This window comes from Onychomys torridus, chromosome 2, assembly GCF_903995425.1.
Source record: "Onychomys torridus chromosome 2, mOncTor1.1, whole genome shotgun sequence".
In the NCBI taxonomy this organism is placed as follows: domain Eukaryota; kingdom Metazoa; phylum Chordata; class Mammalia; order Rodentia; family Cricetidae; genus Onychomys; species Onychomys torridus.
Genome location: NC_050444.1, coordinates 14280632 through 14352720, shown reverse-complemented (window position 1 = coordinate 14352720; position 72089 = coordinate 14280632). Strand labels below are relative to the sequence as shown.

At 39.3% G+C, this 72089-nt stretch overlaps 2 protein-coding genes across 4 annotated transcripts; one reads left to right on the top strand and one right to left on the bottom strand.

The window, feature by feature from the left end:
• The first annotated feature begins 23477 nt into the window (after positions 1-23477).
• On the top strand, positions 23478-49659 carry Cibar1 (CBY1 interacting BAR domain containing 1). Its single transcript, XM_036179901.1, has 9 exons — positions 23478-23773; positions 24214-24448; positions 26687-26755; positions 27369-27470; positions 29908-29913; positions 31392-31496; positions 44224-44337; positions 48143-48262; positions 49419-49659. The coding sequence occupies exons 1-9, from the start codon at positions 23541-23543 to the stop codon at positions 49500-49502; spliced, it is 1068 nt and encodes a 355-aa protein (XP_036035794.1). The 5' UTR covers positions 23478-23540; the 3' UTR covers positions 49503-49659.
• Positions 49660-53846: 4187 nt separating this feature from the next.
• Positions 53847-60741, bottom strand: Rbm12b (RNA binding motif protein 12B). Of its 3 annotated transcripts, none has more exons than XM_036177806.1 (4): positions 60697-60714; positions 60367-60431; positions 57493-57542; positions 53847-56967 (listed from the first exon to the last, which is right to left on the bottom strand). In XM_036177806.1, exon 4 carries the CDS (start codon positions 56937-56939, stop codon positions 54411-54413), a length of 2529 nt encoding a protein of 842 aa, XP_036033699.1. In that variant the 5' UTR covers positions 56940-56967; positions 57493-57542; positions 60367-60431; positions 60697-60714; the 3' UTR covers positions 53847-54410. The 3 variants fall into 3 exon arrangements, with proteins under 3 accessions (XP_036033699.1, XP_036033698.1, XP_036033696.1); XM_036177805.1 differs by lacking the exon at positions 60697-60714 and adding an exon at positions 60589-60655; XM_036177803.1 differs by lacking the exon at positions 60367-60431 and having other exon boundaries at positions 60589-60741.
• Positions 60742-72089: the final 11348 nt, after the last annotated feature.

The following is a 72089-nucleotide window of genomic DNA, read 5'->3' as shown; positions in this document are numbered from 1 at the left end:
AGACAGGAAGAAGAAAGGCAGAGAGGAGAGACACCAGCTGCAGCCCAAGGAAAAACAGGCCAGCAGACTGGTAAGCCACAAAACATGTGGCAAAACATAGGTTAATAGAAATGGGATTAAGTTATAAGAGCTAACTAGCAAGAAGTCATGAAATTGTAAATAATATTAAGCCTCTGAAAGATTATTTTATAAACAGTTGAGGGTCCATGGAGCCGGGCAAAATCAGAGAAACTTAGGACCAGAGAAACCTTCTGGCTACAAATGACAAAGCATCAAGTGTACTGTACATTGGCCAATCTATCATGGGGAAGCATTATACAAGTACAAAATGAAACGATAAACAGTTATTTAAAAATGTGGGTGGGGCATGTATGTATGTATTTGTGTATGTATGTACACACATACATATATGCATATATATGCATATATATATATATATATATATATATATATATATTACACAAATAAATAAATAAACCCTGCTCAGTGCATTTATGTTACCTGTGACTGACCATTTGTATTGGATAACCAGCTGGGGCTCTTGTCTGGGGAAGACCAATTCTCCTGCTCTAACAGTCCCCAGTTGCCCACAGTTCTTTGTCTAGTGTTAAGACTCCATGAGATTTCCCTCTTTGGTGTTAGCAAGTCCTCTGGTGTAATAATTGTTCAGGAAGTCATGCTGATGAGACTTCATGGGTGTAGCCTCTATGACATTTTTAGGAGACACAATACTGCAGCAAACTTTCTGTTCCTCTTGCTCTTACAATCGTTCTATCCTCTCATCCACAATGGCTCCCCCAGTTTCATGTGTAGTAATTGTGTTGTAGATGTTTTTCTTGGGACTGCACAACACATGATCTCTTGTTCTCTGAATTTTGATCATTTACTGTTTTCTGTATATATTGACACAGTATAGCCAACTTAATAAATGTTGATTTAAATAGAAATCTTAAAAATGTGGATGGGGAGGTAGAAACTACATTCTTATAAAATATTAAAAACATTAAAAAAAGAGAAGAAAGTTGTGAAAGTATTCCACAGTAAAGTGAGCTAATGTGACAAGACAGTAATACTGGTTAGCTTTTGTCAACTTGATACAAACCAGAGTCACCCAGGAAAAGAGAGCATCAACTGAGGATTTATTTGTGTGCATTAGACTGACCTGTAGGCACATCTGTGGAGGTATTTCCCTAATCAGAGACTGATGTATGAGGGCCCATCCCAGCAGCACTCCTGAGCTGTACAGGGAAGCACACTGAGAAAGCCAGGGAGAACAAGCCAATAAGTGGCTTTCCTCCTTGGCTCCTGCCTCTGCCCCTGCTTGAGTTCTTGTCCTGACTCCCCTCCACAACAGCCTCTGATCATGGCAGGTGAGCCAAATAAACTTTTTCTTCTCCATGTTGCTTTTGGTCAGTGTTTTATCACAGCAAAAGAGTAGCAAACTAAGACAATAATTAATGCAGTAATTTTCTGTGGCTCCAACAGAAATTTTATTCTTATTATTAAATATACATGAAAATATTTAAAAGGAAAAGGGCTTAACACAGGTAGACCTCAAGGTCCAGTAAAATTTTGAGCTACTATGGTGGTGTCTCACAGAATCCTAGCACTTGAGACACTAAGGCAAGCTTGCGCTTCATAGAGAAACCCTGGGTCAAAAGTAATTACAGAGAAAGAGATTCATACATACACAAAAGAGTAAATGAAGAAGCTAACAACGATTCTGTAATAAATGGACTCAGTTTGGGTGACTGCATGATCAATGCAATTTCTAACAGTGTCAAGAAATTACACAAAAACTGTTGCTTACTCTTCTTTAGACCTCTTGGGTTTCCAGAGATGTGCTTCACATTTTCACTTCAGATTGAGTGTTAATCTGTCAAAGGAAGACAGAAGAAAGGAGCAGAATACAGGCTGTAACATGACACAGAAAAATTGTAAGTACAATCCGTGCCCCCAATGAAGTAGATCTGATGGACATATTGTAATCATCAAATAACTGGTATTTTTTAATCAAACACAGAATTTCAAAGATTAGCATAGCAAATAATGTTAAAATAATATATGAGGATGTTAATTGTATAGCTTTCTTTACATCTGATTTTGTGTCCCATATAGGAAACTATTTGTTGAACTGATCATTTTATATATTAAAAGAATGAAACCCTGGAGGTCAAGTGAATGTTAGAAATAGAGGAAGTTGAATGCAAAGTTACATACATACTTTGAGATGTTTTTATATCTTACTTTTTGATAAATTTGAAACTACTTCCAAACAAAATACTCCAATATTATCTGCCCTACCAAATGTATATTTTAAAGGATGATTGACTTCACTACTATTTAAAGACATTTTTAAAAATTATTTTTATACAGGGTCATTCATTACATATTCCAGGCTAGCCTCAAACTCTTCATCCTCTTGTTTCAGATTCCTGAATGCTGAGATTATAATAAGCATGCAACACCATACACAACCTTTGAAGAAATTCAGATTTAAATAGAGAGAGAACAAGCTGTAGTTAACTTCAGCTGTCAACTATACATAAACCTAGAGAACCTCAACTGAAGAACTGCCTGATCATATTTGACCTATGCCCACATCTGTGAGGCATTTCTTTAACTGCTAATTCATGTAGGAAGGCTCAGGCCACTGTGGACAGCACCATCCCTAGGCAGTCAGGCCTGGCCTGTATAAAAAGGCTAGCTGAACAAAGCAGAGAAAGCAAGCCAGTAAGCAGCACTCAAGTTCTGCCTTGTCTACCTTTTAATGGTAGACTATAACCCATAACTATAAGCTACAATAAACCCTTTCTTCTCCAACTTGTTTTTGGATATGGTGTTTATCAAAGCAACAGAGAAGCAAACTAGAATCAAACAGATTAAACCACTGGCAATATTTTAAAGGATAGATGATAGTCAATGAAAGAAAGGCTACAGAGAAACCAATATTCTCTCCTCACACAAATGTGGATGGAAATACAAACCCTTTTTCTGAGAAAAAATCAGCACTATCAAGCTGCACTTTAAATCTTTTAGCCTGGCAATTAATGTCCCAGCCATAGCAAATGAGTGTGGGTACTCTGAACAAATTAATGTAGGTTTGGAGACAAGAAACCAGTTGGCTGTAGGCCAGTTCCCCCAGTTTAATAGAGAAGATACATGTACAGATGCCTGGATCCATGGGAAAGAGAAAGGAAATCCCACCTCAAAAACTCAAAGGTAAGAGTATGAAATAAACCATCAACTAAATTCAGGAAGAAGTCTTTCCCAAGGCTTGCTAAGCTAAAGAACTAGAGAGGAAACAAAGACTTCTCTAACCTCATTGAAGATAGCAATGAAGAAAAGAAACTGAATCAGAGAAGACATTCCTTTGAAAGAGTCAATCAACCCTATGGGGAAAGATTTCCATCAACCCCATGCCGTGGGATGTTCTGTATGTCAAATGTGTTGCTCTGATTGGTTAAAATAAATAAAGTGCTGATTGGCCAGTAGCCAGGCAGGAAGCATAGGGTAGGCGGGAGAAGGAAGAGGAGAAGGCGGAGAAGTGAAGGCTGAGGGGAAACGCTGCCAGCCACCGCCATGAGAGAAAAGACATAAGGTTCTGGTAAGCCACGAGCCCATGGCAAAGTATAGATTAATAGAAATGAACTAAATATAAGAGTAAGAGCTAGACAATGGCAGGCCTGAGCTAATGATCAAGCAGTTTAAATAATATGAATGTCTGTGTTTTCATTTTATTAAGTGGGTTGTTGGACTAATAGGGCTTGGCGGGGGCTGGAGAGAAGCTCTCCAACTACAACCCCACATCTGACAGAGGGCTGATCTACAAAATCTATAAAGAACTCAAGAAACTAAACATCAAAATACCGAACAATACAATTTAAAAATGGGCTATAGAACTAAACAGAGAATTCTCAAAGAAAGAATTTCAAATGGCTGAAAAAGATATTTAAGTAATTGCTCAGGATCCTTAGTCATCAGGGAGATGCAAATCAAAAAGACTCTGAGATAATATCTTACACCTGTCAGAATGGCTAAGATCAAAAACACTGAAGACAGCTTATGTTGTAGAGGATGTGGAGAAAGGGGAACACTCTTACACTGTTGGTGGGAATGCAAACTTGCACAGTATGGCAGTTTCTCAGAAAATTGGGAATCAATCTTCCTCAAGACCTAGCTATACCACTCTTGGGTATATACCCAAAAAATGCTCAATCATACCACAGGGACACATGCTCAACTATGTTCATAGCAGCATTATTTGTAATAGCCAGAACCTGGAAACAACCTAGATGCCCCTCAACTGAAGAATAGATTAAGAAAATGTGGTACATATACACAATGGAGTACTACTCAGCAGAGAAAAAACAATGACATCATGAAATTTGCAGGCAAATGGATGGAACTAGAAAGTATCATCCTGAGTGAAGTAACTCAGACTCAGAAGGACGAACATGGTATATACCCACTCATAAGTGAATACTAGAAATAAAGCAAAGGATAACCAGACAACAACCCACAACTCCAGAGAAGCTAGCTAACAAGGAAGATGCAAAAAGGAATGCATGGATTGCCCTGTGAAGGGGAAATAAATGAGATCTCCATGAGTGAACTGGCAGTGAGTGGTGGGCAAGGAGGATAAGTGATGGGTGCCCCGGCCAGTGGGGTTTCAACGGGGGTGACCCACCTGTGGGAGAATGAAAGAGATAGGGGACACAAGAGACAGACAGCAAGACAAGATTCTGATCAAGCTGCCAATCTTTATTTTAATCCGCAAAGCTTATATAGCATAGGAGGGGAAGGGGCAGGAAGGAGGGAAGGGGAAAAGGGGCATGTAGAACATGGAAGGGGTACAAGATGTGTGAGGCAGATCGTGCAACTGCAAGATGTCGGCTAAGGTTACTGGTCAGGGGCAGTTTATTCTGTTGCTAGGCTACCTGACCATGGAATGCTCTTTACGTTCAGTTGTCATGGCACCTGACTGGGATGTTCTCTTATCTTTGGGGGCCTCTGGTTACTGCTCTGGGAAGGGGCTTATGACTTGTTCTCTGGTCTAGCTAGTACTTTCCATGGTTCATGTTTGGTTCCTGACATCTTGGTCCCTAACAGAGGGGGGGTGAGAACATAAAGGAATGGGATGGTTGAACTGGAACAGGGATGGAGTGGGAAAGCACTGAGAGAGATACCATGATGGAGGGAGATATCATGGGGATAGAGAAACCAAGTGCTAGGGAAGTTGCCAGGAATTCCCCAAGATGACCCCAGCTTAGACTACTAGAAATAGTGGAGAGGGTGCCTGAACTGAACTGGCTTACTCCAGTGATCAGACTGGTGAATACCCTGTCATCACAGAGTTCTTCTCCAATGACTGATAGAGGCAGATGCAGAGATCCACGGCCAAACAACAGGCAGAGCTCCAGGAGTCCAGTTGGAGAAAGAGAGAGGAGGGATTCTATGAGCAAGTGCATCAGTATCATGATGGGGAAACCTGCGGAGACAACCAAACCAAACTAGTGGGAACTCTTGAAAGTTAGATGGCTTTAGAGCCTGCATTACACTAGGCCCTCTGTGTGGCAAGACAATTGTGTAGCTTGATTTGCATGGGAGACTCCCTTGTGGTAGAATCAGAATCTATACCTGGAGGAGCATGAGGGGGCTTTTTGGAGCCCACTACTATGATGGGACACCTCAGGCAGCCTTGGGCAGGGGGAGGGGCTTGGACTTGTCTCTACCGTATGTGCCTCTCTATGGGAGGCCTTGCCTTCTTGTGGGGGGAGAGGGGTAGTTTGAGGGGGGAGGCTACAGGGGGTGCAAGGAAGGATGTGGGGGGTCTCTGATTGGTGTGTAAAATGAATGAAAAATTTTCTTAGTAAAAAAAAAAAGAGTCAATCAAACCATGGCTGTCTTTCAAGCCCATCCAGATGATTTTATTGTCTGTATTTGGAGTCAGAGGTTTCATTCAGGGATGATAACAGTAGCTCAAATGCCACATCATAGTCAGTAATGTCCCCATGAACAGATTTTATCTGGGCTGGAAGAGAGAGACCAAAGGCATAAGAGACGTGTGCTATGGAACTCCAGCCTCAGAGAATGGAATAGTGATTGCCATCCTAAAATAAGAACAACTATCACTCATGAGAGACACACATTGAGTTTATCAACATTCCCTCCTAGGACATGGAAAGTCATCAGACCTTCATCTAAGATTCCAACCACTTAGGCACACATACCTAGTCCCATGTAATCTTGCCCAGCTGCAAATGTTTTGGGGGTGGTGCTGTATAAGATTATTTATAGTATATAGGAGGTGAAAGTTTTGGGACTCCAATAATATAGCTTCATGAGTTGCCACCTATGCTTGGGTGGGCTTTGAGGGAATGCAGCTGTTTTTGAGTCATCTGAATTCATTAGAGTAAATACCCTCACTGTATTAGTCAGGGTTCTCTAGAGTAACAGACCTGATAGAATACACACACACACACACACACACACACACACACACACACACACATATACTGAGATACTGAGATTTATTAAAATGACTTACAGGCTGTGGTCCAGTAAATCTAACAATGGTTGTCTATGTATGGAAGGTCCAAGAATCCAGTAATTGTTTAGAGACTGAATGTTTCATCTGGTCTTTAGCACACACCAGAATCCAGAAGAAGTAGGTTCTAATGCCAATGAAGGAATGGCTTTGCCAGTGAGATGAGAGCAACCAGGCAAAGAGCAAACACTTCCTTCTTTCATGTCTTCATGTATGCTTCCAAGCAGAAGGTGTGGCCCAGATTAGAAGTGTGCCTTCCCACTTCAAAAGATCTGGATTAAAGATGTGACCCCACAGCTCAAAGATCCAGATTAGTAATGGCTCTTCCCTCCTAAAATTAAGCAAAAATACCTCAGAGGTATGTCCCTCCATCTTGGGATTTTGGTTAATTCTAGATCCAGTCAATTTGAAAACCAAGAATAGCCACAATGCTCACCCACACTCTGGTAAGTGAGAATAGTAAATTCATTGTTTCATCAAGCTGAACTTGGAAAGAATCATTTCTTTGATCTGCCATTTAGCTCTGCCTAGTTGAAGAGGTGTTTGTTCATATCATCTCAAGAAAAACAATGCAGCACTTAGGTGATCTCTAAAAACTCCTGAAAAACAAAAATCCCTATACAAGAGAGAAGTCTATGGGACATAAAGCCTACCAAAGATTCTGCACATTGGTAGGAGTATCAGAGAATGCTGTCATCCATTCCAGAGCCACATGCCCCTATTTGTTAATAGAACCCCAATTTATTCAAGTCCTCTGTTAGATCACAGACTCTAGCTTCCTCTGAAGCTTGGTGTAGCCAGAGAGTCAACATTTGACTGAGGACATGTAAGCCAGTTGTTCCTTGAGACATTGTTTAAGCCCTTAAAGGGGCATAGACCTTTATAGGAAAGCTTTAAAAAACAAACTATAATATTTTTATTTTAAAGAGTATTGGTATTAAGTCTTCTTTGAAGATCTGGTAGAATTCTGCAGTGAAACCATCTGGTCCAGGACTGTTTTTGGTTGGGAGACTTTTAATGACTGATTCTATTTCCTTAGGGGTGGTGGATATGGGTGGAGTTAGTGTGAGGAGTAGGGGTGTGTGAGCATGATCAGAGTATGGTCAAAGTACACTGTAAGCATGTATGCAATTCACAGAAAAATAAAATACTTTGTGTATTTTAATAGACTTTTTCTTAACTCTTCCAGTTTTCAAAAATTGTCAGAAACCAAAAATCTGGTGTAGTAGCTGAACTGAAATGCTATTGCAACATCTGAAAGAAGTTTTCTTTGTGTAACATTTTGTGGAGCCTCTACAGCTCACCTCTGCACCACACAGCTCACCTCTGCACCACACAGCTCACCTCTGCACCATACAGCTCACCTCTGCACCACACAGCTCACCTCTGCACCACACAGCTCACCTCTGCACCACACAGCTCACCTCTGAACACCTTTTCTGTGATACAAATGTGAGCAAATGACTCTCTTCTACACCTAACAAAGTCGGCATCCTAAAGTCAACTGTGCAATGGGGAAAAGCAGGGTGTTCTTTATATAGTAAGGTAACTATAGCAACAACAATGTATTTCAAAGTAAGCAGAACAGAGGGAAATTACTAGAAAGGAAAGGGGATTTGGCACAAATACCCCACATTGTATATAAAAACACATTCATATTAGGACCTACAATTAAAAACTCCTCTCCTATAAAAGTAATTACAAACATGAAAATACAAGCTGTGTGGATACTCTAGAGAAAATCAAGTAAATGCTTGAGAGGATGGATATGCTAAATAAACTAATTTGATCTGTATACATGTATCAAAACATCATCCTGTATCCATAAATACATAAAAGTATGTATTAGTCAAAAATAAAATAAGATGAGAGACAGGGATGTAGCTCAGTTGTAGAGTGTTTACCAAGCATGCTTGAGGCTCTGGGTTCAGTCACCAGCACCACATTAACCAGGCATGGTTCAAGAAGTTCAAGCTCATCCTTTGCTACATAGGGAGTTTGAGCCCAACACAAGCTAGAGAGAACTTGTCAAAAAAGCAAAGGGAAGGAAGGGAAGGGAAGAGGGAGGGAAGGAGGGAGGAATGAGTAAACATAAGTCTACAGCTAAACAAAAATCTAAAGTTAAAAAAGGCATTTAAAAAACAACCATTTTGAAATGCTTAAGATCCTGGCCCTATTTCTATGAACATATGCTCCTCCTTTTTAGTTGCTTTAGAGGAGTCTTTGAGACCAATAAGAAATACATGAAGCCACAAATTTCCAAGAAATGTACAGATTGTTAAATTAAAAGTGCAAGGAAAAATGAGCAGTTAGGAATAAAAATATAAGACTGTTATCCTATAGCTTGGAACAAACAGGTGCATTAAAAGGTGAATCACATACAATGAAACCTTATAAAAGTTACACAGGAAAAGGAGGGGAAGGGCTTTCCAATAAATAAAAGTAAATCCTGAAACAAATACCATTAAACAGACCACATAAATGCACTTACCTGTTTGAAATATAAAGAAGCAAATTAAAATTTCATACACTTCATACACACACACACACACACACACACACACACATATACATTCACACCCACGCACACATCCCAGCGAGTGCTTCGTGTCTGAGAAGCATATCAACTTACTACAACTGGTTTCTGGGCTCTCGGGGTAAACTCTACAGCCTCAGAGTCTGCATGGATGCCGTCTACCGACAAGCAGGGCAGAGACACAAGCTGTGCTTATTCATCACCCAAGTACTTACGATCAGGGCTGGGAAGAAGTGTGAGCCACTGCGGCATGTTTGGCATTTTCCATTTTTATTTTTTATTTTTGTCGAAAGTACTATAACTTCCTTAGTAATAAAAAAGGAATAAATATGAGAGAATTTTAAAGAAGATAATTGGGATTACATTCTGAATAATGAATCATTCTGAATGCTTTTACATCTACATTGAGAATAATGTTTCTGAGAGGTATCTGAATATGTGATTTCCTTCCAGAATACAGAACTAGACACAGTCTGACAAATTAAAGAACTCCTAACTCCATGATGGGAATCTAGAAGCAGGGTGTTCATTAGAGTATGAAGAAAATTTTAGGCTATTCCTGTCTGTAAACCACATGAAACTTCCCCAGTACAAGCAGCACATTATGTCAAACAAATCATTTTAGAATTTTAGTCTTTAAGTCAAAAGTATGAAGGCAAAGAGAGTTATGATTGAATCAAGCTTTCACCCATGATACCCTGTATTCACAAAGCTATGCCCAGGCTGGAGAGATGGCTCAGTGATTAACACTGGCTCCTCTTTCAGAGGACCCCACTCCCATTCCCAGCACATACACAGTGACTCACAACTATCTGTAATCCCAGTTCCAGGGGATCTGGCAGCTTCTGGCCTCTAAGGGTACCAGATATGCAGGTGATGCACAGACATCCATGCAAGCAGAATACCAGAAACATAAAATAAAAATAAATAAACATAAGTTAAAAAAATATTTTTTAAGCTGAGTATCTGGTCTCACTGACCATTTACCAACAGGACACATAAATGCATGCATGTGTGGTGATATATTGTGTACCCCAATATATTGGGTACCCTAATAAACTTATCTGGGGATCAGAAGACAGAGCCAGCCACTAGATTAACACAGAGGCAGGACAGTGGTGGCACTCATCCTTAATCCTATCACTCGGGGGGCAGATATCTGTGAGTTCAAGTCCACACTTGAAACAGAGCCAGGCAGAGATAAAACACATGCTTTTAATCTCAGCACTAGTAAGGAAAGAAGATGACAGGGCACAGAAAGGTATATAAGGCATGAATAAACAGAAAGTCTCGCTCTGGAGGCTGAGGAGTTGGTATGGTGAGGTTTACTGTGACTTGTTCTGTTACTCTGATCTTTTAGTTTTCACCCCAATATCTGGCTCCGGGTTTTCTATTAATAAGACCATTTAGCAATTTGCATTACATACATGAGGCAGAAATGTTTTTAAACGCACATGGGAAGGAGACATACCACTTTTTTTCTGGTTTTTCAAGACAGGGTTTCTCAGAGTAGCCCTGGCTATCCTAGAACTCACTCTGTAGACCTGGCTGACCTCAAACTCCGAGAACTGCCTACCTTTGCCTCTGAGTGCTAGGATTAAAGGTGTGCTCTACCACAGGCCAGCATGAGATATAGCACTTTTAAAACAGATTGATTGTTGAGATTGTGAGAAGTAGTGGTCAGGGTGGTGTACTTATCATTTGAGGAAAGCGGGGTGGAGGGGGATTATCTAGGAGTTTTGATTATTAACAACATGAAAGACAGCCCTGTGGATAATTCACTCACTGTGTAAGTGTGAGGAGTGGAGCCTGGATCCTCAGTGTTCCCACAAAGCTGGGTGTTGTAATCCCAGCATTCCTACAGTGAGGTAGGTGAAGATGGGGAAATCCTCCTCAAGCTTATGGGCCAGCTAGCCTGGAGGACACAGTGGCTAACAACAAAGAAACCCTATCCCAAACAAAGTAGAAGGTGAGGACCAATACCGGAGGTTTTCCTGTGACCATCTCTCTCTCTCTCTCTCTCTCTCTCTCTCTCTCTCTCTCTCTCTCTCTCTCTCTCTCTCACACACACACACACACACACACACACACACACACACATACACACACACATCCTGTTTTTTATAAGATTGCCTCTCTGCTCACTGTGTGTGCACACATTTATGTGTGCAGGGTTGGGGGTAAGTTTTACCTACCTTCCTACCTGGAGGGAAGGGGAAACCCCTAATAGCATTTTATAGGCATTTTTAAATGTCTCTTAGCACTGATGAGACTTCTAATGAGCCTGTGATGTGGCAGTTTACTTCTAAAACTCAAAGAGCTTTGCTTTGTTTCATGCCTTTTTTCCATCTGCTTCTTAATGTGCATTTTCTATTCCAGAATTCATTCACAATTTCATGTCCTTCTCATATCTCAGGTTTCAGTTTAGATCCTCTCAGTTTTTGATGACCTTGAAAGTTGTTGAGGAGTACTACTCAGTCAGTAATGCTGTAAAATATCCCTGTGCTGGGATTCATTTGCTGTTTTTCTCATGATTACAGTGGAATTATCAGCTTGGAAGTCAATGACCACAAGTGTATAATACCATTTCCTCTGTGGGTTTTATGTATTTTTAATGTGTATGAGTGTTTTGCCTACATGTGTGTCTGTGCACCGTGTGTATATCTGGTGCACATGGAGGCAAGAAGAAGGCATCAGATACACTGGGAATGCCATTACAGACAATTGTGAGCTGCCATGTGGGTGCTGGGAATCAAACCTATGTCCTGTGGAAGAGCAGCCAGTGCTTTTGACTGCTGAGCCATCTCTCGTCCTATTTTCATCATGTTATATGTGTTATATATGACATTATATATAAATGTTTAAGTGTTACATACTCATAGCACCTCCTTTGCCCATCAGTATTGACACTAGACCCCTGGTAGAGGCAGTTGGCCATGTTTCTCTACTATAGAGCACCTCTCTTCCTTTTTTATGTGCCATACTGGTTTTGTCTGTCCATAAGGAGGGGCAGTTTTCCTCAACCTGCTTGAAGACAGTATGTCTATATACATCCCATGGAGTTCTTATGCATAGGCAAGTTCTAGTTTCTCCACTTATCTCACTACTTAAATATTCATTCAAGTGTTGTTTTATCTCAACATGGATTCAGAGATATTTCATCTTTTGCTTTGGGTTATGATCCATAACTACTTTACTTTCTTGTTCAGACTCTTTCCAATTTAACCACTGAGAGACCTTCACTTGGTTCTTACTTCTTTTTGCCATACACCATATGTGTACTTTTAATGAATATTCAAAAAATTAACATACAAATAGGAGAATGATAGTAACTGCTAATAGTGCTCACACTATTAGGCACAAAGGCCTCAGTGATAAGTAAAATTGCCAATATACCTCAAATAACAACATAATAAACTCCATAATATTATTTAAAAGTTCTAGCTTATACTTAGGATTTTTAAAATGCTAATAGTTTTTTAACAGTTATCTGTTTGTTTATTGTGTTGATAAGAATGGAACCCAGAATCATATGTGTGTTTTTGTTTTTAATCAAAATATGATTACATCATGCTCCCCCTTTCCCTTTCTCCCTCCAGCCCTCCCATGTACTTTATCCCCATCCCCCTACCCCATGTGCCTTGTACCTTGCTCTCTATCAAATTCGTGGCCTCTGGCCTCTTTTTCCATTGATAAATATGATAGTAGTAGGAGCTAACTATGTAGAGTGCTTACTGTAGCAGATATCACAGTAAGCACTTAACAATGAATATTTCTATTAATCTTCACAACAATCCCATGGCTAAGCTGTGAGAATGCAAGACTGTCCACTGTTCCAAAAGCATGGTCCCCGGGAGCTTTTGTGGAGGTTCTAGTAAGGAGTATAACTACTCATATAGCCTTGACCAAAAAGCAATCTTCCTCTTTCCTGTGTCAGGAAAGTCTTGAGGAGGGACCAGAGAGACAAGAGAGAGAGGAATGGACCACCTGCCTGCCCAGACAGATCTACTGAATCAACCTTGGATCAATGAATGACAGAAACCTAGATCACCCTCACACCCAACCTTGGTTCCTGCACAAGAAGAACCAAGTCACCCTAAAAAAAAAAAAAATTATTATGCACATTCCTGGACTCACCACAGACCTCTTTAGTCATAAATTCTAGGGCTTGAGAATGTGCATTTTAACATTCATTCCAGGAAATTCAGATACATGCCAATGTGTTGAGCAAGCTGACACCAGAACTGAATTCCTTGTCACAAAAATGAGAGCTTATCAAAGCCCTTGTGCCTAGTTACCTAAGCACACCCCTACCCACTGTTCTGAGAAGAAAATCAATTTCAGGTCATTTCTATTTAAAACTCATTAAAGAGTATCCAGTATCAATCTTTCTCCTTGGCAGGTAGTATTGGACCAAATAAGTTTATGTGCAAAATTTCCCACTAGAGGGAGTCCCTATATCCTTTCCTAGAACAAGCCATGTCGAAACTACTATCTTGTAACATTTTTAAAATATAAACTTTTTAAGGTGCTTGAAGGGAAATATACTGTAGGGCTGGGTAATGGCTGCTTCTAGATGACAAAGATGATTTAAAAAAAAAACTTATCAGAAATTATTGAGGCCCAGCCTCTTTAGCTTCCTTCCCAGGGACCCAGAAGAGAGGCTACTAATGGTGAGAATAATCTGAGGGAAAGGAATCTGTGGACACCATGCTCTAGCGTCCATCCACTTTATTCCTCTAAGACAAAACTCTACAGCTCAGTTCTGTTCTCACACTCAGTCCTCTCTGTCCCGTCTCCTCCTGCCCTCTCATTGTCCTAGTACTAACTGAGCTCTTTTGTTCTCAACCTCATCTTCACCCTTCGTTCCTCCATCCATTTTCATTCTTTCCTCTCCTACCCTCCTGACCTGACCCAATCCATCTACAATCTCAAAAAAACTCTGTCCTGCCACTTCCTGGTCAGGCAGGGCAACTCTGCTCCGAGCTAGGAAACCTGACTCATGGCTACATTGCACCTGGTGTGCAAAAACCCTTTTGTTCTGAGTCAATTGTTCTGGAATGCACTTGGGCTGTGAGAGGAAGGAGGGTCCAAGCATTGTTGCACAAGAAACACAGCTATGCTAGGCAATGTCTCCATAAGGGTGTTTACCTTAATTCAGATCAGCAGTTGGTCTGAAAGGTTTATTCTGTCGGCTACTTTGGCCTATGAGTTTGAGAGGTATTTCAGATAAATACACTGTTAAAAGTTCTTGGGAAAGTTATGAGCACACATGAAATTCATAGCAGAAAACACCTGATATATTAAAAGCCAAATAACACCAAATACTCTTTGAGATTTGGGTTCCTGTGGAAGAATTCCTTGAGTCTTTCAGGTATAGCTTTACCATATACAGCTGAATCCCTATTTCATATTCCTGTGGCTTGTAGCAAAACCATCGGTGGCAGGGTAGGATACTTTGTTATGAGTCATTGGTCAATAAGATTTCAGAGATAATATCAAAAACCATACGGGTTTTTTCCATTCCTCTTGGTTTCCCCCACAACTAGATAATAAGACCTTATTGCAGAAGTTAGCTGCACAATAGATAGAAATCAAGCTGGAACTGAGCTGGAAGCTTCCTCTGTACCAGTTAGCTTTCCTAGCCTCAGATGGAGCTGAGCAGGCACCTGAAGGATAAAAGCACTGAAGATCTTACCCAACTGTGCACCATATGAACCATGAGCCCAACGTTCCAGGGAAGACATGCTCACTGTACAACAATGGTGGTGCTGTTATGGGGCCACCAACTATGCTCTGGTTTGATATGAGTTCCACTTCACAGAAGGGAATCAATTCCTGGTACTCAAAATGCATGGTGAATGAGTTCATAGATCCTAGAGGGGAACTGAATACTGTTGTTTAGCTAAATTGATATGGTATCAAATTGCTTTCTATATATTGATGTTTATAGCCACAGATAAATGCTACTCTCATCCTAATTAGAGAAGCATCCCCCAGCAATGAATGCTGATGAGTACAGAGACAATTTGCTGTACAAGATTCTGAGAATAAATGACAGATGAGTTGTCAGCCCTCATCAAGGCATTTATACTGTCCATCTAAGGCTCAGGGAACATTGCAGAAGAGAGTATACAAAGAATATAAGAGCTAGATAATAGGGAGAAGGGCTGCAAAATGCTAACATTTATGCAAGATACAGCTATTGCAATCATGAACTCACAGCAGTACAGTTGCCTACACCAAGAATGGCCCTGTCAACAATCAAACATGGATGGAGAAGAAGCTCAGGGGACCTCTCACTGCTGAATTGATGTGCCCCTGATAAATTCTGGGAGAGCGGGAATCACTGCCTGCAGTAGTATACCCATCGGCAACCCCAGCATGTTTTAAGTGATAGTTCCAACACAATAGTCACACAGAAGGCCCTGGTTAAACTGGATAGGTCAGTCATAAAACAAACCCAAAGTCAGGAATTTAGTTAAAAAATGTCTCTGATAGAGAAAATGTTTAGTACTACACATCGCCATTAAAGCAATTTGTTTAACCTATTATACAAGGACCCGTCTTAACTCACTGTTGGCAGTTAAATTAAATATATATATAATTGATCATTTAACATTTGTGTTCATTTGTTTTTCTTTGGGAAGGGGAGTTAGGAGATAGGGATGAGCTCCAGGGGACATGCTAAGAAAGATATTCCTATACTTCTGACATTGTTTGTTCACTAATTAAGTAGGACCAGGGAAATGAGAGAAAAAGCTTAGATTAACAAAATAATTACATTTTTAAATTACAAAAACTCTAATTTAAAGTGTATTATCACCTCTAAAATCCAAAATAGGGACTTAAGAATAGTTTTTAATAATAATCCATTGGTGGGTATGTTCTGTCTTTCTACCTTATTTAAAATACTAGAGTTTAGTAATAGCAAGTCTAGGATATGGAACATGACTATTTCTCCATAACTAGTGCTTACTAATAAGTGTATAAACTAATTAACCATGTCCCCATTGGGCCCCTCTTTTGGCTATACTAAATAAACTGGGATTCCTTAAATATTTTACAAAATAATATGCTGACTTAAAAATACACGGATGGACTGAGAGGGAGGACAAGAAATAAAAATAAAGAAATAAAAATTAAAAACAAAATGCAAGGACATGTAGTAGTACTGGGAAAGGCAATACCTATACTACTTGAAACCCAGAATAGCAATTCTCAGAGAGTTGGGAATGTTATGCCCTGTGATGGACTTATCCTAAAACATACACCACACACACTTCTTTTCTCTGAACACAGAATAGCTTTGACATGCTTACATTTGTTAAGAACTTTGTAAAAAGTGATCTTGAGAGAGGCATAGGGGATGTCCTGGTGTCCTACTTTTACGTTTCCATTGCTGTGATAAACATCATGACTGGCAGAGGAATGGGATTCTTTCAGCTTACAGTTGTATTCATCAAGGCAGAGAAGTCAGGGCAGGAACTCAAGGCAGAAACTGAAGCAGAACCCATGGAGGAGTGCTGCTCACTGTCTTGCTCCCTGTGGCTCCCTCAGCCTGCTTTCTTATACAACTCAGGACCACCTGGCCAGAATGGTACTGCCCACAGTGGGCTGGGCTCTCCCACACTGATCAAAGTCTAGAAACTATCCTACAGACTGGCCTACAGGCTAGACTGCTGGAAACATTTTCTCAATTGAGGTTCCCTCTTCTCAGATAACTTTCACTTAAGTCAAGTTAGAAAGAAAGAGAGCGAGAGCGAGAGAGAGAGAGACAGAGACACAGAGAGAGCGCTAACTAAGACACCTAGGAATGGAGAAAAGAATATTAGAAAAAAAACAGACTTCAGCTCACTGTCTTATCATGACATTGGCCTGGGACTGACTTTCCATGTCCCTATTTCCCTCAGTGAGATGTGTCCTAGGTGCACATGTAGCCTGCAAGAAAGAAGGCATCTCTGAGTAGAAAAGGCCTGACAGCAATTGTGCTGATTCATGTTCTGATTGTCTGTTGAGAGAGTAAGATTGAAGAGCTCGTGTCTCAGGGGTAACATCCTAAGAGGATTTTGGCCTAAAGGACTGAAATTCAGTACACAGTTGTTGAAGAACTACTATACTGAACATGAGTGGTCTGCTAAGAAGTTTACCTGGATGTGATAGACATTTACAACTGTACCTGAATAAAGCAAGTTGTTCTTCCTAATGCAGCACACCTCCTTCAGGTAATCAAAGATCTGAATAGAACAGGCCTGAAACACATTTTTGAGGAATATAGACAACCAGCTTCCATAGTAACATTCACAGCATCAGCTTTTCCAGTTCACAGGCCTTGCACTTGAACTGTTGTTATACACTGGTTCTCCTGTGTCATTTTTGAGCTGCAGATTTTGAGATTTCTCAGACTCTATAATCACTTGAACCAATTGCTTTTAATGAATTTATATATTGTACTATACATATACACACCCATTGATTCTTTTCCTCTGGAGAACACTGACTCATACAAAACCAAATTCCAAATTTATTGGCATTAGCCAAAATTCTCTCAGGACTTATCCCCTACCTATCCCTGCCATTGCATCCCATAGCCACCTCCACTCCAGCCTCATTGGTTTGCTTCTACTTCCTCACACACAAGAAAACACTTAGCAATGGGGTTCTCACTCATTCATTTATTCACTGATGAATTAATCTCATTGATGAGTTCATACTAATGTCTAGCAGGGTGGTAGTACTGGCAATACAATGAAAATGAATAGAATATAATAGAACATAGTTTCATGGAGAGTATTCTCCTCATAAAAGATCAAAATAGCACATAAAAAGGTTCATTTCAGTGAGCGGTATGTACTTCAAGGGAAACATCATGGGAAATATCATAGCAACTTGGTAATCAGAAAAAAAAAGAAAGCCTCCCCCTGCAGGTACTTTTTCAGCATAATTCTACATATTCGAAGCATGGACAATCCAAGTGAAGACCTGGAGAAGGGACATCCAGGCAGAAGGAACAACACACACAAAACCCACTCTGAAGTAAGTTTGGTATTACCAGGAACAGAAAGACGATTCAGTAAAACGCTGTAGGGAGGCACGAGTGAGACACAGCCTTTATAGAATGAGGATTTCAAATTTGATAAGGACAGTGGAAGATTGGAAAAGTTGTCATGATCTGATGTGCATGCACTTAGCTTACTTCAGCATAGCAGTGGTCTTGAGGAGGATGATAAATGATGATGGGAGGTGGTGATAAGGGTGAATTAAAAAGGCTACATATAATAAATGAAGAAGTGAATTACAATACACTTCGAAGGTGGGACATATGGAAATGACCAGTGTGGCTAGAGAAAAGAAATGGTATCTCCTAGATTATTTTTACCTGAACTGTTGCTTGAAAGATGGTGTTATTTTCTGAGATTTGCAGTTCTAGAAAGAGATAAGAACTGCTGTGAGAAGAAGGAGACAATTTGCCTATGCTGTCCCTCTCATTAGCCAAATTTTAACTCCCTTTTTACCTTCTCGTTCCTTGAATCTTAGTTCAGGCCTCCTTTTTGGTGAAGTTCTTCAAGTAGGTCAAACCAAAGCTCTGTTTTAAGTAGATGCTCTCTTGGTGCCATGTGGGTAGATCCACTTGATGCATGGTGTGGTGGTTTGAAAGACAATGGCCCCCAAAGGGAGTGTGTGGACTGTTGAAGTAGGAATGGTCTTGTTGGAGGAAGTATGTCACTATGGAGGGGGGTTTTGAGGTCTCATATATGCTCAAGCCACACCCAGTGAGACAGACCACTTCCTGTTGCCTGCAAGATGTAGAACCCTCAGCTACTTCTCCAGCACCATGTCTGCCTTCACACCACCATGCCCCACCATGATGACAATGCACTGAACTTGTGAACTATAATTGAGCCACCACAATTAAATGTTTTCTTTTATAAGAGTTGCTTGGGGGGTTGGGGATTTAGCTCAGTGGTAGAGCGCATTCCTAGCAAGCGCAAGGCCCTGGGTTTGGTCCTCAACTCTGGCAAAAAAAAAAAAAAGAGTTGCTGTGGTCATGGTGTCTCTTCACAGCAATAGAAACCCTAGCTTAGACACATAGATTGGCAAAGAGAAGCAGTCACTACCCAGGTTCCTGATAATTAGTGTGCCACTCTGGTCTGGACCATGTGACCTATATCAACCATAGTGTAGAGGTATATATAACAAATGCAGACACTTTAAAGGTATGTGTACAGTGGGGCTTGTCATGTCTTGCTATGTTAAGTATGGGGACTAGCCCCCACACTTATTTACCCTAGGAACGCTTGAGGAATAAGAGACTTATTTAGAAATAGAGAAGAGAAACAAAACACAGGATAGACTTGGGTGAGCCTGGATCCTTATCCACAGGCCCAGAACTTTATTCCAAAGGTCTATTTATAATAATGCCAAGGGGTAGAGCAAAAGACCTCCCCTTTGCTAGTTACAGTCACTTAGTACCCATGCCAGTGGTCCAATCAACCTCTTATACAGTCCTGCTGGGTACAGCTACTAGGAAACCTAGTGGGCTCCAACAGTTAAGGTCAATTATGTGAGTCTGTGTAGTGGGTAATTGGGATTTATTAAGATATAAATTGGGAAAACACACTCACAAATACAGAACTGAGGAAACAGCTGAAATCATCCTCTGTTCTGCCTAGGAGTAAATGCACACCCTGTGTCTGATCATGTCAAGGGCAATGTGACCGATCCTTCTTTCCTTTCAGGAGGACATGTATGCAGGCAAGAAGTCAAGAAGTCACATGTGGTGGCAAGAAGCACTGCTTCTACCAGGGTGGGTAGCCCAAGATGACGGGCAGAGCAAATACTACTACATTGCTTGTTACTTTAGAAAGAGGCTATATGAAGAATCCTGGCTAGCCTGCTGGAAGGTAAAAAAACATGATGCCTCTGCTCACAGGCTCCCTACAGCTTGACATGTTAGTTAGGCCACCGCATTTGTCTACTTTGCATTACTGTTGTAAATACCTGAGGCTATGGGGCTGGAGCAATGGTTCAAAGTTAGAAGTGCTTATTGCTCTTACAGAGGATTTGATTTCATTCCCAGAACTTACATGGTGGCTCATGGTAGCCTGAAACTCTGGTTCCAAGGAAACCCAATGCCCTCTCTGGCCTTCCTGCACATACATGTTGCATATAAACTCAAGAAAGACACATGCATACACATAAACATAATAAATAAACAAACAAACAAACAAATAAATAAGCCTTGTTAAAAAAAAAAATACCCGAGGCTGGCAAATGTCACAAATAAAGGTTTATTTGGTTCACAATTCCAGATGTTCAAGGACATGGTGCTAGTGGCTCTGCTCTAAAAGTCTTCATGTAGCAGATTTGGTCATAATGGCAGCCGCATGTGTGCATGGAAAAGATCACATCCAGATGGGGCCAGACTCTGTTCAACAACCCTCTCCAGATAACTAATTGTTGAGGAATATTATTTTACAATGTGTTACATTCATTTATGCTGTGGAATATTTGTTTAATGATGCAAAAATGTATTGGATTCTTTTATGTTGCTTTGTTTAACTCTGTGAAGCCATGTTACTTTGCCTGCCTGAAACACCTGATGGGTCTAATAAAGAGATGAACAGCCAATAGCTGGGCAGGATAAAGGATAGGTGGGTCTAGCAGGCAGAGAGAATAAATAGAAGGAGAAATCTGAGCAAAGAACACCAGGAGCCAGCTACACATCAAGCCACAAAGTAAGAAGTAAAGAAAGTTATACAGAATAGAGAAAGACAAAAAAGCCCAGAGGCAAAAGGTAGATGGGATAATTTAAGTTAAGAAAAACTGGCTAGAAACAAGCCAAACTAAAGCTGGGCATTCATAAGAATGAATAAACCTCCATGTATTTATTTGGGATCTGGATGGTGGCCTCCCAAAGAGCAAAGAACCAAAGAGTAAAAAAAGAAAAAAACAAAACAAAAACAACCAACAACAACTAATAATAATGGACAAAAAAAAAAAAAAAAAACCACTTTAATCCCTTCCAAGAGTGGTAGTCTCCATGGCCCAACATTTCCCCATAGGCTCCTCATCTCAAATGTCTACATCTCTCACCACACATTAAGGAGCAAACCAAGCCTTCACATCATGTGCTACTGGAGGGCACACTCAAACCATATCCAAACCACAGCATTTAATGAGATTACACGCTACTAGCAGAATCACCGCCTGGAGAGAAAGGCAGGAAAGAGTCCAGCTGAACAGAACAAGAAACTACTATCCATCCCATTCCTGAACCATCTAATATGCTTTTGTAAGCCACTCAGTTTTACATCTTGTTACCCAAGTAAAGCTGACACAGTAGCACATTTCTGGGTTGTATTTTTGTGTGTTTGATGGTTTGGTGTGGTGGTTTGAATGTCATTGGCCCCATAAGCTCACAGAAGGTGAAACTATTAGGAGGTATGGCCTTGTTGGAGTGGGTGTGGCCTTGTTGGAGGAAGTGTGTCGCTGTGGAGGTGGGCTTTGAGGTCTCATATATGCTCAAGCCACTCCCAGTGTCTCAGTTTACTTCCTGTTGCCTGCAGATCAGGATGTAGGACTCTCAGCTCTAGTACCATGTCTGCCTGCATTCTGCCATGCCCCACCATGATGATAATGAACTAAACCTCTAAACTCAAGTAAACTGTCAGCCACCCCATTAAATGTTTCTTTATAAGAGTTGTTGTGGTCATGGTGTCTCTCCACAGCAATGGAAATCCTAAGACATTTGGCTAGCTTTACCTGTCCCACAAGGCTGTGAGCTCTATAAGAGCAAAGACTCTTCTGACTTTTGGTTAGAGCTCTATTCTGAGACTATGGGCACTGGGCAGCTGGCTTCTGCATAAGCACAAGGGAGAAAGGAGGTGTGTACAACGTGAAAGAGCAGGGAGCACTGAAACAGAAGTAGTAACAGGGGGCTCCGAAACACAACTTACAACATGAAAGAATAGAGGGACACAGAGGGTAGCTGTTCTGTCTACGACCTTGAAGCACCGCCCAGAGAGGCAGTTGGTAACTGCTCCACCTGCCTAGGACCTTGAAATACATATCCCTGAGGCATGCCCTCCTGAACCCTTAAGACCTGGGATGCAATAGGCATCGCTCTCTCTCCTTGTGGTTTTCAGATGCTGAGATGGACCAGATGGAAGAACAACGTGGATCATAGCTCGGCTTTCCAGGACCCCCAATAACTCTCCCATGCTGTGATGACTTTTATCCCTGATGAATGTCTTGCCCTTTAAGCAGACTCCATGGATTTCTTGCTCTAGGGGAATTTAAAGCAGAAGTTACACAAGACTAGAACATCCATTTGTGCAAACTAACCCTTCACAGAGTTGTGGAAGGCACGATGAGTACAAGCTTCAAGGAGAGCACACAAACTCAGGAGTGTGCCAGTCAAGTATGGGAGCAGCCCAGGAAGCAGATAAAGCTTGGATTTGAACCCCAAGTTCATTTGAAAGAGAAGTTTCTCTCTGTCTCTCTTTCCCTTTCTCCACACCCCCGTGTCTGTCTGTCTGTCTGTCTCTGTCTCTCTGTCTCTGTCTCTGTCTCTCTCTCTCTCTCTCTCTCTCTCTCTCTCTCTCTCCCTCTTTCACACACACACACACACACACACACAGTCTAGGCCATGGGTGTTCAGTTAAAGTTAAAGGAAAGCTCTGGGCTATCCGTGTCTCTTCAAACTGGGGACCCTCATTCAAGCCTATACCGTTGTTTCTTTGACTTATTCCCTGGATCTAACATAATCTTTTTTATAAAGTAGAAACTGCAAGGAGGAAATTAATTAAGATGAGGCAGTAAGCACTACTGTGCTACCTAGATTCCATTTGGCTTTTTTGGGTTTGTTTGTTTGTTTGTTTTGTTTTTGACACAAGCTAGAGTTATTCAGAAAATGCCCCCATTAGATTGGCCTGTAGGCGAACTTGTAAGGCGGTTTTCCTGACTGATGATTGATGTGGAAGGGCCCAGCCCTCTGAGGACAGTGCCACTCCTGCGCAGGACGTCTTGAGGTATATAAGAAAGCCAAGTGAAGAAGCCAGCAAGCAGTATTCCTCCATGGAATTCCTCTGCTTCAGTCCCTGCCTCCAGGTTCAGGCCCTGAGTTCCTCGGGATATGTCAGCCGAAGAAACCCTTTCCTCCCTAACTTGTTTTCCGTCTTAGTCTTGTCACAGCAATAGAAATAGAACTAATAAAGCTGTTCTTTCACAAAGGCAGCTTCCAAGAGCCCACACTGTCACGTTCAGCAAAGAAGCACCGGGACGAGCGTGGCATGAAGTCCTCACATCCAGAAGCAGAGCCAGGACCCCGTTCACCTTTACTTTCACGTCCCCCTTCCGGTTACTAGTGGGTTATTTTCCCCTGTACTTCCAGCGGCCCGGGAGGGCTAGAGAGCAGCACCGAAGGAGGATGCTTGGTGGTCCCTCTGCCCAATGCCCTCTGGTCTCCCTTGCGCTGCCCTTGACCGCAGGGGCGCCCGCCGCGTTGCCACGGAAACGCCGGCCAGGCGCGGCGGCGCGCACAGCGCGCTCTCGCCTCTCGGTAGAAGTGGCGGCGGCTCCTGTTCCCGCGCGCCCTGGCGCCCTGGAGCCGCGCTCGTTGGGCTCCCACCCCGGGTCCCCAGCGGAGCGCAAGGCAAGATGTGGAGGCGCAACCTGGAAGACCGGTAACGGCCCGGGGCCTCGTCCTGCAGGCCGCCCGAGAGAGAGGGCCGGGTGGGCGAGGGGAGCCGGGCCCAGGGCTCGGGAGCCGGCCGGGGCCGGAGGAGGCCGCACGGTCCCCGCGGCGCTCTGCAGCCCGTCCTGCGGGCTGCAGCGAGTACCGGGCCGAGTCTCCCGGCCGACCCATCCTCCTGAGCTTGGCCAGGCCCCGCAGAGGTACAGAGCCCGGGAGGCCGCTGGTGCCCGGGCCACGGCTCGTCCCTGCCTCCCCTTTACTGCGGGCCCGGCCGGGGCCTAACCCCAGGCCTGCAGTGACCAAGAGCTGAGTGGGCTTCTAGAGAAGGGCGGGCCTCCGGGAGAGTTGGGAAGGTTGGGCCTCGGGTTGCCCCGGGAATGTTTGCATATAAAATCTTAATGTCTTAAGAACAGTGTCTCCTTTCTCTAGAGATGCTCAAACAAAACAACTGCAGGATGCTGTCACAAATGTGGAGAAGCATTTTGGAGAGCTTTGCCAAATCTTTGCTGCTTATGTACGTAAAACGGCCAGGCTTCGAGACAAAGCCGACCTCCTGGTTAATGAAATCAACGTGTATGCCTCTACCGAGACCCCAAATTTAAAGCAGGGTCTGAAAAATTTTGCCGATGAGTTTGCCAAACTTCAAGATTACCGCCAAGCAGAGGTATGAAGTGCGGTCATGGTGTCATTATTATAAGCCCAAGAAGTAATGTAGAGGAATTCTGGAGACGTTTTCATTGTCAACACATCTTAACAGAATACACACTCGATATTGCATTTCCTGTCTATACCACGTGAGTAGGGAACCTTTCTACGACCTGACAGCTTTCAAACTTAACCCAAAGTGTGCTTGAAATCTTGAATTTTCCTATTCATTTGCCAACTTTGGTTACAGGTTCAGAAAAGGTGGCAAATATAGCGCTCATAGGGAAGGAACTCGCATGTGTGTCCCGTGTGCATCAAGAGCGTTTTATAGAGTGCCTAGAGATAATGCTGTCAATGGGCAACATGTGGCTGAAAGTTTGAAAGTTGACCAGTCGGAAAGCTGTAGTTTATAACACAAGCAAACTCAAGGGACACATCTGGAGCTGGCTGTGTGGTTGACTTGAGGGACCGACCAGATCCGTGCTCTTGTGGGGTCTTTCTTGAAACAACAACAAAACCCAGTCTTCTTTCTTTGATTCCTCATAATCCCTTTCACATACTTTTTTTAAATACTAGTTTACTTACAAAAGTCGCCAGGTTTAAACTCCATTGCTGTTTTACTTTGTAACAAGTGCCGTTGTTCTTTTTCATGTTTAAAGCCTAAAACAAATTTCAGTTACCAAAAAATTTTGAACTTATCATCATTATGCATACAAAATTTGAGTACTAATCACTCTGGGATACTGTAAGGAAAATGTTGCGTTCTTGGCATACATTTCTTCTATAACAAGCAATGCTCGGTTATACATGGTAATTGGAGATTCAATGTTTCAAAAGTAGTTTTTAGTCACAGATAATCCTAAAGTCCTATTTCACCAATAATTCCCCTTTCTAGAAATTTTTTATGCTACTTATCAAATAGCAAAGTGAATTGATTTGCATTTGCTCTGCTCTGTTTCCTGCTTACCAAATGGTGGAAGTGCTAATGAACAGGACAAAGGTAGGCAAGGGAAAGAAACGGAAGCTGTTAGGACAGCTTTGGCTAATCCACACAGTGTGTGTTATCAGAAATGGGATACATTAAACTGTCCTGAATATTTGTAACTCTGATTTCAGAATTCTGAATATTTAAATGTTGATGGGAGTTTATTTTTTACATTTTCCTAAAATCTTTTAAAATGAAACATCCATATAACTCCATTTCCAGAAACTAAAGAATACATATGAAACGAAATTTCATTAATTAGGTATGAAATGAAAATGCATTGATTAGGTAAAATGTATCATTTTAAAAAGCATTTTATTTGCTGTAAAAATGTTTGTTTTAAGCAATAGCTGCCATCTGATTGCCCACCCTGATGAAGTTTCAGTGCCCCATAATTTTCTTGTGTTTGTATTTGTAGAAATGATACTTCTCCCATTCCTTTTACTAGTGCTAGTAAGAGAATTGCTATTATTTTTAATAAAAATGTAAATGAGTATAAGAAAGTGTTTAATTCTAGATAAAAAGATCAGGTGTACAGTTTGGCAGGTGAGTGACCCCAAGCTCACTTACCTTGTTCTCTAGGCTCCTATAACTTATAAATGGCTGTCTAAAGATATACAGCTAATGCAATAATCCCCAAGCTGTTTGCTTTTGAGAGTTGTATTTCCTTAAATGTTCCTAGTAACACTGTATCTTTCAGATTCAGTTTTTCTGAAAAGTTGGGTTATAGGAATTAGGAGACAATATGTGTAATTTCTGACAATATCTACTTGAACACATGAAAATGGTAACTGTCCTAAACTATGGATGTCTTCAAGTTTCCCGGGAACTGCAGCTGTAAGGTGGATGCTGTGCTTGTTCAAGGATGAGCATGTAGAAGTGCCCGGCACATTCCTGTCAGGCGCATCCAGATGATTATCCTTTTATAAAGTTGTCATATCTTACCCTAAAATTCCAAAAGTAGCTGGGCGGTGGTGGTGCACGCCTTTAATCCCAGCACTCGGGAGGCAGAGGCAGGAGGATCTCTGTGAGTTCGAGGCCAGCCTGGGCTACCGAGTGAGTTCCAGGAAAGGCACAAAGCTCCACAGAGAAACCCTGTCTCGAAAAACCAAAAAAAGAAAAAAAAAAAAAAAAACCAACCAAACAAAAAATTCCAAAAGTATTAATGTCTACAGTATTTGTTTCAGGTTAAACAGCATAGATTTTATTTCAGTATTTAATGTTAATATTTCTATGTTTCTCTTCAGTTACATTTTATATCATTTTCAATAGGTGGAAAGGCTCGAAGCCAAAGTAGTTGAGCCGCTGAAAGCTTACGGCGCCATCGTAAAGATGAAGCGGGTGAGTAGGTCCATTTTTATCCATTGGTAGTATGACAGGGTAGGGGGTTTGTCTTTTTCATAACAAATACAAAATAACATGAGCTATTGCTTTTACATACTTTGAAAAAAATTTGGATCTTTAAAAATAATAAAACATGTTTACCAAATTTGCTAAGTATACTATTCTTCTACTCCAGCAGTAAAAATCATTATTATGGAAATTTTTAAAATATGTAATGAATTTATATATTTTCGTTTTAAAGCAGGTGGCTTATATTTTTAAAATCTGACAAATTGTTTTTAAAATCAAATTGGAGAAAATTTACACACAATAAAATACTTATTTTCCAGTGTTTGGATTTCATTAATACATATGCTCTTTTACGCATCACCACAACGAAAATTATAGTCATGAATTTATATGATTCATCTTCTATTTATATTGTATCTTATTCTGAGAAAATATCAATGAAATACATGCTCTCATGTGCATACACACACACATTGTACAGTACTCATAACTCCTGTGCTCACAGTGCCTGGGTCAAACAAGAAGCATTCTTTCATTTTTAACATAGAGTGTTTTATTTCTTAAGTTAGAAAGTCTTATTAACAAAAATGCTTATTTTCAGGATGATCTCAAAGCAACATTAACAGCAAGAAATCGAGAAGCCAAACAGTTATCTCAGTTAGAAAGGACTCGCCAACGAAACCCATCCGATCGACATGTGATTGTATCCTTTGGATTTTGATGTTAAAAAAATAGTTTTGTAAGGTATGCAGTACAAAAGTAAATGTATATGGAAATTATATATCTCTAGTTCTAAGTGTGTAGAGAATTCTCCTGTCAGTGGCAAAAAAGAAACCCACTTAGGAATCCTCACAATAGAAACTAGCCAACTGTAAAGGAGTTATACTTCCTGATCCAATCTTTCTCATTTTTCAGACTATCCCAAATCCACTCAGAAATGTAGATGTTTTCAGAGTAAATTAAAAAGTAAATGCTGATGTCTCAATGCCCTATCTGCTGTACTTCTAAGGAAAGAGGAAAATTTCCCACAATGGCCTTCATCAAATTAAAAAAACAAAACATGAAACCAGAGCTATAACTTTCAGTCCAACCTTCAGGAGATTTGAGTAAAATTAAGGTCATAGCAAGACACTCTAGCATCTAAATAGGAGTGTTTGCTGGAAAATGGAGCTTCTAGAGAACAAATTACTTCCTGAACAACAGAAACATACAGGGCTAGCACTAACATCTCCCTGCTGCCCTCCCCCATTCTACCTTACCTGTGTCTCCTTCCTGTCAAGGTTGATAGTCTAGCCCAGCAGACTCCACAGAAGGAGTAGCTCTCTGTAAGAACTGCAGGTTGAAGAACACCTGCATTCCTGAAGGCAGTCCCCCACTCAGTGGTCTGGGACTCTATTGCCTGGTCCATTTTCCCCTGGACCAACCTTCTGCTTTAAACAAGAAAAAGCAGAGGCAGTTCAGTTGAGCTGGTGCAGAACATTTGTTGGACATTTATTGCAACCTAAGATTTCCAATTAGAGTCTGCTTGAAGCAAGCTAGACAAACTAGAGACTGCTACAAATTCATGCCTGACCACTCTGCCAGAGATTAGGGAACCACCAGTGTTTGAGAATTAAGTCAGGAATCAACATTTGTTTTGTTCTTAGGGAAAAGAGTCTCTGAAGACAGGTAAAAATAATACCTGAAATCCTGCATAGGTGTTGATTGAATTATAAGCATTCATTCGATCTTTAACACAGAAGTGAATGTGCTGCTAATTCTAACTTTCCTGACCTATACATGCTACATCAGCATTGCTGTAGAGGAAGGAGGTAGTCCTTAGGGCACACCTAAAACAAGTTGGGGAAAAGCAGTGTAAATAAGTTACAGGTGAATTGTTCTGCTCTCTAGATAGATCTGCAGAAGGATTCTGACAACCTGAAACTAGAACCTAAATGACAGTGTACATGTAAAGGTAAATGTAAAAGTAAAAATATAAGGTGAAGAGCATCATAGTATTTTTACCAGGAAGATCTTACAACTCAGCTGTTTATTCAGAAGTATGCTAAAGTTCAATATGGAAATAGAGTCCCTTCTTTTGGTGACTATAATCCTAGGATCCACCTCTCCACCCCAAGGCACCAGATTACTTCTGAACAGGCTGTGACAGTCTGAACATTTTGACTGACTCTACTGGCTAGCTGATAACTATTCATGGAACTGTACCTTAACATACTCAAGATTGGTTCATTGTAGAATTTTGAGCAATTTTCAGTGAATATAATAATTATCACAAATGTACATTTTTCTTTGCTAAAGAATGACTTTGGTTGAGTTCTGTGCTCAGGAAGAGGATTTCAGTCTTTAGAAATGGATTGAAGTTCCTAGAAGCTGGAATATAAAGATCCCAGCTGTGGCTTCTATTTCTCCATTCTTTCCTTTAGACAGTCTACAGAGATTCCTTCCCAGTTTTTAAACTTAAATATCAGGAAATGAGAACGAAAAAGAAGATCATACAATAAAAGTCACAAAACCGCTTGTCACATATGATAATCATTAGGAATCAGCCTAAATAGTCTCAGAAAAGAATGATCAGACATCAAGTAACTGACATCAACTGTTTTCAGGACAGCTCTTCAAAGGGGCTCTACTTTACATTTGAACTTCCTGTTTAAAAAAAAAAAAAAAAGCCCAGAAGTGTACAGAAAAAATTTAAGTAGTTTTTGTAGGGTTTTTTGTTTGTTTGTTTGTTTTTGTTTGTTTGTTTTTTTGGTTTTTCGAGACAGGGTTTCTCTGTGTAGCTTTGCGCCTTTTTCCTGGAACTCACTTGGTATCCCAGGCTGGCCTCAAACTCACAGAGATCCACCTGGCTCTGCTTCCCGAGTGCTGGGATTAAAGGCGTGCGCCAACACCGCCCAGCCAGTTTTTGTAGTTTTTAATACTAGTTATGGTTAAGTTGAAAATCTTTGCTTTTAAAACCTATGCTTTATATGGTAAATATAAACAAATACAGATACAAGTTGATATACCTTTAAATGCGTAATATCTTAAGGTTGTATACTTACACTAATTGTAAGAGCAATACTATAAAGGTATATGACTGTATTTAAAAATGTTTGATTCTCTTTGAAATGTATTTTTTCCTTTATGAAAATTTTCAGTCGCAGGTGGGCAATACAATGGTGTGTCAAGAGATGGATCCTGAGAGTAAACCCTTTTACTTGTTTCAATTTATAGAATCTTTTAAAAGAAAGCCATAGCTAAATGTCAGCATATTACATCTCAAAACTGATGAAAAATGCCAATTTTTCATACAGTTCACTTTAGAGAAAAATACAATTTTAGTATAATGCACAAAACTTTATTTTGAATAATTTAATCATAAAATGAGGTATGTCTTTTTAATTATTGATACTGCTTAACATTTAATGTGTGGAGGCAACAATTGTCCTAAAGGAAGAGATGCTTAAAGAGAAATAACATGATTAAATTGGAATTTTCTGCACTTAACAGTATATATTGCTGCAGTGTGTACCTGAATTCTTGATATGCAACTAGGTTAACTTAGGAAACAGTTTCTTGAAAATCTCTGTAGCTGTAACTCACAAGTAAATAGCAATATTTAGATAGTAACCATGATAATTAGTTTTACAACACAGATCTTGACAGTCTGGGGTATATGTCACCATGTATAAAGCAACACATTAAAACTTTATATATATAGCCATAAGCCAAACCAAAACAGTGCACTTTTGTTAGCTTGTAAGAATCTGATTGATCTGATTGAGCTTAGCTTGATGGTACATGCCTGTAATCCCATCACTTGGAAGGTAAAAGTAGGATCAGAAGTTCAAAGTTCTCTTCACCAGATAATAAGCATACAGCCAGCATAGACCATGTTATACATATTCCAAAACTATATAGATATATATACAGGTATAGATAATGGTGACATATACCTGTAATCACAACAGTGAAGAGACAGAGGCAGGAGAACGTGAGTTCACAATCAGCCTGCTTAGAGAATCCTAGGACAGCCCCGGCTATATCGGGAGACTGTCATGAAAAGTATATATCTAATGCATTTGGGGAACTCTTAAAAGTAAATAGTGATAAGATACTTGATTGTCAAGCACTTGTATGTTGTGATAAAAAATTGATTCTGTGTAGTGGAAATCGTTATAGCTGTAGATCTTTTTACTATGTGCTCTTAGTCCTTCACAAAGATTTATTTAGTCCTTTAATATTTTACAGATACAGTATGAAAGCATTGAAAATACCAACAAAAGCTAGGCCTTGTCTCGGGGGGAGGGTGAAGGAGCGAGGACTGAATGGAGGAGAGGGTGACAAATGGTGCAGACTGGACTGCAGGGAGAAGTAGAACCAGTGAGCCCAGGGCACCGGGAAGCCAGCTGTCAAGCCTGGGTTTTTGTTTTGAGACTGAATGTCATTTAGCAAACTTAAAGTTCTTTAGTGCAAATATTGTTTAATATAGTTCTTTCACTGTGTGTGGTAAAAGGTAAATTTGAACAGTTTACATTTTATGCCAAAAAAAGCCAACACCGAAATGGTAACTTTTGCCAAAAGATTCAACGACATGGATTCTGACTGGAATCTCTCCTTTTGTTGGGTGATTCCCTTTTAGGCAGAAACTGAATTACAGAGAGCCACGATTGATGCTACCCGAACAAGTCGTCATTTGGAGGAAACTATTGACAATTTTGAAAAGCAGAAAATGAAGGACATAAAGGTAAATAACTTAATACAGAATGTTTTCTAATGTACTTAAAGTTAGCCCAGAGTCCTTAAGTTAAAAAAAAATTACAGACCAAAGTATATCAAGTGTCATTATGAACACAATGACATATTATAGGGGCTGTAATCCTTTTTTTTAATTAATTACTTTTTTTTTTTTTACATCCTAAATGCAATTTCTCCTCCCTCCTCCTGGTCACCCTCCCCTCCTCTCCTCCTGGTCACCCTCCCCACCCCCATCCACTCCTCCTTTTCTCTTCAGAAAAGGGCAGGCCTCCCATGGATAGCAACCAGCCATGGAATATCAAGTTACAGTGAGACTAGGCACATTCTCTCCTATTAAGACTGGACCAGGTGACCCAATAGGAGAAAAGAGTCCCAAAAACAGGCAATAGAGTCAGAGACAGCCCCTGTTCCCGCTATTAAAGGAGTCTGAAGATCAAGCTACACAACTTTAACATATATGTAGAGGGCCTAGGTCAGTCCCATGCAGGCTCCCTGGTTGTCAGTTCAGTCCTTGTGGTATGGTGGAATGACCTTTGGGTATATGCCCAAGAGTAGTGTAGCTGGGTCTTGAGGTAGATCAATTCCCAATTCTCTGAGAAACTGTCATATTGATTTCTAAAGTGTCTATACAAGTTTGTATAAGACAAATTGCTAACCAGTCTTATTAATAAAAAACACAGAGCCAGATATTAGAGTGAAAAACTGAGAGATCAGAAAAACAGAAAGAAACCAGCCACATTCTTACCACTTGGAAATCCTCAGCCAAAGAGAGCTACTTTCTATATTCCCACACCTATATCCCTTTCTGTTCTGCATCTCACTTTCTCTCTCCAGCAAACTACATCACTTTCTGTCTGTCTGTACATACCTCCAGACCTCTATGGTTAGTGCTGGGATTAAAGGCATGTGTCACCATGCCTGGCTTTGTTCCCCAATGTGGCCTTGAACTCACAGAGATCCAGGTGGATCTCTGCCTCCCGAATGCTAGGATTAAATGCAGGCTTCTATGTTTAATATAGTGGCTGGCTTTTTCCACTGATCCTCAGATAAGCTTTATTAGGGTGCACAGAGTATATTGGGGGACACAATATATCACATGTTTGCACTCCCACCAGCAATGAAGGAGTGTTCCCCTTGTTCCACATCCTCACCAGCATGAGCTGTCACTTGAGTTAATGATCTTAGCCATTCTGACAGGTGTAAGATAGAATCTCAAAGTGGTTTTAATTTGCATTTCCCTGATGGCTAAAGATGTTGAACATTTTTTGAAGTGTTTGTTAGCCATTTGAGATTCCTGTTGAAAATTCTGTTTAGATCTGTACCCCATTTTTTAATTGTATTATTTGGTTTGGTGATGTCTAGTTTCTTGAGTTTTTATATATTTTGGATATCAGCCCTCTGTTAGATGTGGGGTTGCTAAAGATCTTTTCCCATTCTGTAGGCTGCCGTTTTGTCCATTAGATGGTGTCCTTTGCCTTACAGTTTCATGAGGTCCCAGTTATTGTCGCTCTTAGTGTCTGCACTGTTGGTGTTCTGTTATGGAAGTTGTCTCCTGTGCCAGTGTGTTCAAGGCTATTCTCTACTTTCTCTTCTATCAAGTTTAGTGTGTCTGATTTTATAGTGAGGTCTTTGGTCCACTTGGACTTGAATTTTGTGGGTGGTTGATAAATGGATCTATTTGATTCTTCTACGTGCAGACATCCAGTTAGGCCAGAACCATTTGCTCAAGATGCTTTCTTTTTATATTTCTGGCTACTTTATGAAAAATCAGGTGTCCATAGGTATGTGGATTTATGTCTGGGTCTTGGAGTCAAGTCCATTGATCAACCTTTCTGTTTTTATGCCAATACTACTTGGTTTTTATTCTATTGTTCTGTAGTACAGCTAGAAATCAGGGATGGTGAGACATCCAGAAGTTCTTTTATTGTACAGGATTGTTTTAGCTATCCTGGGTTTTTTTTATTTTTCTACATGAAATTGAGTATTGTTCTTTCAAGGTCTATAAAGAATTGTGTTGTATTTTGATGGGGATGGCATTGAATCTGTAGATTGCTTTTTTAAGATTGCCATTTTTACTATGTTAATCCTATTGATCCATGAGCATCAGAGATCTTCCCGTCTTCTGATATTTCTCCAATATCTTTCTTCAAAGACTTGAAGTTCTTGTTACTCAGGTCTTTCACTTGCTTGATTAGAGTTACACCAAGTCATTTTATATTATTTGTGGCTACTGTGAAGGGTGTTGTTCTCAGCTGGTTTATCGTTTGTATATTGTACACTGATTTTTTTCTTTTGAGTTAATTTTGTACCCAGCCCCTTCCCTGAAGGTGTTTATCAGCTGTAGAAGTTCCCAGGTAGAATTTTTGTGGTCACTTATGTATACTATCATATCTGCAAATAGCAGAAGTTTGACTTCTTCCTTTCCAATTTGTATTCCCTTGATCTCCTTTAGTTATCTTATTGCTATAGCTAGAACTTTAAGTACAATATTGAATAGGTTTGGAGAAAGTGGATAGCCTTGTTTTCTCCCTGATTTTGCTTTGATTTTATCTCCATTTAATTTGATGTTTGCTGTCAGCTTGTTTTATATTGCTTTTATTATATTTAGGTATGTCCCTTGTATCCCTGATCTCTCCAAAACTTTTATTATGAAGAGGTGTTATATTTTGTCAAAGGCTTTTTCAGCATTTAATGAGATGATCATGTGGTTTTTCTTTCTGTTTGTTTATATGGTGGATTACATTGACAGATTTTCATATGTTGAAGCATCCCTGCATCTCTGGGATGACACCTACTTGATCATGGTGGATAATCTTTTTGATGTGTACTTGAATTTGGTTTGTAAGTATTATTTGAGTACTTTTGCATCAGTGTTCATAGGGGAACTTGGTCTGTAATTTTCTTTGTTGAGTCTTTGTGTGGGTATCAGGGTAACTGTGGCCTCATGAAATGAATTGGGCAATGTTCCTTCTGTTTCTATTTTCTGGAATAATTTGAGGAGTATTGGTATTAGCTCTTCCTTGAAGTTTTGGTAGAATTCTGCACTAAAACCATCTGGCCCTGCTTTTTTTTGGCTGGGAGACTTTTAATGACTGCTTCTATTTCACTAGGGGCTATCGGTCTGTTTAAATTATCTGATCTTGATTTAACTTTGGTAGGTGATATCTCTTTCTTTTATATTTTCCAATTTTGTGGAATGCAGGTGTTTGAAGTATGATCTAATGATCCTCTGTATTTCCTTGGTGTCTGTTGTTATGTCCTTTTCCTGTCTGATTTTGTTAATTTGGATATTTTCTCTCTGCCTTTTGGTTAGTGTGGATAAGGGTTTGTCTATGCTGTTGAATTTCTCAAAGTACCAACTCTTTGTTTCATTCATTCTTTGTATTGTTTCCTTTGTTTCTATTTTATTGATTTCAGTCCTGAGTTTAATTATTTCCTACCATCTACTCCTCTAGGATGTGTTTGCTTCTTTTTATTCTAGAGCTTTCAGGTGTGTTGTTAAGTTGCTAGTATGGATCTTTCTAATTTCTTCATGATGGCACTCAGTGCTATGAATTTTCTTCTTAGCACTGCTTTGTATCCCATAAATTTAGGTATGATGCACATTCATTTTCTTTGAATTTTAGGAAGTCTATAATTTCTTTCTTTTAATTTATTTCTTCTTTGAGCCAATGGTGATTCAGTAGAGAATTGTTCAGTTTCAATGAGTTTGCAGGGTTTTTGTTGTTTCTGTTGTTGCTGAAATCCAGCTTTAATACATGGTGATCTGATAAGATACAGGAGGTTATTGCAGTTATCTTGTTTCTGTTGGGACTTGCATTGTGACCAAGTATATGGTCAGTTTTGGAGAAGGTTCCATGAAGTGCTGAGAAGGTATATTCTTTTGTTTGGGTGAAATGTTCTGTAGATGTCTGTTAGTTCCATTTGAGATATAACGTCTGTTAGCTCCATTATTTCTTTTGTCTATTTGACCTGTCCATTGGTGAGAGTTGGGTATTGATGTCTCCAAAAATTAATGTGTAAAATTCGATGTGTGATTTAAGCTTTAGTAATGTTTCATTTACAAATATGGGTACCCTTGGCATTTGGAGCATAGATGTTCAAAACTGAAACATCATCTGATAAGATAAAAAGGTAGATTATTGAATCTACTTTTAAAAAATAATTGCTTGTTTTAAAATTTTTACATTGGATTGGACTTTTGTATATTGCATACAAATTTTGGACTCACCAAAATAGGGTAAGTAATGAAATTTTTTGTCTGAATTTGTCAGGTGTTAATGGACTAGACATTGTTAATGTAATTCTTTACTGTATATCTTGTATATACATATTGTATATGATTTTTCTTATATTAGCTATAACTTTTTATTTTAAATAAAACAGGGGAAATGTGGTTGATATATTGTGCACCCCAATAAACTTATCTGGGGGTCAGAGAACAGAACACCCACAATATTAAACATAGAGGTTAGGCAGTGGTAGCACAAGCCTTTAATCTTAGCAATCCAGAGGCAGAGATCCATCTGGATCTCTGATTTCAAGGCCACACTGGAAACTGAGCCAGGCATGGTGGCACACACCTTTAATCTCAGGAAGTGATGGCAGGAAGTAGAAAGGTATATAAGGCATGAAAACCAGGAACTAGGCTTTTAAGCTTTTAGGCTTTCAGTAGCAGTTCAGCTGAGATCCATTCGAATGAGGACTCAGAGGCTTCCAGTTTGAGTAAACAGGAACGGCTGAGAAGTTATTGAGGTGAGGTAGCTGTGGCTGGTTCTGTTTCTCTGATCTTTTAGCATTCATTCACCCCAATATCTGGCTCCAGGTTTGTTTTTATTAAAAAGACCTTTTAAGATTCATGTTACAGTAATCTTGGTGGATTTTTCCTTTGATGAGTATGAAATGTCCTTTACTATCTCTTTTGATTAATTTTGGTTTGAAGTCTATTTCGTTAGATATTAGAATGGCTTCATCTGTAGTTGGAAGTTTCTCCGGTCTTGCCTGGGCCCTATAGTCAGGATGAATCCCTCCTGCCTGGTCCTGTAGCCACTCAGACCCAAGTAAACATATAGTGGCTTACTATTAATTACAAACTGTATGATCATTAGCTCAGGCTTATTACTGACTAGCTCTTACACTTAAATTAACCATAATTCTTATCTATATTTAGCCACAAGGTATATTTAGTACCTTTTCTCAGTTCTGCCTTGTCATCTAGCTTCCTCTGTGTTTGGCTGGTGACTCCTGACATAGCCTTCCTCTTCCCAGAATTCTCCTTCTCTGCTTATCCTGCCTATACTTCATGCCTGGCCAATCAGCATTTTATTTATCAACCAATCAGAGCAACACACATTCACAGCATACAGAATGACATTCCACAACACTTACCATTTCTGTCTAATCAAAAAAGAAGGTTTTAACTTTAACATAGTAAAATTACATATAACAAAACAGTTTATCAAGTAAGTATTACAGTTACAATATCTAGTCTATTTGTATTTGGCAAAAGTAAAGAAAATATTCTATCTATCCTATGTTTGTGAGTCTAAAGTTTCATATCTAATTTATCTTTTATCATAACTAAGCAAAATTAATTATAATTAATCTAGTTTTCAACTACATCAAAGACCCCAGAAGGATATTAACATTACCTAAGTCAAAGGAAATGCATTGTAAGCAACTTCTAAAATTCTGGAAATGACAGAGACAGCTGCCTGTCTGGACAGTCATCCAAAGTTCCTCTGCAATAATAGGGCATCCATTTTTCAGCCCATAGTCCTAGTCTCTCAGTCACTTCTGTGTCCTGTAGAATGTCTGGCGATCTCTTCTGCAAAGCAGGAACCTGAAGGACCATTTTGCCTTGAAATAAAGCTAGCCAATGGTAAGGCAGAATAAGGTTAGTCAGGACATTCTAATTAGAGAAAGGAGAAAGGCAGAGCAGAGAAGATGGTGCTACCCACCACCAGAAGAACAAGATGTAAGGTACTGGTAAGCCACACACTATGTGGCAAAGTATAGATATATAGAAATAGGTTAATTTAAGGTGTAAGAGCTAGCTAGCAAGAAGCCTGAGCCATTAGGCCATATAGTTTAAAAATAATATAAGCCTCTGTGTGTTTATTTGGGTCAGAGCGGCTGCAGGACTGGGCGGGACACAGGAAAACTTGCAGCTACATACACCAGCTTGCTTCTTGGTTCCGTTTGCTTGGAAAATCTTTTTCCAACCTTTTACTCTGAGGTACTGGCTGTCTTTAATATTGAGGTATATTTCTTATATGCAGCAAAATGATGGATCCTGTTTTTGCATCCATTCTGTTAGCCTGTATTTTTTTACTGAGGAATTTAGTCCATTGATATTGAGAGATATTAATAACCAGTAATTGTTAATTCCTGTTATTTTGATGTTAATGGTGTTTGTGTGTGTATGTGTGCATGTCTGTGTAAGTATTTCACTTCTTTTAGTTTTTATGGTATGAAATTATTTTCCTATGTTTTCTTGAGTGTAGATAACCTCCTTGGGTTGGAGTTTTCCTTCTAGTAGCTTCTATAGGGGCTGGATTTGTACATATTATTTAGATTTGGTTTTATCATGATTATGTTATTTTCTCCATCTATGGTGATTAAAAGTTTTACTGGATATAGCAGTCTGGGTTGGCATCTGTGGTCTCTTAGAGTCTGCAAGACATCTGTCCAGGCCCTTCTGGCGTTTAGAGTCTGTTGAAAAGTCAGATGCAATTCTAACAGGTCTGCCTTTATATGTTACTTGGTCTTTTTCCTTTGCAGTTTTTAATATTCTTTGTTCTGTATTTTTAGTGCTTTATTGTGTGGCAGAGGACTTTGTTTTCTGGTCCAATCTATTTGGTGTTCTGTAAACTTCTCGTATGTTTATAGGCATCTCTTTCTTTAGGTTAGGGAAATTTTCTATGGTTTGTTGAAAATATTTCCTGGGCCTTTGAGCTGGGAATCTTCTCTTTCTTCTTTTCCTATTATTCTTAGGTTTGGTCTTTTCATAGTGTCCCAGATTTCCTGGATGTTTTGTGACAGGAACTTTTTAGATTTAATATTCTTTGGCCAATATATGTTTCTTCTATTGTATCTTCTATACCAGAGATTCTCTTCCATCTCCTGTATTCTCTTGGTGTTGCTTGCACCTGTAGTTCCTGTTAACTTACCTAGATTTTCCATCTTCAGAACTTTGAGTTTGTTTTCTTTACTGTTTCTATTTCCATTTTCAAGTATTGAACAGTTTTATTCATTTCCTTCACCTGTTTGTATTTTTCTGGATTTCTTTAAGGGATTTATTTATTTAAAGGCCTCTATCATCTTCCTAAGATTGGATTTAAGGTCATTTTCTTGTGCTTCAGCTGTGTTGGAATATCTAGGGCTTGCTGTAGTAGGATAGCTAGGTTCTGGTGGTGACATATTATATGCCCTGGCTGTTGTGTTCTTACATTGCCTATGGTCATCTGGGTTTGGGCTTATTATAGGTTTAGGTGCTGATTTCTGAGTTTATCTTTGTTAGATGACTGTTTTTCCCTTGGTTTCTGTTTCCTTTCTGGTTTTCTGGCCTGAGTGGCCTGTAGATCCAGTAAGGTGTCTCCACAGAGGTTTTTGCTACCTGCATAACCTCTTGGGTGTTGGGTGCCAATGTTGCTTTTAGGGTTCCAAGTACCTCCTGTATAGGCTGTGGGGTTCTGGGTACCTGCTTGGTTTCTGTGGTTCCTATTATGTTGTGGTCTCCAGTAAAGCAGAAGTCTTCTGCTTCAGTTGTGGGATATGGAGCCCAGGGGAAGGTGTGCTGTTAGGGGCTGTTGTGTGGGCTTAAAGGAGTGTTAGCAGGCTAACAAGGACTCTAGGGGTCCAGCCCCTTGATAGTCCCCTCCCAGGGTTCGGGGAGAATCTGCAACCAGCTGATAGTTTTGTCTTTGATGAAAAGAAATGAATCTATGTACAAGAAACTCCTTAGTCCATACACTTTATTAGTCTGGGCCAGTTCTCTCTCTCTACACAGCTGTTCTGCTCTCATGCCTAGCTCCTTTCTTGCCTGATTTGTCTCTACCTTTGTCTGCTGTCCCCTCTAAGTTCTATCTTAATTCTCTCATCTTAGTTCTGCCCCATCTAGGTTCTCATCCATCTAGTTCCTTCCCATCTTAGCCCCTCTCTCATCTCCTTCTTTCTCATCTTGCTCTTCCTCGTCTTGTTCTTCCCCATCTGGCTTTTCCTCATCTTCCATCTTGTTCCTCTAGTATTCTCTTTTAGCCCACTAATCTAGTTCTTCTCCATCTTAGTTCATTCCTCTCCAGTTCTTACCCATCTAGTTCTTCAGTTCTCTTTTCCTCTCTCTCTCTCTCCTCCTCCTCTCCATCTCTTTATTCTCTCACTTCTCCCTAAGTCTCTCAGGAATCCAGTTATAAATCCAAGCAATAGCAACCCTCTGCTGGTCAAGCAAGGTCACTAGGCTTGCATTCTTATGGGGTCATAAAGACAGGTAAGAGTTTTCCTCAGGCAGTGACTGTTGTCAGGCTTTCTTTTACAACCCAAAAGGGAGTGGTAAAGGAGGAGGTCATGCTAATGACCAGTTAGTATATCAAAAAGGGATCTATGTGCTCAGTCTACATTCCTAGAAGTGGTTAGGTAAGAAGTTAGGAGTATGTTGTATAAGGAAGGAGGGTCTCACCCTAAATTGTACAAGAAATAAAGCTATCCACCTGACCTAGGAGAAAGGTGTTTCGTTTGGCCTTGGATGCTTGATAGGCATTTTAGATAAATACACTATTAGGAGTTCTTGGAAGCACACAAGAAAATCATTTTAGGACCAGCCATATGTGTGTGTGTGTGTGTGTGTGTGTGTGTGTGTGTGTGTGTACATATATATATGGTTTGACCTTTGGAGAAGACCTTGACTTTTCCAAGTAGTAGCTTTTATGATAGTAGCTGAATTCTATTACATTTTCTTGCGGCTTGCAACAGTGGGCATTATCTTACATGTGGTCTCTAGTTGCCAGCATGGCCTCCGATAAAGCAGAAGTCTTCTCCTGGAGTTGTGGGCCAGAATCAAGGGGTTGTATTCTTAATGGAGCTAACATATGTATTTATGTATCAGATACTATTCCTGGCACCTTAAACAAAGTGTTCCATTTACACCAACTGAACTTTAAAATAGTTACTAAAAGTAAGCAAATATATAGAGTAACTTATTCAGGGAACTCCAAAAATATCAACTGTAAACCAGTTGTTTTTAAATCTGTGATTTCCATTATAGTAGACTGTTATTAAGATATTAATAACAGCTACATTATTTTCAAAGATGTAAAAAGATTAATAAAATAACTGTGCTGGCTAATTTTATGTCAACTTGACCCAAGCTAGTCACTGGAAAGAAGGCAGACTCAATTGAGAAAATGCTTCCATAAGACCCAAATGTACAGCATTTTCTTAGTGATTGATGGGGGAGAGCCCAGCCCATTGTGAGTGGTGCCATCACTGGGCTGGTGGTCCTGGGTTCTCTAAGAAAGAAGGCTGAGCAAGTCATGATGAGCAAGCAAACCAGTAGGTAGCACCCCTCCCATAAGCTCCTGCCTTGAGGTTCATGCCTTAAGTTCCTGTTCTGACATACTTCAATGATGGACTACAATATGGAAGTATAAGCCAAATAAACCCTCTCCTCCTCAGCTTGCTTTTGGTCATGGTGTTTCATCACAGCAATAGTACCCCTAATTAGGACAGGAACATAAATTGTATCCACAATAATAAACTGGTTTGGTTCCAGATATTCAAAACTGCTTTTATTGTGTGACAAACATGCAGATCTGACTTTTCAGCATGTCTTTGATGACATTGTTTTGGGCATCTTTGAAATAGCTTAAATACTGCTTAATGATCATTTTATATGCTGTTAAAAATTAAGGATTTTTTTGGCTCACTGCAAATTTCCTATAACAGCTATTATTTTGCTGTATTGTCAATAAAATAAGAATTATCTGACACATGTAGGTGATTCATCTTTAAAAGCAACTGAATATTTCCTGATGATAGTTATAAAACATTTCAGAGCTTTGGCCTCTAAATTAAGTCACATGGTCTATACTGTGCTATGTAATAGCAGATTAGTGCTCAGAGTATCTAAAGAGGGTATTCTGAAAAAAACATCTTTTCCAAGCTGAGAGAATATGGGAAGGCTGACATTCTTTGTCAAATTTAGGGTTAAGAGTTCTAAGAAAATTAGCATTGACCTGAACTTTGAGAATGAAGAATTATTCCCTTTGCCACTTAATAGCTAACCCTTCCTTGCACCTGCGAATGTTTTTCATGTGAAATCTGTGATCTTTGGGTTTACTTTTGTTTCCCACCTACATGCATGCATTATGAAGTTTTTATATACAGGTGTTAAAATGTCCTGCGCAATCCTGAGTACAAAACTAGGGCAGAGAAAGTGAGTACAGAATTAGATGGAGGAGCTACACAGTGTGTCTAAGTTCCTCTTCTTGTCTGCAATATTGTGCCCCTCTAAAAAGTCTCTTGGTGTTTACAGGGAGAAAGGGGCAGGAGAAAACATCACCTTTGAAGAAGTAGATATAATTCAAAAGCATACAACTCACTGCTTTTTAGGATATGCACCACCATCACCAGTTTTGGAACATTTTCATCATCTCAACTTTATACACCACAGCTTTACCTTATTGGTGAAACTATTAAGGCCACTCCACGTAGTTAAAAGGGAGGTTTATTTTGTGGGGTAACTTACAAATGAAGGGATAGGTTGTAGGGTCTGGCAAAGGTATGGCGCAGTCTGGCGGTGTTCTCTGGAGAACTCTTCTCGGTCTACCTCCAGCGTCCAGGGTACCAGAACCAAGAGACACCTCTCCTCTCGAATCCTGGGTCTTTCGCTTCCTCTCTCAGCCCCGCCTTGTGGGCGTGACCATTACTGAAGCCTCAGTGGGGGTTGGAACTTCCAGGCCAATGCTGGGATGGCTGTCCACTACGTTACCTCTCTGCCTGCTTACTAGCTCTAAGAAACCACGGTTGAGCATGTCTCTTATGGATAGGCTCTGGACATTTCACCATGAAAGGAACAGTTTTTGTGTATTCTGCTTCACTTAGCATGTTTGTAGGCTTATCCATATTGTAGCATGCACCGTTCTTTCATTGGTTTTGGCCAAATGAATTTGACTGTACAATACTATTTTGTTTATCCATTAATCAGTTAATGGCTACTTTAATTGCTCCCACCATTTTCATTTCTTATGTATATATAAGAAATAGGAGCAAAATCACTGGATCATGCAGTAACCACTTAACTATTTGTGGAATTGCCAGACTGTTCCAAGATGGCTTTGTCATTGTACACCCTTCCTAGCATTGGATAATGGTTCCTAATTCTTTTGACTCCTCAGTACTTCTTAGAATTTTTAATTGTAGCCATACTGGTGTGTACAAAGTAGCATCTCACTGTAGTTTTCATAATCCCCAGTAACTTTTGTTTTGTTTTAGAGACAGGGTTTCTCAGTGTAGCCCTGGCTGTCCTGGAACTCACTCTGTAGAGCAGGATGGCCTGGGATTCAGAGATGCGCCTGCCTCTGCCTCCCAAGTGCTGGAATTAAAGGTGTGTACTACTAGCTCCTGGCCCTCAGTAATGTTTCCTGACCATCTGTATATATTTCCCTTAGAAAACACCCCTTCAGTCTTTGTCCACCTTTCAATTGGGTTTTCTTCACTATGAAGTTGTAAAGGTGGTGGTTTTGTCATATTCTGGATACAAGTTGCCTACTAAATAATAGATGTCATTGTTTTATCACATTCTGTCAGCTGTCTTTGCTTTCTTGATGGTGTTATGTGAACACATTTTCAATTTGTGTAACATCTATTCAGTTTCTTGATTTGCTTGTGGTTTAGTGTCACAGCTAAAAATCCATTGCCAAAGCAGGTGGTGACCTCTCTCAGCTTCCTTCTAAGTTTTGTCATTTTCATCTATGTACAGTCTGCAGTGCACCAGTGTTCACACTGTATGAGCTCAGGGTTCAGTTCCATTCTTTTGGTATACCCCTTGTTGAAAAGGTTTCATTTTTCTGGAGTCTTACTGATGTGGACCCTTACACACTAGAGCAATGCCATCATTCTTCTGTGGGTTTTTGACCCTATCTTTGGGAAACTGACAATTGAGGAATTAATTCCTAGTCAGAAGCCATTCAGTCTCAAGGTATCCCTATCTATCTTCAGCGATGCTCAATATGACATCCCAAGTGTATCTTAAACATAGTCCTATTCATTATGATACTCAGTTATACATCATAGAGTAACAATTATTGTTCATCATTGTTTCATGTCTTATCTCAAAAGCCAGTCTTGTATAGTTTTTAAAAATATGCTTCAAAACTTTAATATTTATAGGATGTAGTACTGGAGTATATAGCCATTCACATTTAGTCATCTTTTTTTTCATTCAAATGTCAATTATCATATAAAGAGAATTTTTTAAAAGAAAAAGAAGTGAATAGTGATTAAGGCAACACTTTGCACAATTTAAATTTTTTGCTATAAAAAGTCTTCACATACTTACTTCAGTTATGGTTTGTCCTGCACAAAAACCAACACCTAGTTCTTTCATAAAATTCTAAGGCTATATAATGGAGAATATAAAACTCTATGGTTCTGTAATAAACTCTGAAGTACATAAAAACAATTTAAATGACTTTAAAATTCCAATCTTTGTTTTTCAGAACATATTTTCTGAGTTTATCACAATTGAAATGTTATTTCATGGCAAAGCTTTAGAGGTCTTCACTGCTGCATACCAAAATATACAAAAGATTGATGAGGATGAAGATCTAGAGGTAGGCCTACATCTAAACTCAGTTCTTCTGCTGGTGTGGAAATGTTTGAGTCTTAGTTTGTATGGGTAATCATCTGTTATCATGTGTAACCCAAATCACTGATCTTTTGTGCTTTTCCATTTATGCATTGTTGACAGATGACTGTCACTCTGAAGTACTCAAGCTAACATTTAATCTTCATTCTTACCATGTTTTCTTCTTTAAAAGATTATCAGGATTTTACATGACAATTATAAAATAGTAGCAAATACTTATGTAATCATCACTTTGAACAGATCTGTGTATCTTAACAATGCTAATTAATCCACCAACTTTAATAAACCTTGTCCTCACACTAAGGATGAGAAAAACTGAAAGAGTGAAGAAATTTCCCAGAGGTCATTAGCTAGTTTAGTGGCACAAGTGGAGTGGACTCCAGCAGTCTATCAGAATGCTGCTCTCAGCGCTTTGTACTCAAGGCTACAGCAATAGTTGAGGACCGGTGACTTGCACCATTTCCTGCATCGAGTAGCAGGCTCAAGGGATCTACTTTTCCTGCAAAACTGGAGTCCCCTTTCAAAGTAGTCTCCTTTTTCTAACATTCCTGACTTGTGAACTGATACTCAAGTTCAGTTCTTTGGCCCTTAAAATTGTCTTTCTCATTTCAGAGTCCCTAGATATGTCATACTACACCCTTTAATCAGCTAGCTAAGTAGGTTGTGTAGAAAAAAAAGATGAAAAACTAAAGGTTTCAGTGTTGTGTAGTAGATGTATTTTTGAACAGTTTTCTTTACATTCCAGTGGAATAGTACTGAATAAATTAACTTCTTTACTTCATCTTCATGATAAAATAAAAATTATGCCACTTACCTCATAAGATGTTCAAGCAACAACTGGTTTTGTACAGCACCTATTATGCCAAGCACCATTCTAAGTACTAGGATTATGAATAAGAAATATTCTATATTGTCAAACCACATTATAATCTACCAGTGGTATCAAAGAAGACAAGAATTCTATGTAGCCACTAAAATTTTATAGTGCAGCCAGCCCATCACTTGTGGGGTATGTGAGGGAAAGTTCCACAGTCTTAAAGGCAAAGGAGCTTGAGATGAGGACCCTAGCAAAACCCTCATGATAGCATAGATAGTACAAAGGTCCTTAGGCTGTTGTGAATGAAGAGCATGTACTTTAAACATTTAGCACGAATGAATGGAAACATGGCCCTCAACCTCTACCATCTAGCGTATGTGACCTTGGGACCAGGGGAACTATAATATGCATTCATATAACCTAAAGATTTCTTAAAAACAAGAAAATGCAGAAGGACAACTTGTTTTTCTTCAGTCATACTTTATGAGAACCATACATTTATTCATGCAGCAGCTAACTTTTTGCACTTATTATAAACTATCTGGTTCCTCACATAAATGGTATTTCTCAGGCCCACTTTTACAGCAAAAGGGTTCATCTTAGTTTAAAGTTTATATCAAGGGTTCCATATTGTGTTTGTTAGAAAAGTTTACAGTGTTCAAACAAAAATATATTCCTTCTCAATACTAGGTGACAGTGAACCACCCATCTGTTGTACCTGGATGTCAGTGTGACCTCAATGTAAAATCTGCTAACGTAATTACTCAACTACCCTAAAATACAGTTCTTATATCCTGAATTGTACCCTTTGATTCCATTTGTATTCTGCAGTATTGGAAGGCTTACAACACTGGTTCTCAACCTGTGGGTCATGACCCCTTTGGGTCCTTTCACAGGAGTCACCTAACACTATCAGAAAACAGATATTTACAATTCATAACAACAAAATTAGTTATGAAGTAGCAACAAAATAACTACGGTTGGAGGTCACCACAACATGAAGAATGGTTAAAGGGTTGCCATATTAGGAAGCTTGAGAACCACTGGCTTAGAAGAACGTAAGGGACAGCCCTTAGTTTGGTTCTTTACTTCCACAAAATGGAGATTATGTTTGTTATGTTAGCATTCATTGGGCAAAAGTGAATTTAATTAGCACCATTTATTTGGAAGAGTGGCAAAGATAAAACAGGGTTCCTTTCACTAGAAACTTAAAGCTAGTTGTGGAGACATCTGATTAAAGATAGTAACATGACAATTAACCTTGAGAGTAAGGATAGGAGCCGCTGGCTACTGGACAGGGAAAGATAACATTTGACTTGGCTCTTAAGGACTGGTAAATTTGCAGAGATGTCCACTGAGGAACCAGCAATAAAGAGGCACAGTATCATGTCCATTCCCCCACATGTTAGTTCTGTAAGTTTGAGCGACACTAGGCTTCTGAAGGTCACCTGAAACATTTGACTCTGGTAGGTAAGAGCCACAAAAAGGATTTTTAGTTGAGGATATTTTGTCTGCATTAATATCAGGTTAAATAGGCTGTGAAGAAAGGTATATAGTCAGTATGTAGAAGTACTTCAGGTAAGAAATTAAGTATAATGCCCATACTGCTAGTTATAAAGCCTTTCATTATAAAACTGAGGCTACACCCAATATAATAGGACAAGTTTTGTGTGGCTCTCTTAATATTAAAAAAAAAAAAAAAAATCAAAATCCCACACAAACCATTCCAAGTGGTTAGCAGCCACACATAGCTAGGAGCCTTTTTGGCCATCAAACATTTCCTCATCTCAGAACATGTTATTGGACTCTATTAGTCTATAATAAAGGGTATATGAAGTATACAGAGAATGCATTAGTTGGCAAGACATTAAACACTGCAGAGGAAAAAAAAATTAAGTGACCAAAACCCTTATTTAAAAGGTAAGCAGTAGACAAGATAGGCACTTTCTGCTTGATTTGGCTGTGAACAGATGAAGCAAGATAGCAGTGAGTGACTTGTGACATCATGGGAAGAGGAAAAGTTAGGGTTGAGGGAGATAAAGATTTAGGGATTCTGATAAGCAACTGTTGTCGGGTAAATGTCTAATTCTAGTCACAGGAGGCAGGGGGCTGAAGTAAAAAGTAACTGATCGGGTTTTTAAGTTATACCTTGAAGTAATAAAATAAGAAAAAAAAAGACTGAGTAGACGCCTGTTTCTAGAGCAGTGGTTCTCAACCTGTGGATGGCGACCCCTCTGGGGTCAAATGACCCTTTCACAGGGGTCACCTAAGACCACTGGAAAACACAGATATCAATGATTCATAATAGTAGCAAAATTAGTTATGAAGTGGCAACAAAAATAATTTTATGATTAGGAGTCACCACAACCTGAGGAACTGTATTAAAGGGCCTCATCAGCATTAGGAAGGTTGAGAACTACTTTCTCGAGGGAGCCTGTGGAAACCAGTGAAGGAAAAATACACATTGGAAAAAATTAGAATGGCATTTGCTTATTTTAAATAAAAGGTGGAATAAAGAGTTTGGAAGGAGGTGTTTGACTCTATCTATGTTAGAAATATGGGGTAAGTATAAAAGATAGGAAGGCCCGAGAAACACTGACAACATTTGAGAGTACTGACAAGTTTAGATTCGAATGATGTTGGTATCCATGTTAGGGTAGGGTGACTCCAATGTAAACTGTGCACAGTGATACTCCTACAGTGAGTAGGCAAAGCAAAAAGAACCAAAGATAAATGTGTAACACACTAGTTTGCCATTGCCTTAATCAAATGATTTTATGACTACATCTTTTATCAACTTGTATGATTCTAGTGGAACTTTATCCTTTTCCAACTTGACTAGATTTGTAATTTTTCCTCTTAAGGTTACAATAACTCACATTTAAGAATGTAAGTTGGTTATCTAGATGTTCATTTAGCATCTACTTTATAATGTTGTTTTACATTGCAATAGGTTTTCCGAAATTCTCTGTATCTACCAGATTATCCATCTCGTTTAGATATTGTAAGAGCAAATTCAAAGTCACCTCTTCAGAGATCAGTATCAGCTAAATGCACATCTGGATCTGGACAGGTGAGTTGTAAAAACTGTAAAGGAATCTGAGTTGCCACCTTTGGAACTGTTGAGTACTAAAAGGGTTTCTCTTGCTATGTGACCTCAAATAATGTATTAATGATTTCTGGCCATAGTTCCTCTTCTGAAAATGATAAAAAGTTTCTATAATCACACTCTACTACTATGTGAGGCAGAACACTGAAGGAACAGATAGGAAAGACAAAACAATGCTAATGTAGATTGGCTGTGTCTAGTATCTACACAAATTTGAAAATCAAGCAGTGAGTTTAATTAATCTGTGTAGAAAATATGCCAAACATGGCTTTTTCTAAATGTTCATGGACCCAGACACATAGCTCTTTTGATCAACAGTCACAACCATAACTGTAATGTGCTAAAATCTGATATTGCCTCAGAATTTTAAAACTGAATAAAACAATCTCAAAATACAATTTTAGGTAAAATTGCTAAAGGTCAAACTTCCTGTCACTGGATCCTGTGCATTATTTTATATCATCTCTTTCCCTTAGCCAAATTACATTTCTATTATTTTAGCCTTTACACACCTATTCCATAAAATTCTACTTAGAACTAAGTCCTGCACACCAGGGTATTTTTAATACTTACTAACTTGAGATCAGGTACTTGGGGGTTGGGTAGAGATACTGTCAGTATGTGTACTGTAAAGATGGTGAACAACGTCTGTCATTAGCAATCCATAGCCACAATGTGACCACCTCTAATGTCTAAACATTGCCCAGTGTCTTCTGGGTGGCACAGATAACCCTCAGAGAGGTTTACCTGGTAAGGTAGCTAAAAATAAGATATACAGGTAGTGAGTTGATTCTCAACTCATTCCATATTATTTCTATTGTCAGTATTACTGTCTAACTGACATCCACTTGATGATTCTCATTCAGATACTGCAAGGATTGTTTAACATTCACAATACGCAATAATGGAACTTTATGCTACTGAAGAATAAATACTACTGGAATTAAATATGGTTAACTTCATATATACTGATAAATGGAGACTTCGATCTTAAAATTCACAGGGAACTTAGTCATTTTCTGAAATAGTTATTCTACATTCCCTTTCCTATAAGGACACGTAAAAAGATGCCAAATGTGTAGAAACATGTTTTTATTTTTCATATGTTAATTCTTAACAGATCACGACCTGTCGAACAAGGAAAGATCAACAAGTAGAAGATGAAGATGATGAAGAATTAGATGTGACAGAAGATGAAAACTAATTTTAAGAAAACTTCACATTTCCATTTTCATGTTAAACGACTTGAAATCCAGGATCACTTTATACTCACTTGACAGGTTAAACTTCAAAATGATACACTATTATGAAATGGGGAGGGAGGGATTAAAGGAAATTATGCTCACAAAAAAAAAAAAAAGATTTTTTTTTTTTAAATATTATATACCAGTCTTTTGTTGTTGTTTTGGTTTTTGGTTTTTTTGTTGATTTTTCGAGACAGGGTTTCTCTGTGTAGTCCTGGCTGTCCTGGAACTCACTCTGTAGACCAGGTTGGTCTGGAATTCACAGAGATCTGCCTGCCTCTGCCTCCTGAGTGCTGGGATTAAAGGTGTGCATCACCATCCAGCTCATACCAGTATTTCAACATCCTCTCTATAGTAGTGTATTTTTCTGTATATGTTCTATTAAAAAAAAATTATGTATTTCAAAGCATTTCAGATTTAATGCAGTATATATACACCAATTAAAGATGCAAAAGGAAGCGGGTAACAAAAGATTGAATAATTCCTTTCAGTTTCTTTTAGGTTAAAACTTTGGATTTTAAATATCAGGTCAGTGAATAATTCTATGCCATAATGCCTTACGTAAAGAGATTGCTTCTTTTCCTTTTATTATAACCTTATGTTTCATCATTTGGTATGTAAATTTAGTGTTTTCAGCAAAAATGTAGCTAAATTAAAGGTATGGGATACTGACATCAGATTTTACAAATGTACGTAATGCTTAAATTTCCAACTTAAAAAGGCCACATTCAACCTTACCGGTTTTAAAACAAAACTGCTCTCACTCTAAAGCACTGTATATTCTACTTGTACGAGTCACTAATACTTGGAAGGCAAGTAATTAGAAACGTTGCTTCCCTCACCACTGAATGCCGTAAACCACTACATGCACTCTAATCAGGCCACCAGAGTCAATAAACATGTATAGACTTTATTCCTAAATCCATAAACTTACATTATATCTGACATTTCTTTTTCTTTTGGTAAAGAGTTATGTTTTTAAAGTCTCAAAGCAATTATTCAAAACAGATAAATTTAAAGTATTGCTTCCTGAGAATACTTTTAAGATTACTTTGGTACTTTTTCTCAGAATACTTTAAAGCCCTAGGTAGTTAAGGAATTGAGATTATTACTCAATTTTTATATTTCTGGTCATTATTCAAATTTGATGTTAGAGTTGAGAGTGGAAACAGCTATGGTATTTCTGTTGCTGCTCAATAAATAGTAATGTCTCTCAAGCAGCAACTGTCTCATCTGTCAAGTTAATGCCTAATACAGCAAACTGTTCTGGTTTGAAAACTGCTGCTGTTACTTCAGAGAATGTTCTAAGAACAAGAGCTAAGTATGGGAATACAAGCCAGTTATCCCACCACTAAGCAGGCAGAGGCAGGAGGATCAGTTGTTCAAGGTCATCCTTGACTTCAGCTGAGTTCAGGACCAGCATGGTCTACATGAGACTGAGAAAAGAACATTAAGATTACTTACATACAGCTGGCAGCAGTGGCACACATCTTTAATCCTAGCTAGCTCTTGGGAGGCAGAGGCAGGCAGTTGTCTGTGAGTTCAAGGCTAGCTAGGTGCACAGCAAGCTCCAGGACAGCCAGGACTGTTACATAGAGAAACCCTGTCTCAAAAAAACAAATAACAAAAAAGAATGTACACATGTATGTACATAAAAACAAAAGGAATATTACACCACATTTTACTTTTTGTGGGCAATAAGGCAAAAACAAGGCCACTATGGCTATTTATATATTTATATTTATATAACCACATTTAAGAATGTGACAACTGGGCTGTGGGTTAGCACTAACCTAGCGTGCATGATGAGAACCTGGGTTCAATTTCCAGGACAACTCAAAAAAAAAAAAAAAAAAAATTCAGCATGTTAAATAGCCCATAATTTGACATCTCTAATAAAAATGATGATTATCAATGGTAAGGTCAATGGTTAACAATAGGTAATAAGTATCAAAAGCCACTGCTTTTTAACAATATTCTCAGCTGCTCAGATGAACACTTCTATGATGGTTTTATATATCTTATAGGATTAACTTTACTTTCTACACGTTTTATTATTTTTGTATACATTCTGAACAGAAAAAGGTATGATTTGAATGCAAAATGACACTGAGTGTTGTGTTAAGAGAACCAATACACTCCCAGTGTACCTTCTGTTGGGAGACAGAAGACTAGCCCATGGAATTACTGAAACTGGGTGATCAAAACATGAAGCTTTAGGACTCTTTGTTCATGTGTCTGAAACTGTAGTGTACAGTTCCCTAGGCTGGGCAAACAAGGGAAAATCTGACTTGGTGTAAATATTAGCTACTACCATGGCCAAGTGAAGTTAAATCAACATGTTACTCAAGTCAGTATTAGAAAGAGATGTGCAAAAAAAAATGGCTCCCATACCCCTGTTTAGGAAACAAGTTTTTCTATAAATTTTTATAATGAAGTTTACAAAATATTAAACCTGGAGCTGAACACGATGGCTCAGTCAGTAAAGTGTTTGCTGTACAACCATAAGGCCTGAAAGTGCTGAGGAGGCAAATATGGGAAAACCCTGGGGGGTTGCCGGCCAGTCAATCTAGCAAGTTTCACTGAGAGACCTTGCCTCGTAAAAAAGTTGAAAAGTGTTTAAACAAGACACCATTATCAAACACTAGCCAATAACACACTAAATGTGAATTAAGCCTGATAACCAACATAAAATAGCCACAGTACTTCATTTGACAATCAAGGCAGGGGAATGGAGAGACGGCTCAGCAGTTAGGAGCCCATAGTGCTGTTGCCGAGGTTCAGTTCCTAGCACTCACAATGTGGCCATAACTGTCTGTAGTTCCAGTTCCAGGGGATCTGTTGCACTCTTCTCAGCTCCACAGACACATGGTACACATACATACATGCAAATCACTCACACATATAAATAAAAATCAAGAAGACATAGTGCTGTGTTTCCCAGCTAGTCTCTTGTCCACCACTCCCATCCCACCCCAGCCCAATTTGAGAAGCAATTACATATTCAATATCTTTCACTTTAAGCTTTATCTTAGTTGTATCACTGCATTGGTCTGTAAAGTATTTATAGTCTGACAGGTCTGATCACATGAACCATTTATGTAATCACTGTGCTTGGCTTAGGTATTCAAATTCTTCATTCTACCTGTAAAAGGTTATTAGTTTTAAGATTCACAGTGTGTTTTTTTCTCAACAAAGTTTATTAATTTATTCTGTTTAATTATTAACTATTAAAAATGACATTAACTATTAAAAACAAAAACATGCGGGCTTCTCTTAGATTTCTTTAAATCACTGAATGTTAATTCAAGATACTAAATGTTTTTTACTTCTGCAATGGCTAAATATTTTATTCTCAATTACTCAGTGAGGGAAATGTCTGGATGAAGAAAGTAGGTAAAACTTTGTTTCATATAAACTATAAAAATCATAAATCAAATTAGATAAAATGAAGAATTTTGAATTAGAAGCCAATATAATGTATCCCAAGAGAAATTATAAAATATTAAGTCATTTTTCTCTTTAATTTAGCTTACTATATTTAAGATCATACTTTTTAATCATACTTTAAATGCACCTTTAAAAACAATATAATTTACTCCTGAAAATATTCTTAGCATGGTCTCACTGAAGTTAAATTTTCATGTAACAAAGTGACATAGCAAAAACATTTATGGACACAGTATATATAGTCAGAGGTTTGCTTAAGGTGTTGGAATTGCTTCCCTAGCTAAGTGTGACTTTGGCAACTTGCTTAACCTCTCTAAACTTCTTTTCTCATTTGTGAAATAGAGACAACAGAGATCATACATAGATAAATTCTGTGTCCATTGTCAGCTACTTCAATTATTGTGGGAAAGGAAAATCTAAGTATAAGCAAAATATAAACATTGAGTATCAAAGTCAAAAATTCACACTCAGAAATCTTCTATTTAGTGAGTCTGAAAATAAATACAAAGTTTTGAAGCTAAAAAGGAAACCTAATGAGTCATCAGTAAATTCTTCCTAGAAAAAACTGTATTAATTTGTCATATTCTTCCCAGCCTGAGTTTCCCTTTAACCCTAAACAAATTATTTTACTGTCTTCTGAACATTGTGTGTTAATCTCAGCAATCTAGGATAAGCCCTAGGCCCCCAGTACTTAGAATAAAATGATGCTGAAGAAATCAAAGACCTGTACGTTATTATTATAGATTATTTGGTCCCGCTTACCGTACTGCTTTAATACAACTGTTGAGAAATTTTATAATACCCAGCTGTAATTCTGTCTTTGTTCTTGTTATACAAATACAAATTAATAAGTATTTCAGTTGCAATTTTATTTTCATAAAACTTTTCAAAGTTATGAACACAATCCTAAGCCTTTCACATGAGTAAATTTCAAGTTCACAGTATGTTCATTTTCTGAGCTATTTAGAGTTAATAGGAGACCTTAACACAGTATCTCAAACAAAAGGGAGTTCTGCAGGCAGGTAGCAATCAAAGTGCCAGATCTGAACTATCAGTCATCCATCCTTTCCTTACACGGTCTGAGTAAAAGATGGCAAACAATTGAAATTTACCTCCCCCAACAGAACTCCACAGTTCACAAGACTGGGGTTTATCCATGACATCAGTGAAACTAATGAATTCAGGAAATTTGTTTTCTCTCCCCTAGCAAAGAAAAAAAAAGCATATGTAATTTTAAATTAGGGAGAAAAATAATGTCCATTTGTAAGCAAAGGAAACCCAGATTTACACAACATTTTGTCTATTCACGGGTTAAAATTAAAATGTTTAATTAGATAATTAAAAATAAACTTTTTTAAAAAGCTGTATTTTTACTGCATCAATACTGTGGAAGAAAACTATGGACCCAGAAAGGCTTTCTAAAGCAAAATGAGCTTAACTTTGCGGGGACCAACTGGTCTACCATTTAGTTCTTTAATAGCAGCTATAGCTTCATTATAATTTATCATAGCAACAATGGCCTCTCCTATGGGTAACCCTTGCTCATTATACTGTATGGAAACTGAGTCAGGTATGACTTTGTAACCATGGAAAAAGTCTAAAATTTCATTAGCATTGGCTTTAAATGGAAGATTCATGATCTTAACAGGAGTTATTCTACCTGAACCACAATTTAATTTTACATCAGGCATAAACCTTCCCTCAGGAAGACATCCCATAGTATGCTTTCCAAAATCAAACTTGCCACTTTCTAAGTGACCAAAGTTTATAAAAGGACGGTGACCTCTGAAATCAGGTGAGGTCCAAAAATCCTCACCAGGAGGTCTAAAACTATCAGGAAATCTAAGGTCTTCCTCTGGTACTTCCCTAAGGTCTTCCTCAGAGAGCTGCCTGAAGTCCTCATCAGTTGGACATCTCAAATCTTCTTCTTGGGGGGTTCTGAAGTCCTCATCAGAAGGGTGCCTAAAGTCTTCATCTGCCACATGCCTGAAATACTCCTCCCGGGAAAGCCTGAAATGCTCTTGGGGTGGCCGTCTGAAGTGCTCCTGGGATGTTCTCCTGAAGTGCTCCTGAGGTGGCCGTCTGAAGTCTTCCTCCCAAGGGTTGAAATCCTCTTCTGGTAGCGGCCTAAAATCTTTTTCATGAGAGTGCCTGAAATCATCTTCCGGGGACCATCTCCAATCCTCCAGAGGCCGTCTCCAGTCTTCCGCCCTAGAGCGCCTGATGTGTTCCTCCTGGGGGTGTCTATTATAGTCATCAGGAGAATGTCGGAAGTCCTCAGGAGAGTGTCGGAAGTCTTCTGGAGGATGCCTGTCAGACTGTTGGAAATACCTGTGGGGATGCCTTAAGTCTTCTGGCTGGTAACCAATGCTTTCAGACCAGCCAAGTGAACATATTGGTGAGTCTTTTAAGTCAAACAGACGGGAACGGTCATCTCTGCTGTGTGACTGGGAACGAGCTTGTGTCTTCTCACTGCACACAAAGGAAAAGTTTACACCAAACTCCTGCATTTGTACCTCAGATATAAGTCTTAACAACACTTCTGTCCCTAAGAATCTTCTTCGGTTTAAACGTTCAGCTTTCATAGCCTGTTCTTCTGATTTAAATCTCACCAGTGCTTCTCCCAAACCAACTCCTTTGTCATCATAAAGCAAATAAATGTCATCCTCAACAAGGGAAAAGTCCGCAAAGAACTTCTGCACTTCAACTTTCGTAACGTCAAATGGAAAATTTCTTATATATATATACAGCTTCTGCCCAGAGTAGCCTTCTTCAAAGTACTTCTGTGAAACACGCCCAGGCCTTCCTTTCTCTGTGGACCCTGGTCTCTTCTTTTCATAGCATTCAATGAATTTCATCATTTGTTTCCTAGAGATTGGATCAATAAAAACTGGACGATATTGTAAAACAGTCTTATGCAAGCCCAGGGCAGTATTATAGTCTTTTAGATTCTTAAACATCACAAAGGCATAACGTGTTCTTCGTTCATCTTTATATAAAAACTTAATCTGTTCATTAGTCAGGTCAGTATGTTTAAAGAAATTTCTTAAATCTCTTTTGTTAATACTTAAGGACAGGTTTTTTAAGTGAAGATAAAATCCAAGAGGAGAGCGAGAGCGCATTCTTCTGGGAGATTTTGAATGAGACCGTTTTCGAAAAGGCCTATCATTCATCCCTCGTGAAGGAGAGCGCTCTTCAGATCTCATGCAAGGAATGTCACCACCCGTTTTTGCATCACCACCGAATTCCATCCACTGTTGTTCTGAGCCCTGCATCACTTCTATAAATCTTGAGCCCATGAAACTTCTATGGCATTTAAGACCTCCTGAAGCATCAATACATGAAGCAAATTTTACTATAGCATCACCATTATTTCGGCCATCATGATGTTTTAAGAAAATTACTCCATCCACACACAAACCAGAGAAAAAGACACGTACATCATCTTCATTTACTAAGTAAGGCAAACCTCGTAGAAACAAGTAAGGGTTCTCAGCCTTCGATGGCCTGGTCTTTCTTGGCCTTACATCAAGTCCTGTACCATTAGTATGAAACTCAGCATCTTGATTAATTGAAGAGCCATATCCAGAATAACTCTCCTCTTCCTTCATAGCATCAATAAAATGGTACAGGTTGCCAACCCCTGACGCCCCTGATCCCAGTCGCCCTCTTCCTCCACGAACAGGTCTTTGCATTTCTATGGTCTTCTGCATTTCTGCCTTGCTACTAAGAAAAAGCTCTACAGAAGAATCCTTGATAAACCCTCCTGAACGACTTATGGCACGTCTCGCATCTTCATCTGTTGCAAAAATAATAAAAGCCTCCCCAACTTTCCCTCCAATTATATGCACTCCTCCATCAGGAATAGTCAATCCCTTGAAGAAGTGACGGATATCCACAGGCCCCGCAATAAAAGGAAGCCCCAGTAAACGGATGACTACAGCCATGCTGAGCTCAAACCACAGCAATAATGACCTGCAGACAAAAAGGTACACATAATAGCAAGTCTTATTTTTGCAGTACCTTAGCGCAAACTAGCTTAATAATTACCTGGTTCCTGCTTCCTTCAGCATTAATAAATGGAAACAAGATACTAGTTCACAAAAAAAAAAAAACCCTGATCTTATCTTATTCTTAAAGAAAACAAATACACTTTCTCCTATCTAAACCTACAAATAAACCAACTGTCTTAAAGTAACATTTCACGTCACCTATCCTGTTCAATAGGAACATCAAAAATATCAACTCTTCCTTTTTAAGTCTGCCAAACTTTCACAACCAGACCAAACTACTTTCAGACTCTTAGAAACGTGTCTCCTACTGGCTTGTCTTCTACTAACCACAATAGTTTACATATTCAGAAAAGCCATCTATGGTCAGTGTACAGTTCTGCTCAGGACACACGGCTGCCACATAAGAACAGAAGCAGTGAGCACAAAAATGCACTAATCTAGCTGCTTCTGTCACACTGCTGTGCAAAGCCTGAAACTGATGGCTTACCTTTTCCTTTTATTTCTTGGAGACCTGTTAATTCTGTAAAAGCAACTTAACTGTGGAAAGAAAATGAAATATGATTAATCTTTGAACTCTGTAATTGACCTCAATGCCTGATATCCATTTCAGAATTACCTATTAGAGTGAAACAATATAAAGCATCAAAATTGTGGGCATTAGAAAATGATCTTTTTTGTCCCAAAGGGAACTTGATTATACTTCTGCAAAACAAGAAATATAAGACCAAAGCAGACAACTGGGAAGTATTAAAAAATAAACATGTATGCTGAAAGTTATACTACTTGATTGGAATTAGCATGAAAAGGTATGAAGGAAATAGATATTTCGAGTGTAGTGTTGGTTACATGAGTGTATAAAATATATCAAAGCTCACTGAATTCTATCATAAAGTTAACTCCAGCTTTATCATATGCTGATAGTTTTACGTGTACTTTAAAAAATCTGTTTTATAAGTAAAACAGCAATTTGAAATCAGATGTTTGTAAAGCCCTCCCATCACTTCACCTAATGATGACCCAAACATGTAGTTCAGACTTATGTCCAACTCCCTTGCCATGCTCCATCCTATCAAACATAATACAAATTCCGCAAATTACAAATAGAAAAAAAATGTTATAACAATATAATACATAATGTTGTAAGGCAAATACTACAGCATCCCTAAAATTGAAAAAAAAAAAGTCACTCCTTATCCAATATGCTTACAACAGTGTAGACTATTAAAATTCATCTCAAGCGCGCGCGCGCGCGCGCACACACACACACACACACACACACACACACACACGCACGCAAACAAAAAACAAAAAACTATATCAACTTTTGGAATTTTATTATGCCATAAGCCACTTCAAAAACCTAACCTACACACTTACATTATAGAAACCTTAATAATTATATAATGAGAAGTAAACAATATAAAGACTAATTTGAAATATTGGGATTGCTAATATTCATTACTGAGAAAGAAAACTCAACTTAGTATTGAAAGGAAACTTGGCTGGAGCACTTTCACAGATACCCAAATAATATTTACCAAATACCTTTTAAAATGTGCCAAAGTAATCATTATAATTAATATTAGTGTGCAAATAAAGTTTTGTTCTCTTAAACTTAAGTACCACTGTGCATAAATATATTCCTTCAAGTTTGAAAGATTGTCTTTATAAAGGGGGAGGGAGGAACCTACAGACTGAACTTCTTAAACTAGAAGTTAATAAAAATAATAGCACACACTACATTTTAAAATTGAAATTTACTATTAAAATCTTTGCATCACATACAAAGAAAGGGTAAGCCTGATTTCAACAAGTTAATATTCATACCCAACACTTCAACAAAAACTGTAAATGGCTCCTTGAAACTCTTGTCCACATTCAAATTCCAAGACTCCTATGTATACTGACTTGGCTGCTTTTTCACTCTTTAAATATTTTGGGGAGCAAATGATTAAGTACCACTTTGTCCTTAAATGTTTTAAATCCAAAGGGGATGGACCCCAAGGACGTAAATTCAGCTGCAACTACATGAATTCGGAGACATTTCAAGGAAATAAGTACACACCGAGTTCAAAATGCCTCTCACAACACATCCTAGCTTAAAAACCACCTTCTCTAAGTGTCTTAACTAAAACCATTCCCATTAAGCAGTTTCACAGGCACAAAGCTACTGAATTCCAATCCAAGAGACCTAAAGTTTGCTCTAATTTGCCAAATAGACGTTAATGTTTAAACTTCTTTGCTTTTGCCATAGTAGAGCAATGCTATCATTTATCCATAGACAGTAACATCTAGAACATCTCTAAGAGATTCAAAAGTATTTCTCACAATACACTATTTCCTTAAAATCTCCAGGAAGTCTACTGATACATTAGATTGCACAAAAGTCAAAACACAAATTATCCTGTTCTAGTTTTAAATGTCACTGCACAAAAATGAAAGCACACACTAACCCTGGTTTAGTTATGAATGCCAAAGTGATGAGTGAAGGTGTTGATATCAGGCCACAATGAACTGCTAGGGAAAAGGAAGCCAAGCCCTAAAAATTCATTTAGTGATAAACAGATTTTAAACAACTTTGCTAATTTTACCATGCCATCCTTCCATTTAAATCAGTGTCTTAATTAAATGATCTTAAGTGTGCATCTTTTAATCAAGATTCAGAGAAAAAACGGTAGACTGAAGAGCTCTAATTTCAGATCCACTTGATTTTAACTATCAAATAAATGCATTTTCCAGACATGGTAAGGGTGAGAGTTTTACTATATGTTCCAACCATGTCTTACTGCCCAGTTATTAAGAGCATTAAAATTCTAAACTTGAAATTTTTTTTTACAGAAAATCTACCTCAGTCCACAGAGTCTCTGATAAAATCTGCTCTTTATAATGCAGATATCTAAAATTAAAGAAAAAAATGCATGACCACACAGAGCCACAGCCCCCCCCCCCCCCCATCAGGAACTGTTAAACGAAGTCGAATCCACGGGGCACAGACTTCTTGTGTCATCCAACATCATCAATGGGGAATCTTCGGAAGGCATCGATTCCACAGCCTGACGCCTTTGTCCAGGCTCCCGAGGCTCAGAGTTTCCTTCTTTGACCGCCAGGCCAACTTGCTATGTCGGATCCAATACTGTCGCCAGAGTTTGAGCCCAAATTGGCTTTCAAATTAACCAGGACCGCCCAACCAACGTGCCTTTGCGTTCCGCTGTCCCGAGGGCAAAAGCTCCACCCCAGCTCGCCCGAGGGGACCGGCTCCCAACCTCACTGAACCGCTCTGCGCCCCTCCAGCCCGGGGAAACCGGCCTGCGGAGCTCTCCCGCGCCGCTACGAGCGTGGGCATGGCAAAGAAAAGAAATACCTAGGCGAGGCTCCGAGATCTTCGCGGCCAAGATCCCAGGAAGCGCACACACCATCCCTGGGAGGCTGCCGGGAGGGAGTCGGGGTCAGCCAGCGGGACTCTAACCGTACAGGCCGCGCTGGCTCCCGGCCCCGCCTGCCCGTCCTTCGGCTCGCACCCCTCCCGCCCGGCGCCCCGCGGAGAAGTGCTTCGCCCTGGGCACGGAGCACACGCCACACCCACCGGCTGGGACCTCCTCGGCGCAGCAGCCTCCCTCAGCCAGCTGAGCCCCGGGCGGCCCCGATGAAGATGGCGCCCACACTGCCCTCCCGTCGGGACAAACCGACGTACAGTTTGTCTGCCCATGCGCTCTCCGGGCATAACCCACAACCCAGGCGCCGCGGCAGCGCATGCGCACACGCCCCGCGCCGCTGCCTGCCGTTGAAAGCTGCACCCTGGGCATACGGAGCTTCTGCGCGTGCCCAGTTCCTAGCCAATCCCGGAGCCTGGACCTGCCCCCAGCGAAATTCCCATCTGCAGGAGACGACTGCAAAAATACGCTAACCTAGCAGGTTTCTTCCGTCTTTTTCTTGTCAAGTTATGGGAAAAGATGCGAAGGAGGGAAACTGGAGATTTCTTTATCCCTCATTGCTGCGGTTCCTGTTAGACCTGAGGGGGGAAGAAAACCAACTCCACGATGGTTTGATTAAAGCAAGCTGTATTAAGAACTGGCCAGCCGGCTGCCTCTCCCAGGACTTTTCAGAGAGCAGCCCTTCACTGGCTTTTGAGGTCCCTTTTATGGGGAAGGGTCAGTGTTGATAGAAAACAGTTGCGGAGATAATTAACTGTTAGCATCTGGGCAGAAGAGTGGGTACTGGAGGCTCGAGGCTGCCCTGTGGGGTAGATAAAAGCGAGAATATGTCAATGTGGAAGGGGAGTCGTCAAGGTATCCGGAAGACACATTTTTGGCAAAAGGGCAACCATGTATCACAGGTTCAGGAGTTTAGCAAGGCAAGTGGGTGGGCATCCAACATGCGGTCACAAGTTCAGCGTAGACTGAAAAACATGGTTTGCAGTCTACATTAGGCTTTGGAAACAGAAACTTATTCTTGTAAGGAATGGAGACTTAATAACTGTATAACAATGTGGCTCCTGTGTTGGTTTCACATTTCCACAGATACAAGCTCTTCTGAAAGGATTTAACTAACATTCGGGAAAGCCACAGTACTGTCCTTTTTACACACACACACACACACACACACACACACACAATTTACACAAGTACAATGTCAATGGCTAAGGGCTTAATAAATAAAATGCTTAATCAATCTAACAGACATCAGTAATGTTCGTAAGTACCTTTATAAACTTGCTTTCATCTGGAATTTTTGAAACAAAGTAGATAGACCACTTCTGAAAATTGAGAAATGAAAAGTATAATCACAAGCATGATCTGTGATGCCTGGTCTGTATTTGGGTCTCCTTAATTACTTGAAAATAACCAAGAGATGTATTTATGGGTGGTTTCAAAGCCCACTAAGAAAACAAACACTTTTAAATCTTAGAAGTAAGTGAGTTTAATTTCTGTCACTAAATAACGTCCTAAATGATGTATTCTAACAAGCGAATAAAAGATGTTTCTGGGCCATCTTTGGCTTGCTATTCTAAAATGGGAAAAATAGTACGTGCCTCTTTGGTTTGAGGCAAACAATGACAGTGAAAAAAAAAACAATATTAAAAATCCTGATGACTTTCTTGAATGTCAAGTTGATCCCAACAGAAGCAGAGGATGTCATAGGAGGCATGATTCTTGAACTATGTATCAGATAGTATAATTCTGGCTTTGGCCCTGGCATTGTGGGCTCAAAATCCTGATCTCAAAAGCTTACTAACATTTATTGAGGTTTTATGTCCCAGGCCTTGTGCATTATCTCATTTTAGTCTCAGAACTTTGTTCAAATGTAAATACTGTTATTTTCTTATTTTACATATAAGTGGAAATGGGACATGGGGAAATAAAAAGCCTCACCAAGGTAATTGTCTTGGAGTTTTATTGTTGTGAAGAGACACCACAACCACAGAAACTCTTATAAAGGAAAACATTAAATTGGAGCTGGCTTGCAGCTCAGAGATTATCGTCATGGCAGGAAGCATGGTGGCATGCAGGCAGACATGGTGCTAGAGAAGAAGCTGAGAGTTCTACATCCTTTTCCAAGGGCAGCAGAAGTGAATGCCACATGGATATGACTTGAGACCAGAAAGCCCATCCCCCAGTGACCACTTCTGTAGTGGATAGCCATCCCAGCATTGGCCTGGAAGTTCCAACCCCCATTGAGGCTTTGGTAATGGTCACGCCCACAAGGTGGGGCGGAGGAGGAAGCGGAAGACCCAAGATAGAGAGGAGGGGCACGCTCTCTTGGTTGGGGGACGCTGGACGAAGGAGGTAGACTGAGCAGAGTTCTCCAGAGAACACCACCAGACTGTGCCATATCTTTGCTAGACCCTACAGCCTACCCCTTCATTTGTAAGCTACCCCATAAAATAAACCTCCCTTTTAACTACGTGGAGTGGCCTTAATAATCTTATCAATATCTGGCGCCCAACGTGGGGCAAATTCCAAAGGCCTGGGGGCTCCCTCCCTCAGCCTCCTCCCCGGCTGGCGGCTGACAGGTACCTAAACCCACCTGCAAAGTTCCATTTAATCAGGGAACGCCTACACGGTTCCATTCCTGAAAAAGAGGACAGCTAGTCCTGTCTCAGTTCCCTAGCTTAGCCCCTAGACCAACAAAAACCACTGTGAGTGAGGCGTTCCCACTCCTCCCTGAGTGCCAGCTCCCCGCCATCTTGGCTCCTGCCTTCAGCTGCCGCCAGCCAAGGTCGCCAGCAGGCACTGCTTTGGAGCTATACCAACGCCTCCTGCTGGCTGAAAAGTGCTACTGCACCCCCCAAACCATGGAAAGGTAAGTTTATTTCAAGTAAAAGTACTTGATAATTTTACACCTTAAAACTGACCAACAAATTTTGAGTAATTCTTGTAATATGGCTGACAACATTACCTCACAAAAAGGTTTAAAAACCTTTTTGCCTGTATGATGAATGACATTTTCCTGAAAATATACGACCTCCCTAAGACATATCTGGCCTGTACAATTTTGACATTCATTGTAATAATTCACACAGTGTTCAAACACTGGTTTAATAATAAGAACAAAGATGAGTCATTATTGGGACTGATACAGGCTTTAAAAGATAGCAATGAAGGTTTACAGAAAAAGATTCTCTTTCTGGAATCTGCCAACCAGGATTTACAGGCTTTAAAGGTTAGCAATGAAGGCTTACAGAAAAAGATTCTTTCTATGGAATCTGCTGACCAGGACTTACAAAAAAAGATTCTCTCTCTGGAATCTGCTAACCAGGATTTACAAAACAAGCTTGTACCCAAAATTGCTTTTATTGATAATAAATATGAGTATTTAATGGATAGAACACTAACTCTCCAGAGTGAAGTTGTAGCTACTCAGACACCATATAAGGAAGAAAAATTATCATTACTTGATAAGGTCCATGGAATCATATGTTTCAGAACATAAAAACTTCCATGATTCCATGAAAAATCTGGAATCCCTTACAAGAGAGGAGGTTTACTCCCTGAAACAGCCCCTAGGTGCTCGTTTACAAGCCCTGGAGGAAACTCTCAATAAACATGACAAGGGACCTAATAAGCAGAAGGGCAAGACCATACAGGTTGTAACATCTCCAAACGGCTCTCATACAATGGCTTATCCTGTTATCATCCATGAGAAGCCAGAAGATGACACATACCCCGAGCCATATATGACATATACATTACAACCAATTTCAACAAAGGACTTTGAAAATATAAAGGAAGCAGTAGTTACATATGGGATACACTCCACATATGTAAAACAGATGTTAAGTTTGTGGTCTACTTCACAAAGAATCATTCCAGATGACTGGCATCAGTTAATTTCAGCTGTTCTACAATATAAATTTATTCCTGATAATACAGAATTAACTTCATTATTCATACAATTGCAGGAAATCATCCAAAAAAAGGAACATCCTATATATATATAACACATATCAGATCCCATACCGGTCTGCCAGGACCTCTAGCATAAGTTAACGATGAGATTGATCAGTTACTAATAGGTAATGTGCTAAAAGCCTCAGAATTTCATAAGAAACACCATGCAAATAGCAAAGGTTTGAAGAAGGATTTCTCCTTTACTTGGCAACAAGCTAAGGATATTGTTAAAAAATGTCCTACTTGTTCCTTCTATAACCAAACTCCATTGCCTGCAGGGAGCAATCCAAAAGGTATACAAACAAATGAAATTTGGCAGATGGATGTGTTTCATTTTGCAGAATTTGGAAGATTAAAGTATGTACACCATACCATTGACACCTATTCAGGATTTCAGTGGGCAACTCCTATGAGTTCTGAAAAGGCTGATTCTGTGATTACACACCTATTAGAAGTTATAGCCATCATGGGAATACCTGTACAAATAAAGACAGATAATGCCTCAGCATATAACAATATAAAGCATGTTACAGGTATACCACACAATCCCACAGGCCAAGCAGTCATAGAAAGATCCAATCGAACTTTAAAGGATATGCTAAATAAACAGCAACAGGTAACAATGACTCCTAGAAATAGATTGCATAGTGCTTTATTAACCTTGAATTTTCTCAATGCTGATGAGAAAGGAACAACAGCTGCGGAGAGACACTGGACAACAGACAAAACTCCTGAGCTAAACCAACCGGTTTATTTCAAAGATGTGTTGATCTTAGAATGGAAACCTGAATATGTCCTACATTGGGGAAGGGGTTTTGCTTTTGTTTCCACAGGAGAAGAAAAGCTATGGATACCAACAAAATTAATAAAAGTTCGATTCGAACAGGAGAAACCCCTTGATGAGGAGAAGTAAAAGATCATCCACCAATGTGACATCTCTTCAGGTTGTAAGAAAAATTTAACAATCAAAGGTTGGGGGAGGGTTCTGTTTTTGTCTTTCCAGGATAATGGAAATACCCATCTTCCAGAAATCATAAGGCCTTGGATATCCAGATGTTTACAACAGAAAGAAAGAATCTATTGGTACCAATCTACACAGGGTAAGATATCACTCTCTAACATCTATATCTCTATCAATCTAGAATAGTTGTGGTTCCAATTTAATTATAAACCAAGCTGGCTTTGGAGATGGAATTGGCTCACTCCTTCTCTAAACCCAAGCATATTAATAAAATAAAAGGTTGAGAGATTCTTCAGTCCCATATCAGAAGAGCCCTCTGGTGTGAGACAGAAGGAAACCAATTATAAGGGACCATTATCTTCAAGATTCTAATTCTCTCCATGCTTACTCTTGATTTCTTGGAATCCTTTCTTACATGCCATGACTTCTTTAAATCCAAACCTTCCATTCTGATAAAAAAGTAAGTTTTTTTCCAATAGCAATCTCTGAAGTCTCCAGAAGGAAGATGGGGCCCCAACAACAACAACTCTACCCGATCCAGAATGATGCCATGGTAATCATCATCATACTACACTTCTTGCCAGGATTTCAGACAATCTTACCCATTACTCTGAGAGTTGCTGCAAAATCTACTGTTAGTCTAACTGAGATTTAACTATCTGAGCTTTCTCACAATACCCAACAGAGATACCATTGCCCCCTAAACAGCAGGAAACAATTCTAAGAAAACGACGGCCCCTTATCCCTAAGGTTTCATATTTCTCAGGGTTATGGATAATGGTTCTAGGGTTGGGGGTGGAAGAAACTGTTAAACTCACTACTCTCCTTAAGGAAAGAAAATATGTCTCAAAAAAAAAAAAGGGAAAAGAAGAAATGGAATGGATAGGTATAAGATATTATGGTAGACTATCATATACATTAGTAAACAAATTTAATAAAATAGCAGCCTTAGATAATTTGCACTGTTATGAATTCTTATATGTTGATACAAATATAAACTTTTTATATTCATAAGATAATTTGTATATTGATACAAATACAGAACTATTTTTGTTATATTGTACACATATTTTTACTCTTACTTGAAGTATTTGTATATTGAAAGAAATGTAAATTTATATCTGTCATACTATATGTATGTTCTATTTCTGTTTTAAGATATTCTGTATACTGATATATATTTAGGATTATTATCATATTGCATATTGCACTATACATTCCTACCTCTATTAAAGATATTTTGTGTATTGTCACAATTTAAAGTCATTGTTCTTTTACTGTACATTTGCTTACACACTGTTTGCCTTATTTATAGGAAGCCTTAGTCCTTAGGTTGTTTAGGTAGATAAGACTTATAGAGTTATTGTCACCTATGCTTATCATCTCTATAATTATGTTAGTTAGGTTATCCAGATTTATAAATACATAGGTCAGATGGACAGGTAATCTTCAAACACTTCATGGACCTAGAGAATATGGCATTTAAATAACTTAGAATTCTGTTGACATGAAACACAATTGCTCCTGGCAGCACCAATTTGATCCCGAGAGAATGTTGGGCTTCTAAGACATTTCCATTTGGAAGTTTGTCTTCTTGGCACAAAATGGCCTACTGGGCAAAGAACTGCCCTTGCCGCAACTACTGACAGTACAAATGCTGTCCTTTCTGGACAAGTGGGACACAAGGAAAGCGACCACTATACTTTGCCAAGACAGGGTAAGATGGTCTTTCAGAATTCCTGCTTCTGAAAATGGTCTGTCAGATACTCTAGGCCTCTAGCCAATTTGAATGCACCAACGATGCTGAGAAACATTAGGTGACTGTCCAGGCTGCCAGCTGTCTCTGTCTATTCTTGCAAGACTCCCGAATGTTGCTTGCATCCTTCTCCCATTTCTCAGGTATTATTATATTCCTTCTCGGGTCTTTGATGAGGTTGAAGATTAGCAGTTATAGTTACAACTTAGTATATATACATACATAATATCTTAGATAGAATATATTAAGTATTAGACTCAGGTTCTTTAGGATAGAACACCTTTTGGAATGATCTTTGTAACATGCCACCTACCCATGCCCTAGACTTCCCTGGATTTCACTATGTGTTTTTTGCTTGATATTGTTTGCACTTATTGTAATTCCAACTAATCTAGGTCATTATCTCTCATTACTCCTGGACAATATTTGATAACCATCTCTTTGTATATAGTCTTGTATTAGGTTAGAACCTTCTTATTTAGACAAAAGGGGGAGAAGTAGTGGGTAGCCATCCCAGCATTGGCCTGGAAGTTCCAACCCCCATTGAGGCTTCAGTAATGATCACGCCCACAAGGTGGGGCGGAGGAGGAAGTGGAAGACCCAAGATAGAGAGGAGGGGCACGCTCTCTTGGTTGGGGGACGCTGGACGAAGGAGGTGGACTGAGCAGAGTTCTCCAGAGAACATCGCCAGACTGCGCCATACCTTTGCTAGACCCTACAACCTATCCCTTCATTTGTAAAACCCCACAAAATAAACCTCCCTTTTAACTACGTGGAGTGGCCTTAATAATCTCACCAATACACTTCCTCCAACAAGGCCTGTGGAGTGCATTTTCTTTCAAACCACCACAGTAATATAAATGGTAATAGACAAATCCAAAGCCCTGATGACTTCTTCAGAGAGCACTACAGAAAGGGCTCTGAACTCTTAAGGCATATTCCCTCAGAACAAACACACAATTGGTAATCCAAGTGGCAATGTTCAGCAAAGTTGAGATCAACTCTACACAGTATGCTTTCTACACAAAATCAAATTTTTAGAGCACTGCTCTAAATAATGAACACCCCATCTCAAAACATGATCCCAGTGGATGGCGAGATGGGTTAAAGTAGTTTTAGAGAAGCCTGGTGACCTCAGTTCAGTTCCCAGAACTCACATACATGAATGAAGAGAATCAGCTCCACAAAGTTGTTGCCTGACCTCCATGTGTGTGCTGTGGCATGCCTGTGCCACACACACATACACACACACATGTAAGTGGGTAGAAAAGGGTCTATTGGGGAAGAGGAAGGAAACCATTGCAGGGTAGAAGGGGACAAGAGGTGAGAATAGATGTCATGTGTGGCTCTCAGTTAAGGCTCCTTGTAGTGACCTTCACCCACATTTACAAAAACCTCAACCAAGATTTAATGAGGATTTAATTCACCTGTACAAGAATGCTTGTAGACACTCAACATACTTGACAGACATTGCCAGCCCTCCAACTACCTCCCTCATTGCTCTGGGCTGCCCATTGTTCACACAGACTTTCTCCAAATAGGACACTGGAGTAAATGTCTGTATTTCTAGTCCCTCCTGTTTGTCTCAAATAATAATGCCATAATAATATGAAAAGAGAAGTTTTGTCAAGGTGATACCACATGGTGTTCTCATTATTGCACCTAAGCATTTTCACAAACAGAAAACATAGTTTTCAGAACAACAAAACACAAGTCATAAAATAAAGTAATCACATTGAACTATGAGAGTCTTTGGTCTTTCCAGACATTTAGGAACAAATCACAGAACTGCTGAATGGATGTCTCAAAATATTGGATGGACCTCCAAGGCTGAATGACTTTCTGAGTTGTCATGAAGGCTCTGTTTTCAGATGATCTTATGTCTCAGTTCAGTTTAATCCTGTAAACAACCCTAAATTCCACTTCCAACCTCTTCACCAAGCACTGGACCTGGTCCACATCCATGTCTGCCATTCCTCCACAACTCAGGAGGTAAGCAAAGGACCCCATCTTCTCCCCACACTGTTCACCTATACTCTAGGACTCACTTACTTCATTCTCTAGCTGTCCCCATTGTAAGTTTTTTATTTTTGTTTTTGTTTTTTTCTGCCCAGGGATTGGTCAGTTTTGTGGGCTAGGGGCGGAGATGGCCCTGATTTCAGAGCCAAACTGTATTTCTTTCACTGGCTTTTCCTGGCTTTTCAACACTACTTCTATGGCCAGGGCACGTTTCTTTCACTGACTCTGATTCTAGGGGCCAAGAGTGTTTCTTTGGTACTAGTTTCAGAGTCAGGGCATGTTTCCTTGGTTCATGGTTTATGGATAAAGTGTTCATCTCTCTGGCTCAGGTCCCAGAGTCAGGCTGTGTTTCTTTCCCTGGTTCTGGGCTCCAGGGTCAGGGTGGGTTTCGTTAGCCAGCCTCTTTCTCTACACCCATGCCAAAATGATTTACTCTTATGTTATAGAATACAACTTTTTTTTTTTCAAATCTGAAAGCGACTTCCAATTACCATGTTATTTCCAAATATTTCTTATCTGTTTCCATGTTCTTTTCTCAGAAAGCTGATCACGCTTGAGTCCTCTCATCTCTGCTCTGGGCTTTATTTCTGGCTTCATTCATCTCTTCTTTGAGGACTCTGAGAGAGAATGTAGTGGAACTCTAATAGAATCATCTAGGGTAAACATTAAATGCAAATAGTTGTTTTCACTCTGTCTCGGGTTAATATCAGAATGAACAGCTGTTTTCTAGAAGTACTTAGACCTTGAAGAAATCATTGAGGAAAACAGTGATTGTTTTCTGTGATCAACAGAATTGTTTTTCTAAAGGAGTTCTACAGCCTTTTCATGATTGGGGTCACAAGGCTATTGTAGCACACTTGGATGTCTTGAATTATTGGGTTCTGCAAACAGTACGAAGTGAGGACTAAAGTGGCCGGGGTGTGATGCTTTCCTCCAGAAAAACAGATCAAGGACTCTGATATGCAGAACTTGCTTTATCCAAAAACCAACTCTGGTTTAACAATCAAGAAATAAACCTTTGCATGGCTGTTCAAGGCTCAATCCATGAGCAGCTGGACCTCCCTGCTGCAGAGAGTGGATGGAGTCCATCTTAGAGTGGCCCTTTGCCTTCAAGGGAGTCACATCAAACAGAACAGGCAACCAAAGAATGAATTGTCCCCAGTGAAGTCCTTCCTCCCAGCTTCCACTTCAGCCTTTTTCCGAACAAGAGAAAATACAGTATTTATTTCAAATCATTCCTCTGTTGAGCATTTCCTCTTCATTTACAGATATATATACTTAATTTTTATAAAATTCTTCTGCTCATCATTTCTTTTGAAAAATTTCTCAAAGTAACTGTTATCTGCTCTTTATGGCTTATTAATGCTGAATGGCTTCTTTCTCAAACACTGTAACAAAATCATACTCTTAGAAGTAACACATGATCATTCAGGTGCTAGCTGCAAAGACTATTTCTCTATTTTAACCCACTTTGCAGCATTTATATTGTTAGGGAGCACAACATTTTGGTTAAACAACTCCTGCAGTTAAACGTACAGAATTCAAAGTTTGTTTCTGCAAATTGCAAGCAGAGAATTTAAGTTTTAAATCTCTAATTCTTATCTCCATTTAATAGATCGATAATGACTTACAGAAAGATATAAGAGGTTAATATTATTATTAATTATTAACATTATTAATATTTATATTAATTAACATTGGTACTATAGAGAGAACAGAGTTTGGTGCCTACATCATAGTCAATATTCTCTCAGCAGCCAATCTTTCTCTGGTATATTTCTCTCTAAGCTGTCATTAAGCCCCAGTCCCCTAGTTTCTGCCACTGTCATGAATGACTTTTATATCTTAACTGGGTAATATTGAACATTTCTCTAAACCTCATAAATGAAGATAATTGTACTGCTTGCTCAGGGTTGTTTAAAAAATATTGAAAGGATATATGCATGTAAGGAAGACATTTAGCATAAGACATCAGAGAGTGTTAGTGTGCTTGATTAAAGGGGCAGGAAAGTCCTGCTGTTCGGCTCCTTTCTTTATTCAGATCTTAAAGTTGAAACTTGATGTCTGGTGTATGGCAGCCCCTACAATTAAGAGGGATGACCCAGTACACTAAACAAACATCAGCAACCGCATAACTTCAGACTTGAGATTGTTTTTCATTTAAACCATTATGAATTGGCTTAAACTGCATGGTCTTTGATTACTTGCAACAAAAATAATCCAAATGATATAATCTCAAATTTATACTTAATGGTTTTAGTTTACATTTTTCCTAATTTTCTTAATTCCTGGTAAGCCTACACTATCTACAGTTATTTCAAAGATAATGGTGTTTGTCTATGTTAAGTCCTTGTGCTACAGATAAACTATTTCTCAGAATTTTTGTTAAGGTCAGTGGCCAAAGGTGCTGGAAAGTTGTAATTCTGATGTAGGTGGAATATAACTGTAGTTTCACTATTGGACATGATGATGTGAACGAGCCCTCTTTTTCTACATCTGTTCATGTGGCAACCACTTAATGCAGTGAACAGATAACAAGTTTTGGAATGACAAAGTAAAGACAAGTCTTAGATTTGTCACCATCTAACATTTTTGATATTCTCATTTCCACTTTTATTAAAATTCAACTGTACTTCCTCCAAGAGTTGTTATGAAAACTTAAGACTAAAGCTGCCAAGTGTCTGGCACAGTGTGAACTGTGGATCCATCATGAAGAGGAACTCGTTATCATTTAATTTACACAGTGGACAGGAAGTACACTTTAATCACCTCTAGAGACCGGTAACAAGTACATACCTTATCAAGGAAAAACTAGAGTCAAAATGCACTTATGGCAAGCTTTTGCACATTAATTCCAACCATTCTAATTCTCCTTTCTTATTAACATTTATATGATCACATGCTTTTAAATGTATCCAAATAAGTTATTTCAAGTTCAATAAAATAATGACTCAAAAGCT

Coding starts and splice junctions, on each gene's coding strand:
- Cibar1 (XM_036179901.1), top strand. CDS start 23,541: ATGCCCTCTGGTCTCCCTTGCGCTGCCCTTGACCGCAGGGGCGCCCGC. Junction 23,774..24,213: donor AGGCGCAACCTGGAAGACCG/GTAACGGCCCGG, acceptor TCCTTTCTCTAG/AGATGCTCAAACAAAACAAC. Junction 44,338..48,142: donor ATGAGGATGAAGATCTAGAG/GTAGGCCTACAT, acceptor ACATTGCAATAG/GTTTTCCGAAATTCTCTGTA.
- Rbm12b (XM_036177803.1), bottom strand. CDS start 60,726: ATGCCCGGAGAGCGCATGGGCAGACAAACTGTACGTCGGTTTGTCCCG. Junction 57,543..60,588: donor CGCCGAGGAGGTCCCAGCCG/GTGGGTGTGGCG, acceptor TTCTTTCCACAG/TTAAGTTGCTTTTACAGAAT. Junction 56,968..57,492: donor CCAAGAAATAAAAGGAAAAG/GTAAGCCATCAG, acceptor TTTTGTCTGCAG/GTCATTATTGCTGTGGTTTG.